Source organism: Schistocerca nitens, chromosome 4 (genome assembly GCF_023898315.1).
Source record: "Schistocerca nitens isolate TAMUIC-IGC-003100 chromosome 4, iqSchNite1.1, whole genome shotgun sequence".
Lineage (NCBI taxonomy): Eukaryota > Metazoa > Arthropoda > Insecta > Orthoptera > Acrididae > Schistocerca > Schistocerca nitens.
Genome location: NC_064617.1, coordinates 824,491,702 through 824,563,790, shown reverse-complemented (window position 1 = coordinate 824,563,790; position 72,089 = coordinate 824,491,702). Strand labels below are relative to the sequence as shown.

Sequence of the window (72,089 nt, the reverse complement as noted above, 5' to 3'; positions counted from 1 at the left end):
TAAAGTGCAAAAATCAGCGTTCCAAAACCATACAAGGAACACAGTTTTTGCAGAAAGTAATCAGTGTTAGGACAAGTCATTGAAATGATTAAATTTGCCGGTTATTTAAAGTTTTGATTTCCTGTTGCGTATGCAAAGTGGCTGTACACCTGAGGTCCTTAATTCTAAGGGTTTGGACAATAAACCATCAATAGTTGCTTCAAATCTTTAATAAGCATTAGTGTACTTTAGTAACTGCCATTCTGTATTACTTTGTGTGACGTATAACAACAATCGTTTTCTTTACAGTTTTGTCTCTGGAGAACTGTATTGTTCCTTTATTCCCCCCCGCCCCTTGGTAAACGATGGTGTAAAATAATCTTGATAGCAGCTTGTAAGCTGCCTCCTTCGTGAACAGATTGCACTTCCTGAGGTTTCGTAAAATGAATCTCGCTGTGGCATCTGCCGTATCTCCGATTGCTTGAATGCCTGGTCGTTTCACATTAAAGCGTACAGTCCGCGTACTCCCAGATATTTAATGTATGTGATTGCTTCCATTGATAGTTTTTCAATCGTCTTATCAAAAAGTAATTGATCTCTCTGCATATTTATGCACAATACGATACATTAGAGTCAGCTGCGAGCACCTGCGCCAATCATCTACCCTACACGTCGCAAAAGCTACTAGCGAAGCCATTTCTCTGCATATAATTTCCGTCATTACTTACTTAGTCGTATACATGTATTGTAAAAAAAAGAATGCTGCTATTACACTTCTTTGCGGTACGCACAAAATTACTTTTGCGTCTGAATGTTTCTCTCCATTAAAAATAAGATGGTGTGTTGTGTTTTCTAGGAAATCTTAAGTACAGAGACAAAACTGGTCTGATATCCCGTGAGCTGGTATTTGAACAATTAGGTGAGACCTTCAGGAAGTCAAGGATCACATCAAATGTAGCACAGATGTATACTCACATGTGGAGTTCATTGTCGAACCGAGTGAGGTGCCCTTCACACGATTGTTTCTTCTGGTATCTGTGTTGATTCCTACAGAGGAGATTTCCAGTCTTCAGAAATGTCGCTGTAAGCAAGCATAACGAGCATGAAACGTGATCCGAAGTTCTGCATTTTACAGACGTCAGCGATATAGGTGGTTGGTGACTCTGCTTAACGAATCTCGTATTTTTCCAATAGCCTGAAATGCTTCGCACCTCCATCAAACCCGCTGTGCACTGCTGCTCTATGTAGAATCGTTAATGTACTGAAACAGGTCCAGCTGCCTTACCTCTGTTCACCGATTGCAGCTGATTTTCAAACCCACTATCATCTATATCATATTTACTTATTATCATGATTAACTTGGGATCGAGTCAGGAATGTGACCAAAATTTAGAAATCTTTCAAGTACAGTTCATCACGTAACGACCTGTTTCGCATTAGCGCAGTGCAGATTGATACCAGGCCTCTGTCAACTATCTATGGTTTCCTCGACATCTTGACTCAGATTTTTTGAGTACCTGTTGAAGCAGTTTATTGTGGTGCATCGTGTTATTGTTTAAAACGAACTGCGCAGAAGATGGGGTTACTGGTGTTAACTCCTTTTTCTGTGCTCCTAATGTTTCATAACTAAAGGAAATATATAATGATACAGTAATGTATGAAGGAAGTAATGTGAAATATTCAACAATGAAAACACAAAATTCGACTTTCTTCATTTATCAAAGATTAATCGAAGTACCAAGCAAGGAACGAAATAATGCAATATACCTATGCACAGTGTCTAAAGAGTTTTTGGGCAGAAAACGTAACGGAAGATATGCAGAGGCGAAGACTGCAATGAAATTGGTTAATGGACTGAGAGCAGGCGACTGCGACATGTGCATTCTAAATTTCGCGGGAAAGTTTGACAAATGTTTAAAGAAAAGAGGTTTTGATGCACAGAAATAGGGTAAGGTTCATTTTTTTTAGTTTCATGTCATTTGATAACAAAAGGTATTTCTGGAATTTTTATTCTCTCCTAACGTTCGTTACTTCTTGGAATATCTTCGTATATAGAACGCCTGGAAAAAGAAATTATAACACGTTTCGTTTGGCATGACACAGTTTAAAGATTCACTTCTCATTCTAAAGTGTCAACTATATGGTAATAAGCACCGTAACCAAACGACAATCGAGATGTACATTTACGTAAATCGTCAAAATATAAAACCTGTCAATCTTATTTCTTATGAAGCTGCTGTGAAACAAATAAAAACCGTTGCTGTAAAGAGAAATGTAATGAGAAAAGACCAACTTATAAAAGGAAACATACATTATTGTAAAGTAGCACGACAAATAAGGTAATTCATTATGTAATCACTTAGTACATCCAGTAATAACGAGCACCTGCATTCAAGAACTTAACGTAATCAACATGTGTGCATATGGGCTACTTGATAACCAACATACCTGATAGGCGGCAAATAACTTTGTTGTGCTGCTGTATCAAATTTGCCTGCAAAGTCTGCCTACATTTGCTGGTGTTTTTCAGGGAGGAAGATAACGCTGGGAACATAAATGGTGTGTGTTTACGTTCATTTTAATTACAACTGGTAGTCAGCACAACATGTTCCTACAACCACAAGTCCCAAACATGGATGATCTTTCGTTTTGATTGATTGTGGGTGTAATTGCAGACGAAAGCCAGCAGGCAGATTCAAGAGAAAGTACTTGGTAGACGTTATGTACATGGACATGTACAGAAAAACTAAGGATATAAATTTCAGAAAAACTGTATAATTTATTCAAGAGCAAGAGCACCACAATGTGAGAAAAGTAGTAATGTGTTGGTACACGACTTTACACTTTATGCAAACAGTTTTTCGACTTGGCGTTGATTGATAGAGATGTAGGATGTGCCCCTAAGAGAAATTGGGTCGAATTCTGTCCAATCTGGCGCGTTAGATCGTTGGAGTGTCCTGTCCATAATGCTCAAAATTTTCTCACGTTTTGAGAGATCCCACGATCTTACTTTCTAAGGTAGGGCTTGGCAAGGACTAAGACAAGCAGTAGAAACGTTCGCCGGCTACGGAAGGGCATTAGTCCTATCTGGCCAAAATGTAAGCCCAGTACGGGTCTGTCATCAAAGTGGTCTGGCCATGTGGCTGGTAATAGGTTGGCGTCTCATCGCTGTCCATGGCGTCTCCAGACGTGTGTTCGCTGGTCATCAGGGCTCAGTTCGAGGCGGGAATTCATCACCGAAAACAATTGTACTCCAATAAATGAGTCTCCAGACTTCAAAGAGCAGTGAAGACGTGTACGCAGACATCCCTGATAGTGGTGAGATACCAATCTGTCAGCTGCCATACAGCCCGACAGTCGGGAGTGACAGTCTGTGGTGTCATTTAGTTTCATAGCAGGACCCCTTTGGTTGTCATCCGTGGCACCCTTATATCACAGTGGTACGTTGAGGATATTCTACGCCCAGTTTTGTTGCCCTTAATGGCAAGCCATCCTTGGCTTCCATTTCAGCAAAATATTGCCCGGCCCCACGCTTAGAGAGCTGCAACTTCTTGTGATTGTTTTTGCCAAACCATACTTTGGCCAGCAGGGTCTACATCTACATCTACACCCTACATCTACATTTATACTCCGCAAGCCACCACACGGTGTGTGGCGGAGGGCACTTTACGTGCCACTGTCATTACCTCACATTTCTGTTCCAGTCGCGTGTGGTTCGCGGGAAGAACGACTGCCGGAAATCCTCCGTGCGCGCTCGAATCTCTCTAATTTTACATTTGTGATCTCCTCTGGAGGTATAAGTAGGGGGAAGCAATATTTTCGATACCTCGTCCAGAAAAGCACCCTCTCGAAACCTGGACAGCAAGCTACACCGCGATGCAGAGCGCCTCTTTTGCAGAGTCTGCCACTTGCGTTTGCTAAACATCTCCGTAACGCTTACCAAATAATCCCGTGACGAAACGCGCCGCTCTTCTTTGGATCTTCTCTATCTCGTCCGTCAACCCGATCTGGTACGGATCCCACACTGATGAGCAACACTCAAGTATAGGTCGAACGAGTATTTTGTAAGCCACGACCTGGACTGCAAATAATAATGTTTGGAGCCTTATGGACAGATCCTTCTAACCACCTTCAGATGCTGACAATCTATTGTGCCAGTTGTATAAAATTCGGCACGATATCCCTCACGAGGCCATCTAATAACTGTATAAATCAATGATAAGCCGAATAACTGCTTGCATAAGGGCCATAGGCGGAGCAACATGTTATTGATTTGTTCTTTTTTTCCAGTGTCTATACAACTTCAAATGATTTGACAATCAGAGTCAGGTAGGTAATATCAAGCATGGTATTTGTGCAACAAGTAACTCTCAGCTACAGGAAGTCCTTGGTACAGCATAGTGAAGACGCTGCTTCAACCAAATCTCATAGTCATCTCCCAACAAATGCTCTGAGGGTTGCAAAGGAGGATGGAGATATGAGCAATAAAATTGTTGGAAGTAATGCTATGTCTGAGAGCGTGACGAAGGGGAAGGTGATGCTGTAAGGCTGGAAAGCGTGATCGATAAGTGAGTGCAGGGACATAATGGAGCGGAGTTGTGGCTCTATTAGTAAGGAGGGAGTCTGCGAGTGGTATTAGGGACCTGACCGAAAGAGAAAATATGAAGGCTATGGCTGTAGCAGCTTCTCTGGAAAAATATTTTTTCTGAGGCTTCGACCAGAAAGAAGGAATAAAAATTTCCATACATAGAGGATGTGAATATAATCCTAGGGGGCGGGTATCTGCGACAGGGGAGAATTAGGGAAACAATGAGGTTATGATCGACAAATTTACACCGTGTTTAAGATTTACAAAAATGGTTTTTGAATGAGGAAAGTGGAGTTTGGAGAACGTAAAGATGGGTCGGATAAGATTCTTGCGAGTGTAGAGGACGGTGGAAAGATGCAATCTCTGTTTACTGCATCCTCTGTCACCAGTTGTGGTGTGTCTAGTCTGTTATGGGCTCTTCATTCGATAGTTCTAGATCTGGGTTAGTTTGTGATGGAGAATTATAAGATATTTCAGTGCCACCAAGAAAAATGCAGACACATAACAAACAAACTGACTACCTAACAAAAAGCATCCAGATGAGAAAGATGTTGCAGAATGAAACTACATGGGTTGAGATGGCATTCTATCATTTTTACTGATTATACAAGCGAATAAAATGCATCAACAAGTTAGGAGTATGAACCTACATATCAATGTGATGTAGCGACCCTTCCGTTAGGAAGGAGCCCGCCTGTTTAGCTCAATGCTACCGTGTTTGCCTGCCATGCAACGGGCCAGGGTTCGATTCTCGGTCGGGTTGGAGATTTTCTCCGCTCGTGGAATGGGTGTTGTCCTCATCATCATTTTCTCTTCTTCACCGGCACACGAGTCGCCAGTGTGGCGTCGACTGCAATAAGACTCGCACATGGTGGCCGAACTTCGCCGGATGGGACCTCCCGGCCAGCAATGCAATACGATCATTTCATTTTTTGTTAGGATTGATTTTAATACGTTATGCAATGTTACTAGTACAACAGCACTCTCAAAAGTAATACTTGTATATGCTAAAGACTCTGACTCATTTGGTCTTATTTCTAATCTATTCAAAACAAACTGTGTGCAGTTTCATGTCAAAGATATTTACAGATCATAAATGCTATAAAGATTTCAAGTAACCACGAACCGAGTAAACCCTCAGGAATACGTCATCCGATTGTGACAAGCACGAGCAAAAAATTGTTAGCCAATCTTAGGCAATGAACAGTAATGCTCCTTCCTAAAAAGGTCCTTTCATGTGTCAGCGTCCAAGGCAAAACTATTATTATCTACTTTTGTTGGTAAAACATTTGGTGATTTCAAGATTTACCTCAATGGCTCATAATCTGTCTAACTTATAGATTCTTTTACGTCGCAGTCATGTATCACTACAGTGAGAAAGCAAAGCAACCTCACCAGTTATTGGAAAAAGTTCAATGCTTTATTTACTTTCCTCTTTTACCACTTCTAAGTTCATTCTCTGACTATAACGCATTAAGAATTCGCATTAGATTTTCAGTTAGAATAACAGGTAATAACACTGTGATCTATATTCAGCAGTCCTATCATTAATTTAAAAGAGAATCGAAAACTATTACTCTATCGCTTAAGCCAAAACTAAGTTTTGCAGTGAATGGTTATCTGACATATGTAATATCCGATCGTTAATTCTGTAGAACCTCTTGATTTTACCTTCCACATGCTAAAGCACAATTTTTCACTTTTTACACCACACAGTTTAATACACAGTACATTGGAACAATACCTTTAACTGAGCTAGTGGCACATTTCATCCTCTCTCTTTGGTACAGCTCGCATTCTCCTTCCGTGTTTAACATTTAACAATGAAACTTTAACACACGTAGTCTCCTTAGAAAAATAAGTGAATTAATAAGCTGATAAACCCCTTACGTTATTTCATTTTCAAACAGCTGAGCAAAACTGAATGTACTCAGACATTTCTCTTTTTACTTATTCTGATCATCACTAAACTGACATACAATATTTTTAGCGCAACGCAATATAACCGTCAATAATCCCTACAAAAGAATGGCCCTGACTATACGTTTCATGAATCACTTACCTCACAAAAATCTTCATTACTCGAGCTACTCCAATACAGCGAGCACCAATACTGACAGCTAAATAAAAGATTCTTACTACTGAAGTCACTAACTACTGATAGGCATAGATAGCAAATGAAAGATTTTGATAAAGAACAAACAATGTATTTACCTTAATAGTGTTCAAAAGTCATTATATATATATATATATATATATATATATATATATATATATATATATATATATATATCAGTTCATGACATCGAGTCTTACAGATTTACTGTCTCTGATGGACACATGTCCAGATCATCAGCTGTCAAAACTCCACCATCTCTCTCCCTACATCCACCACTGCTGACGGCTCACCTCAAAATGCGCAACGCAACACGCTGTTCACATCCATCTGCCCAACACTACAATAGCAACTATTCCAACAATGCCACCAAGGCACAGACTGCACACAGCACAGCCAGTGATTTTCATACAGAGCGCTATGTGGCATTACCAATATAAAAACCTTAACAGCCTACTTACATAGCCCACATGCTCCCCACAAAAAATTTTACAAATTGTTTAGGTCAGTGGCCAATAGAGAATTTAAAAATATTTTAATAATTACAATAACAAAGAAATCAAATGCACACACTTATTGATACACTGTTGGTCAAAAGCAAAGATTCTAGCAGACAAGTTACGATATCGTTAAAAAATTATTTATGCAGTTCCTGTGAAGGGAAATGTCTATTTGTGTTCCCTGTTTTTAAGAAAGTAGATCATATAATTATTGTTTAATGGATCTGTAGACAGAAAATATTTACATTAGTACAGCTATTAAATTTTAATTTAACCAATGCTGCAGTGCAGCTAGAAACTAGATATTAAATAAAATAGGCAAATATGTATACAAAGCAAAGTGTGAAACGTCATTCACTAGCCATATGGCATTTCATAAGTCAGTAGAAATTATCTCAACTCTCATAGAAAGACACTTGTCATAATCAGTTGTGCAGATGTAAGAATATTTCCCATCGATTCATAAGCATTTCAGTAAGTAGCACAAAGTACGAGCTCCACAGTGTAATAATATGTTTCCAAGTAATGAGCGTGTCGTATTTGCGATGCTTTCTGCAAAGAAATGTCAAAATCGAGGTTAATGGCCTCTTTTTTTCTCCACCTAATGGCTTTTTCGCCAGGCAGGTGGGCGCCCACAGCGCACTACGTCAAGGTCACTTAGCTTTCTTACCGAAATATTTACAACAGCAGTTTGCGCTACAGTGACAGTCTAATATAAAAAAATTTCACAGATCGAAAAATTACAGTAGAAATGCATGGAAACGAAATCTCATGAATAGCAGTGTTGTGATACATTCACGCATGGACACACAAGTCATAACGATTCTTGGTTTCCAACATCCTTTTTCACAAACCAGAGTCCCTACCTTCTATTCATTATTCATATACATACAAACACGTAATCACATTCCTCATATACGGTAGCATCATCTTATTGATCATAAACATACCTCTACAGCATAATGCACATCGTCATCGTAATAATAACATAATAAAACCTCAGCCAAATCTCAAAAACGTCGTAGCTTTCTGCAATAATTTCAAAACCTTAAAAAGAATTCTCTGCTCATTTCAATAGTGTCATCTACCTCAAACGTACTTTAAAAATCAAGATCCCATACAAATACATCATTCAAAACTCTCATAGTATTACAATGGTTCCAAAAAAAAAATGAACAATTCACAAATTACAGACAAAATACAACTTCATAATTGTGAAGTTATCCAACTGTGTAATTACATAAACATCTGTCACTATTGTAGTAAAAAAAATGTTTGACTCTCTCAGTTAAATGATCAGATAGCTGTGTAATAATGTGTTAGAGAAATATGGTACTGATGTGTAAAGTTGTATAAGCAAATACCATGTTAGCTAGGGCTCCTTGTGTTTGCAACACACATGGCACACAATGTAAGCGTGTAACCCCCTGAGGATTAATGTAATTATACCCTCAGGTGCTACAGATTACAGCAATGGAATGAAATGTTGTCACGGAAAACCTTTGTATCATTGTAGTTCAAAATTTTTTAAAAATAAATGTTTTAAGTACAAAATTAATAACTCAAATACGTGTAATGTAGCGCTAAACTGTGCATTTTGTTGTAAGGTAATTCTGTCGAAGTGTCATAGTTATCGTCCTCCGTAAGCAAAGTTCAGCAGAAGTTACTGTACTTACCTCGTAGTAAACAAAAGTGAAATGATATTCGTATACATATCGTAGTTATTATGTACATTACTGTGATCAAGAAAGTGCTATACTGTAAAGTATTGTTGTGCTACGAAAAAGGTTATCTCATTGTAGCTATACCACAAAAGTTACTACTAAAATATGTTTTACTTTCCAGAAGAATTCAGAAAAACAGTGCAGATATAAAACAGATGTAGTGCAAAAGCAATAATGTAAATTGTGTCACTCATTAGTAGCATTGTGATATAATCGTGTAGCTGTTAAATAAACTAATCACTGTGTCATCTGGTATCTCTCAAAGTACTTTAAATCCTGAGTGTATTTTCAAGTGAACCAAAATGCTGCATTAAAATCTCATTCAAAGTATGTGAGCCTTATAGTCGTTACGTTATTGTGCAACTAACAAGCAAGAATGTACACACACAATAACACTGTGTCGTCGGTTCACTATAACAATGCATTCGTAATTAGTTGTCTAAATAAGTTCCCTAGGTTCTTGACTGGATGGTTAACTTTAAAACATTGTTGCATGTTAACAGTTTCTAAGTGTGACAAAGCGTACTACTATCGTGAAGTGAAAAATTTTATGGCACAGACTAAGTCAAAAAGTAATAAACGGTTTTACATGTGAAATGTGGTGCAATCCTTTATCCTTTCTAGTGCGCAGTTTCAACTTCACAGAAATTATCATGTTGTATACGTCGGTAAGGAATGCGAAAATTTATCTAAGGTTAGCGTCTATGTTATTTTTCTCTGAGCCAGCCGGCGCACGTGGCTGCCTGCGGTGACCGTCATTGTCTGTCTCCTTGTTGGCGCGCGTCGTTATTGGGATTAGAAGACCTAAAAATTCACCTTGTCGAGAGGGCCCTCCCCTGTTTGAAACCCGCCAGTTCTGATGAAATTCATGTCTGTCGTTTTGTCGGTAGTTTACATAGTTTCTTTTTTGCCAGTCATGTGGTGGAGTATTTCTCCCGAAATCGTAACTGCGAGGTGGACCATTGCATCTGAAGTTTTTCTGTCTCCCTTGATATCAATTATTTTGCTTCCAATATTGTCTGTTTCTCTGATTGTCTCTGTGATAGTCATTATAGCCGAGAGATGATCCTTCCCTGTAATTATTACTACTCTGCCAACAGTTGTTATATGGGTGGTGTCAGTTTTGGTCACGATTTACGTTGTAACAATAACCTTGTCATGTCCAGTTATTATTTATTTCATCGCGGAGTTGTGACGGATGTGACCTGTAAATGTTGTGTTCCTGTTTTCGCGTCCTGCGATTGTCAGTGTCAAATTCCAATTCTTGTAGGAGTCCCTGAAAAGCTTCAATGTCGTCTTTCCAACGTCCTGATAAAATAATATGCCGTAAATGTTCAGGCAATTTGATTGGGGCTGTAAGGGTTTGACAGGTACTGATTCTTGTGCAACATGTCTTCAAAATATTCCACAAGACTGGAAAATTCAGATTGTTCGAAATATTTAATCATTATGATGCTATGTTTTACTCGGTCTTGTGTAGCTTGAGACCAATATGCTGAGAGGAAGGCATGATAAAATTCACCTTCACTGTGACAATCGTGAATGTTCGATCGCATTCTTACAGCTGGTTCATTCTCTAAGTAGCCACAAATTAATTCTAATCTGTGCTCCAGTGACCAGTTGGGAGGAAAAGAATGAGAGAATTGATGAAGCTACGCTTGTGGATGAATGTCGTTGCCAGAATTCTTAAATGTTTTGAATTTACGAGTAGTAATGAACAGCTTATAGTCACAATCATCATGTAGGCGAGTCGCATGTGGGTCATTGTTACGTCGTTTCGACGGTTCCATCTCAAAATTCGGTGTACCTTGTCAATTTCTTTCATAATTTCCGAAGAGCCCTGTGTTATTATTTTGTGGCTGTTCCGTATTTCTACGTTCCTCTTCCCGTATTGGAGCGCGAGTGTCCTCTGAAATATGTAATTCTTGTATTACCTGTGTCAACTGATCTTGTACTTCCCGGATTTCTCTTTTGTACTGTGTATTCATTTGATTTTGATTTTGTTTGAATTTTCTAATTTGTTCATACTCTTCTGTGTCAGTGAAGGCTATGGGTCTTGTGTCATTCAGATCATCATCCACCTCTGTAGATAAGTTAGTGAACTTATCCGAAAGTTGGGCTACTTTCTCCGATAATGAACTGATTTTCTCAGTGTGTTTTTCTGAACCAAGTTTGAGAGCGTCCATTTGGGTTGAAATCGTATCTACTGAGTCCTTTAAGTTTTCCTGAGTTTGCGCAAGTTGCGTAACCGAATCGGTAGATGCAACTGAGTCAATTTTAGCCCGCAAGGTCTCTTGATTTTCATGAACAATAGTTTGCACTTCTTTTATGGCTGCTTCGTGATTCTTCAATGCATTTTCATGACGCGAAAAAATACGTTGAAAATGCTCACAAATTAGTGTTTTTACGTCATTACAGACTTTTTGACATTTCGATTCGATTTTAAGGAACTCAGCAGTTAAACCTTCACCAGTTTGTTCAAGAGCTTGTTCCATTGAGTCAAATTTTTTAAGCTGTTGCTATGTTTGTCTCTGATTTTGTTCCATCGTGTCAAACTGTTGCTGTGTTTGTCTCTGATTTCGTTCCATTGCGTCTAACTTTTAACTTTTGAAGCTTTTATCCCATTTGTTTCTGATTTTGTTGAAGCATTGTGTCTAACTTTTGTAGCCTATGTCCCATTTATTGCATTAACTGTAATAACAATGCACTTGTGTGTGAACCATGTTCCTCAGGGCTATTCGGCAGTGCATTTGAACCGACAATATTCACATTGAAAAGCAGAAAATGTTTCTTGAGTTATCTGAGAAAACGGTGAGGACGCAAAACCTGAATCTACAGTATTTGCAAGATTGTGTCCTGTCATTTCGGATTCCTGAGGCGAGCTGTTGCCTACCGATCGATCGATAATGTTTCCCTGTTCACTAATTGTTTCACTGTCTACACCATTATTTGCAGTACGCTCCATTTCCCTATGCACAATTACCAAATTACTACTTTCAACATTAGTTAATTCATTACACGGTGGCGCTAACACACTGCTTTCGTCTTCACTGCCATTCCTCAGTTTACTTTGGAGCCTAGTATTCCGTTTTTCACAATCCATTATTGCCACAATATTTCACACGATAACACAGAAAAGCACAATTTGAAGATCAAAATAAGAAAATATATTAACATAGCATTGAATATAATATCTCGTTAATTGCAAGCGCAGATGCGAAATACTTGGTGCAAATCTCCATGCATGCCACAACCGTTTTATTGTACAACAATAAAAAACTACTACTACAAAGGAAATTCTCTCTATAATTATGCGCTAGCAATAAATAATAACTACATTACTTAGACAAACAACAAGAAAAAAATCAGAAGATTCCAGTGAGGTATCCTCGGCTGAAGGTCGACATATGAAACGGCTCCTTAGAAAAATTATGAATGACTGTGCTGATAAACCTCTTACATTATTTGATTTTCAAACAGCTGAGCAAAACTGAACGTACTGAGATATTTCTCTCTTTACTTATTCTGATCATCACTAAACTGACATACAATATTTTTACCGCAACGCAATCTGACTTTCAATAATCCCTACAAAAGAATGGCCCTGACTAACAATAACTTATACCTTTCATGAATCACTTACTTCACAAAAATCTTCATTCCTCGAACTACTGCAATACAGCGAGCGCCAATACTGCCAGCTAAATACGAAATTCTAACTACTGAAGTCACTAACTAGTGATAGGCATAGTTAGCAAATGAAAGATTTTGATAAAGAACAAACAATGTATTTACCTTAATAGTGTTCAAAAGTTGTAATATATATATCAGTTCATGACATCTAGTCTTACAAATTTACTGTCTCCGATGGACACATGTCCAGATCATCAGCTCTCAAAACTCCGCCATCTCTCTCCCTACATCCACCACTGCTGGCGGCTCACCTCCAACTGCGCAACGCTACGCGCTGTTCACATTCAACACTGCAATAGCGACTATTCCAACAATGCCACCCAGCCACAGACTGCACACAGCACAGCCAGTGATTTTCATACAGAACGCTACGTGGCGTTACCAATATAAAAAACCAAACAGCCTACTTACAGTTGGTAACTGGCTAAAAGTTTCAGTTGCTACCACACAAAAATTAATTATGAAGTGTTTTGCACTGAGACAGTTTTTTGTTTCTTTTACTGCACTAAGACTTGAGAGAGAGATCACAAATATTTTATATAAAAGAATAAACTGAAACTGTTCCTTCTGAAAAGTCATTCCATCGCTAAGAAATACGTCTTGTACTAATATGACGACGCGGCAGATACAGTAATCCTTCCCATACCAATAGGCGACTTCGTTGCCCGTTATCTGCAGGAATATGTGGCTTTAAACAAATTCCTATGTGGGATTCTTCTTGTAGAATGTATATACATTTATTTCCAATCAAAATGTCTCCTCCGAGTACGCCCTTTTGAACCTCTGTGCCGAAAAATCCACTGGTTCATAACTACTCAGCCGCGTGGGTAGCCGTGCGGTCTGGGCGGCTTGCCACCGTTCGCGCGGCCCCCCCGGTCGGAGGTTCGAGTCCTCCCTTGGGCATGTGTGTGTGAGTGTGTGTGTGTGTGTGTGTGTGTGTGTGTGTGTGTGTGTGTTTTCCTTAGCGTCAGTTAGTTTAAGTTAGATTAAGTAGTGTGTAAGACTATGGACCGATGACCTCAGCAGTTTGGTCCCATAGAACATACCACAAATCTCCAAAACTTTTTCATAATTACTCGAAGTAACGCAGATCGCCGGTGTGTGTGTTCTGATAAAATCTCCAAGTCTTTACGACTTTCAAGGTGTTGCCACTGACGGCAGTCTATTTCTTTTTAATCTGTTTACAGAAAATACAATACTTCGAACTTTCTCTCTCCCTCTTTATGCACTGAGGTGACAGAAGTCATGGGATACCTCGTAATATCCTGTCGAAACTCCTTTTTACCGGCGTAGTGCAGCAACACGACGTGGCATTGACCCAAAAATTACTTGGAAGTCCCCTGTAGAAATAATGAGCCATGCTGCTTCTATAGCTTTCCACAATTGTGAAACTGTTGCCGGTTGCAGGGTTTTTGGCATAAACTGACCTCTCGATTATTTTCCATAAATGTTCGATGAAATTCATATCGGGCGATCAGGGTGTCCAAATCATTCGCTCGAACTTTCGAGATTGTCTCTCAAACCAATTTCTAACAATGACATGGCGTAATGTCATCCATAAATATCCCATCGTTGTTTGGAAACATGAAGTCCATGAATTTCTGCAAATGGTCTCCAGACAGCCGAATATAATGATTTCCAGTCAATGATCAGTTCAGTTTGAACAGATTACCCAGTCTCTTCCATGTAAACACATCTCGTACAATAATCAAGCCACCTCCTTCTTGCACAGTGCGTTGTTGACGACTTGACTCGACGACTTCGTGGGGTCTGCACGACACTCGGACCCTGCCATCACCTCTTACAAACTAAAATTGGGGCTCATCTGCCCAGGTCACTTTTTTCCACTCGTCTAGGATCAGTGCAATACGGCCATTAGCCCAGGAGAGGCGCTGCAGGCAATGTCGTGCTATTAGCATAGGTACTCGCGTCGGGTGTCTGCAGCAGTAGCCCATTAACGCCAAATTTCTCCGCACTGTCCTAAGGGATACGATCGTCGTACGTCCCACAGTGATTTCTGCGGTTATTTCACACAGTGTTGCTTGTCTGATGGTACTGACAACTGTACGCGAACACCACCGCTCGTGGTCGTTACGTGAAGGCTGTCGGCCACTGCGATGTCTGTGGTGAGAGGTGACGCCTGAAATTTTGTATTTTTGACACTTTCTTCACACTGTAGATTTAGGAATACTGAATTCCCTAACTATTTCCGAAATGAAAGTCTTATGCATCTAGCTCCAACTACCATTCCGCGTTCAAAGACGGACAATTCCCGTTGTGGGGCCGTAATCACATTGCAGACTATTTCACATGAATCACGTCATTTCAAATAACAGACTAGTGTTTCATACCTTGTGTAAGTGATACTTCCGTCACCTGTATATGTGCACATCGCTGTCCCATGACACTTTTCACCTCAATATAATAATTACCAGTATTAGAAGTATTTAAACTATTATTTACAATTAAGGGGAATTTTATATTTGACACTGGGTAGTTCTGATAACAGCAAAACAAGCTAAAGGGTGTGACATTTGTTCATTCTCACAATTGAAAAGCATGCTAACAACGCCGCCTAGTCGATGCTAGCGCTGCTCATACACAGTGTTGCGCCACTTGTAACCTAGAGGGCTCTTGTGTATCAACTTCGATATTTAGGTTTGAAGCAGCCCTCACGCATGGAACGAGAACTGGAATTTGTCAGTCAGATCGCACTGGCATTAACTAATGGATACTTCATTCTATTGACATTATTATTAAAAAAGATGAAACATGTCTGCTAAATGTCATAAATTTATTGAAATGATAATTAAATAGACACCCTAGCTGCAAGCAGGCGTTGATACACTTCATTGGGGACATGTTGAAAATGTGTGCCCCGACCGGGACTCGAACCCGGGATCTCCTGCTTACATGGCAGACGCTCTATCCATCTGAGCCACCGCGGGCACAGAGGATAATGCGTCTGCAGGGACTTGTCCCTTGCACGCTCCCCGTGAGATCCATATTAACAACATGTCCACAACACTACATTCGTAGTGCGCCTAATAGATGTTTGCCCATCATACTCATTACTCGTGGCAGATTAATCTACCAAGTCCCGTACGAGTTCGGGCATAGCTTGTGCGTTTGCACAAGAAGGTCAAAGGTCGGGAACCCATATTTTTTAACTAATAATGACGGTAGTATCCGTTCCCGAAAGAACAGTTAACGTCGATGACCATGCAGCTTTGCTCGAAATGAAATGATAATTAAATAGACACCCTAGCTGCAAGCAGGCGTTGATACACTTCATTGGGGACATGTTGAAAATGTGTGCCCCGACCGGGACTCGAACCCGGGATCTCCTGCTTACATGGCAGACGCTCTATCCATCTTTTTTTTTTTTTTTTTTTTTTTTTTTTTTTTTTTTTTTTTGTCGGGCCTCCTTCCTCCCCTACAGCCCGTCCTGCCGCTCGCCATTTGTGCCTTCTTCGGCTAGCTTCTGTGCTATGTTTGTTCCATAAGAGATAGTTGACCAACGAAGTAAATGTGTACAAGTGAACAAAATCCCTTCTTTTGGAGTTGTGGAAAGAAAATAGGTCCTCTACATTCTTCCATCATTGTGCGGGAGCGATTTTTATAGGGGAGCCAGGCGTACTTCAGCCCGCTGGCGGCTCAAGGTTGCGTCAGCAACCTATTAGTGCTGCTACAAGGGCAAAGGGTAAACGAAATAGCCACCTTCTTGGCGCAAAAGGAATGAGAAACTTAATAGAGAATTTCATGTAAAAAAAAAAAAAAAAAAAAAGTTTAATCGTTCTTCAGCTCTGTCGGTAGGACAAAGTTCGGTTCAAGAAATTTGCGTAATTTTCTTTGTATTTCTTTTGTCGTTCGAGCTTTTGAAGTTCTGTCATCAGGTACATCCAATAGTCTTCTGCACTCTTCGTCATAGCCGTTGAGATGTAATGGACTGTCAGTCCCTTGAGCCAGTTGGCTGACCTTCTTTTAGTGTTAGGATATGGCACGTCATCTGGCAGAAGGACGTGTGTCGGTGTAATGGTGTTAGGTGACGTGCGGAGCACACGTGCTAGTTTTTGCCTGAAGAGATTCCACACGTCTTTCACATCGTCACAGACGAAACGATGTTCTTCGGTGTCGACGACATTGCAGCTGGCACAGTTTGGTGTGTGTGCCAGACGTATCGCGTGCAGTTGAGAGTTGGTGGGGATTTTTCTATTGACTGCGAGGTACCACGTCGATCGCACATTGGATGGTAGATGGGGGTCAGATATGTTTTCCCATATGTTTTTCCAGTTATAATGTCGAAACTTGTTTTCTATTCGATTGCGCAATTTTCCTCCCAGCAAGGTGTTGTAAACCTCCTTAACCTGATATATGTCCTTCTCCGGAATTCTATGGCGTACATAGCTGTATTCCACAAGAAAGTGTTTATAGTGGTACAGCTCGTGGGAGATGTGATGCACATCGATTGGTGGATCTCTGCTGACTGGGGTGATTTCACGTAAGAGATGAGCCACTAAGGTCTGCGGTGATCGTTGCCACTGTTTATAAGTTTTGCTAACGTATAGCGCTTGCGCTTTAAGGTAGATGTCTGTTAGATGTAGCCCTCCATTGCGTGTCGATAGCGTCAAGGTATCATAGGAAACCTTAAATATCTGACCTCTGCTGACAAAATAACCAAGCGCTGCTTGCATTTGGTGTGCTATGGTGCGTGGCAGAGGAAGCACTTGAGCAACATAGTTTACTTTGGAGGTTATATAGGTATTGGCTAGTTGCACTTTTTGTATTGCATTTAAATTACGCAAGCTGTGTTGTTTTATGCTTGCTCGTAATGTGGCAAGTAATTTTCTGTAATTGAGAGCGGCTGTGCGGCGGATATTATTCGTATATTCTATTCCAAGGCATTTTAGTTTTTCCACAGTGTTGATACGTCCAGCGGCTCTGATCTCTATGCCCCTACCAAGATTCATAATACCAGATTTATTGCGGTTGAGTTTAGCTCCTGACGCCAGTTCGTAGGTCGCCACAACTTCAAGTACTGTAGCCACCTCGCTTTCGTCAGTCACAAGTACCCCTACATCGTCCGCGTAGGCTTGACATAGGATCTTCTGTCCGTGTATATGTAGTCCACGGAGTTGCCGAGTCAGGGATACTAAGAGAGGTTCAAGCGCAATCGCGAAAAGCGTCATGGACATGGGGCAACCTTGTCTTACCGAACTGTGAATATTGATCGGGTGACTGAGTTGTCCGTTGACACTGATTCTTGACGTGCTATTCGTCAGTATGTTTTTCACGGAGGCTATAATTTTCTGTGGGAAGTGCATGGATGTCATACACCGGAACAGGTACGAATGATTAACTTTATCAAAAGCTTTTTCAAAGTCAAGCGACATCAGGGCACAGCGAATGTTGCAGGCTTCCGATATCGCTATAATGTCTCTGTAGTCGCATAAGGTCTGAAATATCGTTCTATCCTTTCCCACACTTGTCTGGTAAGCTCCTGTCACTGTACGAATAACTGAATTAAACCTTTGCATCATGATACGGGCGAAGATTTTATAATCACTATTGAGAAGTGTTATGGGTCGAAGATTCTCCACGGTTTGGCCTCTTGGTGTTTTGGGGACTAAGACCACTGTACCTTCACAGAATTCCTTCGGAAGGTCAGTGTCGGCATTTAGTATTTCATTGCAGACGAGTGTCAATTTAGCAATTATCTTTTCGCGAAAAGTTTGATAAAATTCAGCGGGTAGCCCATCTGGTCCAGGTGATTTATTCTTGGGACTCCTCGAGATGGCATCTTCGACGTCGTCATCCGTTATTCTTGCTGCGAGCACATCAGCTTCTTCTGGAGTGAGTCGCTCTGTCGTCCTAGCAGTGAGAGCTTGCTGCGCTGTTTCATCTGTCTGTGTATTGGCCAGCAACTCACTAAAGTGTCGATGGATCTCGTCTCGTATTGCAGCTTGATCTGTCAAGAGTCTCCCGTCTGAAGTTTTAAGTTCCGTCAGAATTTTCCGTTTTTGTCTTTTGTTCTCTTGGAGGATGTGGTACATCGATGTTGTTTCTTCTCGTGTACCGTTCTGCAAACGCGTTCGTATTTTACAGCCTTCGAGACGGTGTCTCTGCAGGGTGAGCAATTTTGCTTTTATTCTGTTGATTTGCCCATAGTTTGTTATGATTGTAGCATCCCGAACGCACAAGTCTTTCAGACAGCTGAAGTAAAAGTCTAATGTCCGCTTCCGCCAGGCGACATTTTCACGGGAGTAAGTTTTCATTGTCTTTATTATTGCGGGCTTCGCGCAGTTTAGCTACCAATTCAGCGCCGTACCGTACAAGTGGAACTTCCTTTCACATTCTGCCCAAGTGGTGTGGAAGGCGGCGTGACATCCAGGATCCGAAAGATGAGCAACGTTTAGCTTCCACTGACCTCTCGCCCTGTAAGTGCCTTGTTTCTCTAAATTTATCGTACATATGTACGCGATATGATCAGAGAAAATAGTGGGCCATAGCTCGGACTGTAAAACGTGTCGCCTTAAATTGGACGTTGCGTAAATCCTGTCGATACGACTGGCAGAATGGCTGGTGATATAGGTGAAACCGAGCTGATCACCATGTTTTAGTTCCCAAGTATCTAACAGATGGAATTCTCTGACGATGTTCTCCAGCTCCAGAGATTTGTTAAAATTTGGCGTCTGATCTTTGGGACTCAGCACGCAATTAAAGTCACCCGCAAATATTATTTGTTCAAATCGCACCGCGAAAAGGGGGGCGATGTCCTCCTTGAAAAATTCGGCCCTGCGTCGCTTGTTTCCGGTTCCTGACGGGGCATAGATGTTGATAAACCTGGTGTTGTTTATCGTGACAGCGAGACCTCTACTGTTCGGCAGTTTCGTCACGTCTGTAAGTAGGATCCCCTCTTTAGTCATAATCGCTGTGCCGAGGCTATTGTCATTGCCAGGATTGACGACGGCGTTGTAGCCAGTGATGTCGTCCAAACGGATAGCCGTTACTTCTTGCAGCATTAAGATGTCAACATCAGCGGCGTACAGAAAATCTTGGAGGTTTCTCAGATTGAGGGTGCTGCTAATTTTATTTATATTCAAGGTCGCAATTCTGTACGCCTGCAAGGACGTCATGTCGACTATACCGCGTCAGGTGGGATACTATTTGCCAGGTGAAGTGGATGTGTGCTCTACTTAGAAGAAAACGGCATCATCATCTTCTGCACGAGCGTCTTTGATGGTGGTTTGTTGCCGGGTTGACACATCTTGTCGACGGTCGGGTGCCGTCCGTCCTGAATGGTGTGGTATGTCAGCCATCTCTGCATCATGGTTTCGCTCCTCCATGTCATCCGCCCAATCTCGCGTGCACGTAACTTCCCGCGTGTCCGTTTTTGGTACAGGTGGAGGGTCCTTCCGACTAGTTGTACCGTCCGGAATGTGGATTCCACGGTCGGGTTCAGTGTCCTCATTTCGGGTCTTCTTCTTTGTTGTTCGATCTTCCAGAGGAGTTGCCTGTGTCGTCTCCGCCAGTCCTTGGCCTATCTGTTTCGCCTTTTCACGCAGGATTGGCGCGATTTCTGCTGCTCCCTGTCGGGCTATTCGACGTTTCTTCCGTTTCTTCGGTGAAACAGTTGTAGGCTGCTGGTCATTATCCTCCGACGTGGCAACCGTGTCCTCTTTGTGTTGCCCGACTTCTTCGAGTGGTTTGCACATGCCTTCTTCTGCCGTCTTAGCCTGGTCTTGTTCTGCACGTCTGTCAGTTTCCTCGTCTTGTGAGTGTGCTGGACCTGTAGCTTCTGTGTTGCTAGTATCCATGGCTACGTTACCATCGGGAACGTCGGCATAAGCAACTACCGCCCTGTCGAAACACATGTCTGGGGCGACGTCACTGCGAATTGCGGCGGCGTACGTCACGGGTAGCGTGGCCATCTGACTAGGCGGGTCTCGCTCCCCAGTCGGCAGTTGCATCACACGCCGTTGAACACACTGCGCGCGGACGTGTTGGGTCGAACCACAACCCGAGCAGGTTCTCGGCTGCCCATCGTAAATGATGATCGCTCGATATCCACCTATCCAGAGATACGATGGGATATGTTTCAGCATGTCAATTTTAACTTGCCTGACTCCATTTAATACTGGATACTTATGCAAGCTAGACCATTTTTCGGCGACATTGCTGATAATGGTGCCATAGTCTCTCAGTTTGTTGTTAATCTCCTCGGGCGTTATTTCAAAGGGGAGCTCAAAGATTCGAACCGTTCTTATTCCCATTCCGGCACGCGAAACCGTGACCTGCCCTATGTGTCCGTCTGAATGTTTGAATTTTGCCACCCCACCACATGCTTCTACAAGTTGGTCGCACTTGTCAGAATTGGATAACTTAAGGAACACAGTCGGACTGACAATCGACAGGTGAATTCCAATCAATTCATCCACTTTGACCTGAAAAGTTTCTTCGATAAATGCCTCAACTTCGTAAGATTTCGGTCGGGAGTAGTTCGGGTCGAAAATCAACTTCAAAGTATCGCGTCGCGTTGTCTGCTCCATTATGTCATTCTAGAAATGTGGTCGTGGACTATAACTAACGCAGAAAGCGCGCACTCACCACACAGCGCCGGCCGCTCGCAGCGACGAAGTGCCATCTGAGCCACCGCGGGCACAGAGGATAATGCGTCTGCAGGGACTTGTCCCTTGCACGCTCCCCGTGAGATCCATATTAACAACATGTCCACAACACTACATTCGTAGTGCGCCTAATAGATGTTTGCCCATCATACTCATTACTCGTGGCAGATTAATCTACCAAGTCCCGTACGAGTTCGGGCATAGCTTGTGCGTTTGCACAAGAAGGTCAAAGGTCGGGAACCCATATTTTTTAACTAATAATGACGGTAGTATCCGTTCCCGAAAGAAGAGTTAACGTCGATGACCATGCAGCTTTGCTCGAAATGAAATGATAATTAAATAGACACCCCAGCTGCAAGCAGGCGTTGATACACTTCATTGGGGACATGTTGAAAATGTGTGCCCCGACCGGGACTCGAACCCGGGATCTCCTGCTTACATGGCAGACGCTCTATCCATCTGAGCCACCGCGGGCACAGAGGATAATGCGTCTGCAGGGACTTGTCCCTTGCACGCTCCCCGTGAGATCCATATTAACAACATGTCCACAACACTACATTCGTAGTGCGCCTAATAGATGTTTGCCCATCATACTCATTACTCGTGGCAGATTAATCTACCAAGTCCCGTACGAGTTCGGGCATAGCTTGTGCGTTTGCACAAGAAGGTCAAAGGTCGGGAACCCATATTTTTTTTAACTAATAATGACGGTAGTATCCGTTCCCGAAAGAACAGTTAACGTCGATGACCATGCAGCTTTGCTCGAAATGAAATGATAATTAAATAGACACCCTAGCTGCAAGCAGGCGTTGATACACTTCATTGGGGACATGTTGAAAATGTGTGCCCCGACCGGGACTCGAACCCGGGATCTCCTGCTTACATGGCAGACGCTCTATCCATCTGAGCCACCGCGGGCACAGAGGATAATGCGTCTGCAGGGACTTGTCCCTTGCACGTTCCCCGTGAGATCCATATTAACAACATGTCCACAACACTACATTCGTAGTGCGCCTAATAGATGTTTGCCCATCATACTCATTACTCGTGGCAGATTAATCTACCGGTCGGGGCACACATTTTCAACATGTCCCCAATGAAGTGTATCAACGCCTGCTTGCAGCTAGTGTGTCTATTTAATTATCATTTCATTTCGAGCAAAGCTGCATGGTCATCGACGTTAACTGTTCTTTCGGGAACGGATACTACCGTCATTATTTGTTAAAAAATATGGGTTCCCGACCTTTGACCTTCTTGTGCAAACGCACAAGCTATGCCCGAACTCGTACGGGACTTGGTAGATTAATCTGCCACGAGTAATGAGTATGATGGGCAAACATCTATTAGGCGCACTACGAATGTAGTGTTGTGGACATGTTGTTAATATGGATCTCACGGGGAGCGTGCAAGGGATAAGTCCCTGCAGACGCATTATCCTCTGTGCCCGCGGTGGCTCAGATGGATGGCCAGTCTGCCTTCGGCAGTGACACAGTGCGGACCGTGTTGCCAGCCGGCCGCGCTGTGGTGCGCGCGCCTGTTTGTTTACGCCGGAGCAGCTCCGCGTGTGCGGTGTTGTGAGTCTAGAACGAGATGGCACACTCGTACAGAAAAACGACTTTGAAGTTCAGTTTTGCGAACGACTATACACGACCAAAGGCACACGAGATTGAACGTTTCTTCAGAGAAGAGGTAAAAATCGATCCACAGGAAATCGTGGGAATCAATTTATCGCTCGTTTCAAGCGTCGTCTACGTCAAGCTTGTTGACGAGGCTGCTTGTGAAAGACTTCTACAACGATCACCGACCGGGTATCGTTTCTGTCATGCCGACGGGAATGTTGGTGCGGTTACAGTCGATCACGCGGGAATGGGGATCCGCACTATACGAGTCTTCGAACTTCCGTTTGAGGTCCCGTCTGAACTTGTTACCGACGCCTTTCGACCATACGGTACAGTTCTATCCCATGTGGCCGAAAAATGGACGAGTTTTACCACGTACCCCGTTTTAAATGGGGTGAGACAAATACGGATAGAACTGCGCAAGCACGTCCCCTCTTATTTGTACATAGGGGGTTGTCGAGCGATTATCATCTACGATGGGCAACCTCGCACTTGCTCGGGGTGCGGGAAAGAAGGTCACGTCCGCTCGGAATGCCTCCAGCGACGTTTAGTGCAAACTCCACGGGATGACGTTCAGGCGCCACAACCGACGACTATCTTACCGTTGACCTTTGTGGAAGCCCTGAGAGGCGACGTGAGGGAGATTTCCGATGGGCACCAGCAGCTGCCCCCTATAGAGAACATGGACACCAACGGACTGGAACTCCGACCACCGGTTCCACCACAGCAGACACAGGACACCGCACAAGAGATGCAGCTGACGGCCGCTCCAGGCTCATCCGTGGTGGCTGCCAGTGGTTCCACCGAGAGCGTGACATGCCAGGCCCAAGACGGAGGGTACACAAGCCCATCAGCCGATGCGGAAGCAAGGCAACGGAAACAGCGTTCGCCGAAGAGAAGAAAGAAGCGTCGACTAACTTCTGCTGACGATAGCCATAGTCCCGAGGGGACAGTGGACGACAACGACAGTATCGACCTGAGACCGGTGGATTCAACAGATACCGAGATGACGATGCAGGAACTACACAGCGACGATAACTTGCACTCTCCTTCTGGTGACCGGAAGGCGGAAGTGGAGATGACAACTGTCCAACGTCATAGCGCTGACAACGTTGCATCCCATCCTTCGACCAGTTCCGGAAATATGCTCGGGGACTGGGCGCAAGAAATGGAGCAACAGGAACAGGATGAAAATACGAACGCGACGATTGAGGACAGTCCTGGCCAGAGGCCGGGAGGGGTCGGGAAATGCTGACCAACTTAGTGTGTTGAGGAGCGCCGGGGTGCAGATGGACGCTTAATGACACCGCCCTACAACTGATGAACACCAGCCAGGCGTACCGCATTGCCACGATAAACATTAATGGCATACGGACACCGCTTAAAATTCAAATGCTGAAAGATATGTTACGCGCTGCGGACGTGGATATTGTATTCCTACAAGAAGTGCGTTTCACATCGCCGCCAGAGTTCTACGGTTACGAGGCACATTATTCAGTGTACGATGAAAGTGGATGCGGTGTGGCGATTCTCACCAGGGAAGGAGTAGGAGTGGAGGACGTCAAAGCTCTCCCTTCGGCACGCGGCATAGCGATCACTGTCGACGGCGTTCGTTTCATCAATTTATACGCACCATCTGGCTCCACCAAACGAAGAGAAAGGGCGACTTTTTACACCGAAGAGATAGCACCGTTGTTCGCTGGACGCTTTGATAACTATATAGTGGGCGGCGACTTTAATTGTGTCGCCGACAAAAAGGATCAAGTACCTCATTATGTGCCATGCATGGAAATGCGTGCGTTGATTACCGAAATGGCGCTTCTGGATACCTGGGAACTGCAGCATGGTGATAGACCGGGTCATACGTTTGTCACGGGACACTCGGCGAGTAGACTTGATAGAGTGTACGTGACACGAGCTCTACGGACGACGATACTGGATGCCGAAATCTGGCCAGCGGCTTTTACAGATCATATGGCGTACGTCTGTACGATTTCACTAACGCGTCAGAAGATATGGCGGAGTAAAGGTCACTGGAAAATGAATTGTGCACTTTTACGTGACACTGAATGTCGCCGGTCGATAGAGGCGGCCTGGGAGACCTGCGTTCGCCGCCAACGAGCATACACCTCGGTTCTCCAGTGGTGGATTAAATGCGCAAAACCAACGTTACGGAGAACGTTGATACGATACGGGCAGGACAAATCGCAGTGGAACCGCACAACGGCTGATTTTTATTTTACAGCCCTGAGGGAGCTGATGATACAACAACCATCGCCGGAAAGGCACACGGCCATGCGCAGGATAAAAGCCAAGTTATTACAGCTGACGAGACTGAGAATGGAAGGTATAATGGTCCGGGCGAGATTGGCGGACACAGTCGCTGCAGAAACCCCCTCCATGCACCACGTGGTACGTGAACGCCAACGGCGACGCAGGACATTGATCAGGGAACTGATCTCTGAAACTGGCCAGCGAGTTGTGCACCAGCGTGATATTGCGCATGTGTTTACCGACTATTTCCGCCAGTTATATGGACCTGTACAAGTGAACCACGAGACACTACATGATGTCATCTCGGAAATGCCAGATAGAGGACCACCACTGGATGCAGAGACCTTCATCACAGCGATAACAGAGGACGAGCTGACAGACGCAATTGCCAGGGGGGCTCCGAACAAGTCCCCAGGACAGGACGGCTTCCCAATTGAATTTTACCGCGCCTTTGCATACCTCATGGGACGGACCTGGATTCAGATGTACAACGAACTCCTGTTACCGCAGACTGAGATACCTGCCGAATTCACGGAGGGTATCATCATCCCAATACCCAAACCACGCGGTGGCAGACATCCAGGAGATTATAGACCACTCACTCTCTTGAACTGCGACTATAAGATTTTCGCGCGCATCCTTGGGGCTCGCCTGCGGTCTTCACTTTCTGATAGACTCCTCATGGATCAAACTTGCCTCGGCGGTAAGAGCAACGTACATACGGCGCTCAGTGACTACCGAGATATCATCGCCTTAGCAGCGGCATGCCGAGTGCGTGGGGCACTCGTCGCTATTGACTTCGATCATGCGTTCGACAGAGTGGATCATACCTTTTTGCATGCGGTGATGGGCAGATTGGGAATCCCACAGGCCTTCATCCTAGTGATCATGCGACTGTTACACGGCGTCCGATCAAAGGTCTCGGTGAATGGGCGGGGCACTGACTACATTGTTATTTCAAGGTCAGTTCGTCAAGGTTGCCCTCTTTCGATATTTTTGTATGCGATGGCTTTGGAACCCTGTCTATATGGTCTCCGAAGACGGTTGGAGGGAGTGCCGTTGCCACAACTGACCTTTCATTGCCGCGCTTATGCTGACGATGTGATGCTGGTGGCACGGACAGGCGAAGAAGTACGTACGGCGTTGGCATGGATACAGCGATACGGGATGGCGGCAGGAAGCGTGCTTAATCTACAAAAATCACGCTGCATGAATGTCGGTCGAGGATTACAACCAGGGGAGGAAGGCCCGCTCATCTTAGTTAAGACCATAAAATGCCTAGGTATTACGTTCCACACGGATGTGCAGCGGACAGCAGCGGATAACTACCGACGCATATTGAAGCTGATGCGGACAATGGTGCTGTTACAGAAATTAAGAGCGTTGGATATGATCCAGAGGGTGACCTATGTTAACGTCTACCTAGCACCGAGACTCACTCACGTAGCGCATGTCCTGCCTTTAACGCGCACAATGGCATCACGGATACAAGCAACTTTCGGAACCTACGTGAGTGTGGGACACCTGTTTAAGATCCGCTACACAACGCTTACGCTACCACCTGGAGAGGGTGGACTTGGTCTAGTGAACGTATATGAAAAGGCACGGGCGTTATTCGTCAGTACGATTTTCCGCCAGTGGCGCGGTCAATTTCGCAATGTCTCGGGTGCGTTGGCCGATGTACTGGCGCCCACTTCAATGCTGCCCCCAGTCGATGTGGGCCATGTTTCACCGAAGCTGTCACATTTCAAGTCTTTTTTTTTGGAGCTTAGCTATGTCAGAGATTCCTTCCCAACAACACGACTACCGACGACGCGAGACGTATACCAACTCTTACTGCGCCGGTGCCCCAGGAATACACTGGAAAAGAAGTACCCAGACAAGAACTGGCGACAGATATGGCGCGTTATACGGAACGTTTACCTCCCAACGTCGGTACGCTCAACATGGTATGTGGTGATAAATAGGAAGTTCGCAACGAATCAACGGCGGCACGCGATTCATTTGGCAGACACTCCACTGTGTTTAGGCTGCGCAACAGTGGACACTGATGAACATCGGTTAACATGTAGTGGGACGGCTCCAGTGTGGCACTTGGCACAACAGATCTTGGCGTTCCTGTTACGCTCCGCCCCTCACACAATTTCATCAGACACACTTTTTTTCCCCCAAGAATCTTATTTCCCGGTCCAAAAAACCAATGCGGTGACATGGGTGCGGGGAATGGTGGTGGGCTACGTATATAACGAATCGGAAAAGGACAAAATTGATTTTTGGCATTTTCTCCTGGATGGACACACGAAGCTGCAACAGCATCAGAAATATAGGCAAGACTTCGCTAATTACTTGCGACTTACGTTTACCGACCCGCCGGCCAGATGGGGTGTGACGGGTGAGAGATGAGATAGACGAAGAAGCCGAGATAGACATCGATCACACTTACGGACCCTTCGTTAATTTCGAGAAGACGACCCAGTCTTACACCAACGTCTGGAGAACGAGTCGATAGATGGCTCTATTGCTATATCGAACGTCGGGTCGTGAGCAGGTGTCGCCCCCGACACGAATTTCATTTCATTGCTACAGGAGCATGTTTCTTTTGTATTTGTACTATCCGCAATGTCTTCATGTCTTTCATTTAAGCATTTTCAGTTTTATTAATTTCCTTAATTAATTACTTTTCTAATTAGACACTATTTGTCAACATATGGACTTTGTAGACAACTATTTATGCGATAGTACAACAACATGTATGTCAGCAAAGGTGGTAAGCCTGACATTGGTTTAATTAAAAAAAAAAAAAAAAAAAAAAAAGTTGGTAGAGCACAAAAAAAAAAAAAAAAGTTGGTAGAGCACTTGCCCGCGAAAGGCAAAGGTCCCGAAAAAAAAAAAAAAAAAAAAAAAAAAGATGGATAGAGCGTCTGCCATGTAAGCAGGAGATCCCGGGTTCGAGTCCCGGTCGGGGCACACATTTTCAACATGTCCCCAATGAAGTGTATCAACGCCTGCTTGCAGCTAGGGTGTCTATTTAATTATCATTTCATTTCGAGCAAAGCTGCATGGTCATCGACGTTAACTGTTCTTTCGGGAACGGATACTACCGTCATTATTAGTTAATAAATTTTTTGTATGCTCCCCAGAAAGGCAGTTTGGCCTACAGCTGTTGCAACTTTTACCTGTTATCGTGGATATCGGCACCGGGACGAAGCTGACGTCCAAGCTGGTCCCACATATTTCCTACTGGGGAAATGTCTCGCGAGCTGGATAGCCTCAGCGTCGCGCAGGTAATTTACACATAAACATGCCAAGTGGGAACATGTACTGTCCTGTTGAGAAGTGACACGACGATACAGTCACGTGGCAGGTAACATATGAAGACGCAGGATGTCTGTGACGTACCATCAGTCACCACCAGCTGAGACCTGGAGTCACACCCAAACTCTCCCTCCCCCGTCCCCCCTCCCCCACACCACCGCGATGCCAGGAGTAACAGCCCTGTGTTTCTCTGGGAAAAAGGGACTTCTCGGCAGGTCAGCACCATACTCGAGCAGGCACACGGGGGGAGTGGCTTATTAGTTATTGGGAGCTCCAACGTTAGGCGGGTGATGGAGCCCCTTAGGCAAATAGCGGAAAGGTCGGGGAAGAGGGCCAGTGTTCACTCTGCCTTCCTGCCGGGGGGTCTCATCCGAGATGTGGAGGAGGCCCTGCCGGCGGCGATAGCACTGGGTGCACCCGACTGCAGATTGTTGCTCATGTCGGCACCAATGACTCCTGCCGTCTGGGTTCAGTGGTCATCCTCAGTTCGTACAGGTGGTTGGCGGAGTTGGTGAAGGCGGAAAGCCTCGCTCGCGGGGTGGAATCTGAGCTAACTATTTGTAGTAACGTTCCCAGAACCGATCGCGGTCCTCTGGTTTGGAGGCTAGTAGAAGGCTTCAACCAGAGGCTCAGACGATTCTGCGGAGATCTGGGGTGCAAATTTCTCGACCTCCGCTATCGGGTGGAGAAATGTAGGGCCCCCTGAATAGGTCAGGCGTGCGCTACACGCAGGAAGCGGCTACAAGGGTAGCGGAGTACGTGTGGAGTGCACATGTGGGTTTTTTACGTTAGAGGATTCGCTCCCTAGGCCCGACAAGACGTCTCCTGAGACGCGGCGAGGTAGGAGTAGGCAAAATGCAACAGGGAATAACAATATTAATGTGCTAATAGTAAACTGCACGAGCGTCTATAGAAATAAACGGTCACAATGCCCACATTGTACTAGGGACAGAAAGTTGGCTGAAACCAGACGTAAACAGTAATGAAATTCTAAAATCGGATAGGAATGTATACCGCAGAGACAGGCTGGACAGTGAAGAGGGTGGCGTGTTCATAGCGATAAGAAGCGCAATAGTATCGAAGGAAATTGACGGAGATTCGAAATGTGAAATAATTTGGGTGAAGGCCACGGTTAAAGCAGGCTCAGACATGGTAATTGGATGTATCTATAGGCCCCCTGGCTCAGCAGCTGTTGTGGCTGAGTTCCTGAAGGATAATTTGGAAAATATTTCGAGTAGATTTCCCCACCATGTTATAGTTCTGGGAGGAGATTTTAATTTGCCGGATATAGACTGTGAGACTCAAACGTTCATAACGGGTGGCAGGGACAAAGAATCCAGTGAAATTTTTTTAGGTGCTTTATCTGAAAACTACCTTGAGCAGTTAAACAGAGAACCGACTCGTGGCGAGAACATATTACACCTTCTGGTGACAAACAGACCCGAACTATTTGAAACAGTTAACGCAGAACAGGGAATCAGCGATCATAAAGCGGTTACTGCATCGATCATTTGAGCCGTAAATAGAAATATTAAAAAAGGTAGGAAAATTTTTCTGTTTAGCAAAAGTGACAAAAAAAACAGATTGCAGAGTACCTGATGGCTTAACACCAAAGTTTTGTCTCAAGTACAGAGAGTGTAGAGGATCAGTGGACAAAGTTCAAAACCATCGTACAATATGCGATAGATGAGTATGTGCCAAGCAAGATCGTAAGAGATGGAAAAGAGCCACCGTGGTACAACAACCGAGTTAGAAAACTGCTCCGGAAGCAAAGGGAACTTCACAGCAAACATAAACATAGCCAAAGCCTTGCACACAAACAAAAATTACGCGAAGCGAAATGTAGTGTGAGGAGGGCTATGCGAGAGGCGTTCAATGAATTTGAAAGTAATGTTCTATGTACTGACTTGGCAGAAAATCCTGAGAAATTTTAGTCTTATGTCAAAGCGGTAGGTGGATAAAAACAAAATGTCCAGACACTCTGTGACCGAAATGGTACTGAAACAGAGGATGACAGACTAAAGGCCGAAATACTAAATGTCTTTTTCCAAAGCTGTTTCACACAGGAAGACAATACTGTAGCTCCTTCTCTAGATTGTCGCACAGATGACAAAATGGTAGATATCGAAATAGACGACAGAGGGATAGAGAAACAATTAAAATCGCTCAAAAGAGGAAAGGCCGCTGGTCCTGATGGGATACCAGTTCGATTTTACACAGAGTACGCGAAGGAACTTGCCCCCCTTCTTGCAGCGGTGTACCGTAGGTCTGTAGAAGAGCGTAGCGTTCCAAAGGATTGCAAAAGGGCACAGGTCATCGCCGTTTTCAAGAAGGGACGTCGAACAAAAATGGTTCAAATGGCTCTGAGCACTGTGGGACTTAACATCTATGGTCATCAGTCCCCTAGAACTTAGAACTACTTTAACCTAACTAACCTAAGGATAGCACACAACACCCAGTCATCACGAGGCAGAGAAAATCCCTGACCCCGCCGGGAATCGAACCCGGACGCGGGAAGAGAGAACGCTACCGCACGACCACGAGCTGCGGACGGACGTCGAACAGATGTGCAGAACTATTGACCTATATCTCTAACGCCGATCAGTTGTAGAATTTTTTAACACGTATTATCTTCGAGTATAATGACTTTTCTGGAGACTAGAAATCTACTCTGTAGTAATCAGCATGGGTTTCGAAAAAGACGATCGTGTGAAACCCAGCTCGCGCTATTCGTCCACGAGTCTCAGAGGGCCATAGACGCGGGTTCGATACAGTTCCCCACAGTCGTTTAATGAACAAAGTAAGAGCATATGGATTATCAGACCAATTGTGTGATAGAATTGAAGAGTTCCTAGATAACAGAACGCTGCATGTCATTTTCAATGGAGAGAAGTCTTCGGAAGTAAGAGTGATATCAGGTGTGTCGCATGGGAGTGTCGTAGGACCATTGCTGTTCACAATATACATAAATGACCTTGTGGATGACATCGGAAGTTCACTGAGGCTTTCTGTGGATGAAGCTGTGGTATATCGAGAGGTTGTAACAATGGAAAATTGTACTGAAATGCAGGAGGATCTGCAGCGAATTGACGCATGGTGCAGGGAATAGACAATGTAGACAAGTGTTAATTCCATAAATTATCTGGGAGTACGCATTAGGAGTGTTTTAAAATGGAATGATCATATAAAGTTGATCGTCGGTAAAGCAGATGCCAGACTGAGATTCATTGGAAGAATCCTAAGGAAATGCAATCCGAAAACAAAGGAAGTTGGTTACAGTTCGCTTGTTCGCCCGCTGCTTGAATACTGCTTAGCAGTGTGGGATCCGTACCAGATGGGGTTGATAGAAGAGATAGAGAAGATTCAACGAAGAGCAGCGCGCTTCTTTACAGGATCATTTAGTAATCACGAAAGCGTTACGGAGATAATAGAAAAACTCCAGTGGAAGACTCTGCAGGAGATGCGCTCAGTAGCTCGGTACGGGCTTTTGTTAAAGTTTCGAGAACATACCTTCACCGAAGAGTCAAGCAGTATATTGCTCCCTCCTACGTATATCTCGCGAAGAGACTATGAGGATAAAATCAGAGAGATTAGAGCCTACACAGAGGCATACCGACACTCCTTCTTTTCACGAACAATACGAGACTGGAATAGACGGGAGAACCGATAGAGGTACTCAAGGTACCCTCCGCCACACACCGTCAGGTGGCTTGCGGAGTATGGATGTAGATGTAGATGTAGATGTAGATGATTTATCCCTGAACATAGTGCGATACCATTCACCAGCGGCCCACTCACACCATCCACAGTGCTGCTCCAAACGCAGCTGTTTCTGTTGCGATGTTAATAGCAGCCTACAGGTTCTCTGGTCAGGCTGATGTCAGTCTCCGACCAGTGGTGCTGGATAATACAGAATATTTTAAGGAGTCCATTACTTGTTCTCGGATGGCAGCCACAGATGTGAAGAGGTTGCGATGTGCTTGGTGCACAACTCGGCGGTCGTCTGTTATGGTGGTCGACCGAAACTTTGAATATGACTGTGCCTATGCCTGCCCTCACGTTCACATGCAGTTCAACATCAGGCCACAGTCGTAACTGAATACCTCAGAAAACTGGTTACGGGAGTATTCGACCAGCCAGTAAATGGAGACTCACGACGTGCCCCTTTCAAATTCTTACTGGTAGTTATAACGCTATCTCACAGGAGTACACTGTATCTCCGAGTCCTTCGCGATCTCCCGACACGTGCAGCTTTTTGTTCACGCCTCTTTACAAGACCTGCTAACAACAACGTACGAAATCACGCTGTCATCCAGCCATATCTCCATGGTACATTATTTATTTTTCAGGCAACGTAAACGTAAGGCATAATTAGGAAAGACACGACAATTGCCCCAACAGCAACTTCATGCTTCGCATAAACTCATGCGAGTAAAGAAAATTTTTTCGCCATATTGCTACCAACAACCTTATACCTTACTACCCGCATTTACGCAATAATCGTACTTTGCCTGACACCCTCCGCAAAGTAAACCTTTTTTCATCTTAGCTCTGCAATAGATTCACAGTCCCAGATGCCTGTCACTTCGATTACTCTTAATTCGCAACAGTCAGTAAAGCACCAATACTTTTTATCTGCAAGACAACATCCTTCAAACAGAGCTTAACACACCATCTACAGCTTCAAATACAACAGTGTACTTCACAGCCAACGTAACACTGTCCGTGATCACGATTGTTCCACATGATGACACTTGGAATAATGGTCACATAATTCCTAAAAACTCTTCCCCCTGCCTCTACCGTCATCCTCCACCCAGAATACGAATACGGGCTCAGGAAAAACTCACAAATCCAAATTTTCCTTAACCTCACAATCCTGCTGTACGCCTCCTCCTACTGTCACAACAGCCTTAGCTCGTTGTTTAGCCAGGTCTTTCAGCCCAATCTCTCCAAACACATTCACAAACACTATGTCATGATTTAGCGGGTCACAGCACAGCTAAGTTCTGCCCTACTCAGCAGTTTGTGAGATGGCTGTTGATGTCTTCGTGCCACGGCAGCCATTCCCCGAAATGTCAAAGCTGCCAGTCACAATGCCACCATGAGTCGACAAATGGGACAAAGCGATGCTGGAGGAGCCACCACTTTAAGCCAGCAGCAGGTCCATGGGTAGTAGCTGCCCGATATCTCTCCACCAGTGGCTTCAGACGCATGGACGATGCACCATCTGGTCTTGTCCTTGTCCCAGAGTAGCAGATCTGTGAGATTGATGGCTAGAAATGTAGCTGCCAGGTCTTGCAGCAGAAGCCAACTATGATGCGTTGCAGTCAACAAGCTGACAACACACTCTGACGCCCCAGATCCAAGGACCATGGGCACTGTTGTCTGGATGTCCAAAAGCTGGTTGTCCAGCAGCAGAGTCGCGGAGTTGGGAGTGCGCACGTTGAGAGATGAATGACAGTTAGAGGCTGACAACATGCGATAGTGGACCCATGTTGGTAGAGGAAGGGGGAGCACTCTCACCTTGATGTCTGAGAGAGGGAGTTGTGATGTAACAGAACAGCACAGACTTTTAGAGCTGCCTAAAGAGTCGACTGGTGGTTGGCGATTGACAGCACGACAATGCAGTCCCACAGGGCGTCTCGTGTTGTCTTGGTGCCTGGATATCTGCGACTTAGGCTGCATCATGGGCTGTGTGTGCATCTTGCGTGCAGCACTTCTCAAGGACTAGTAAAAGTTGTTTTAAATCTACCCATTATACAACCGTCCTTGTGTTACCGAAAATATAACGGGTTTTTGCTGCAGTAGGTCTGTCAAAGGTTGACTCCTTTTTTCCAGTGCCTTTAACTGACTTCGTGTGTGTTTGATTAGGTCCGATTGTGAATCTCCTGGATAACATTATCTTGGGCTGTCTCTGCAACAGTTTTCGGTGAGGCCAAATTTTACGTGTGTTAATTGATGATACATTCGGACCTAGAAGGTAAAGTCATTGTGGAGTACATTAATGACGATGGTTATGCTGTTAATTCTAATACTCATTTTGTAGTGTCACTTTTTGGAGCTTGTGAGCACAGCCAAGTATTCTCTACATTTGATCATCAGGATCTGATGTGATAAAATGCTCTGTTCTGGTACCATGACGACTGATTTTATCATAACAGTTTATTTATTCGTTTTGAACTGAAATGTTTTGGCTTCGTCTAGTGCAAATTAATTATGTGGTTCTAGTATTACTGTTATCGTCCTGTCAGTCTCTTTGTTCTTTCATTTTCGATTTTCGGAGACTGATTCATCGTATCCTGCGTTATTTGGGAAGCCATTAACGCTATTCCTCAATATATGACTTGTTTTTTGCCTATCTTTGGTGTTGCTTAAAGGTTTCTATAGACGTTCCTTACTTGTATTGAACTGTATCACTTGTGGCAAATTGTTTTATATTACTGTAATGGGAATAAGCTGTGTTTTCTAATGAGAAAGGTAGATGCCTCACAACCCTCATTTACTTCTTCTCCCCAGTTTATGTTGCTAAGACCCCTATCGTACGAACACCTAAATCAGCACATAACCCTTCCTCTTACCTAGTGTGGCTTGTGTCTCACTTTTCACCTTACCGCCGACTTCTCCACTCAGTCACCTCCTATCCCATCATGACGATAGCCGAAAGGCTGTTTGTTTTTATCCGTTAGAGTCGAAAAGAACGTGAGTCTGTGTGTAGAATTCGAGTCTATTTGCACATTTATGACCTTCCACTCAACTAAGTCTGCCTTGTTGCATGGTTACTATCCAATCGCCCACTCTTTTCCGCTACAAATAACGCCAATTCCCGTATATTCCCTTCTTGTGAAGGAGTGAATAGAGGCTCAGTCCTCTCTCAACCGCTATCTATTCTTTAAACTTCCCACATACCGAAGCCGCCACCTCCCTTCCATCTCCACCAGTACGCTGCTTATACCCCATTCCTAGCTAACCCTCAACCGTATACTCAAAAAGTTGAAAGTTTCGCTTCAGACACATGCTGTCATTTCATCTAGGAGTACAGTCAGTGGCTCCTCAAGATAATCTGTATAAAAACCTAGGTACGAAGCAGAGGACGAACCACCTACAACTTCAGTCTGCATGACTTCTTCCGAACTATTTATGACAATCCTCTAGAATTCATAAACTATCTGTGTTTCCTTCCCGCGATCTGCGTACGAACTTTGTGAACGACATGCTTCCACTGGTTTCTGTCCTGATACAGCTTTTCTCTCTCCGCTGCAGTCCACGTTACTCTTCTCTTCTTGCGATTTTCATTAACCTGGTTTTCACAGCTCTTCTTAGGGCGCCCAGTTGGCCTTTTTTCTAGTACCTCCATCTCAGAGTACTGATACGGAGTTAGAGTTGAGTGCATTCGCATCACATGACCTCACCACTTCAGTCATTCATCACTCTTTCTGTCTTCCACCGTCAAGGTCATATGCTTGTCTCTCCTTACATAGTCGTTCCTGAAAAGTCTGTCTCTCCTGTTTCGTTGTAGAGCCGACCAAAGGAACTTCATTTCATATGCTTGTATTTGACCCTTTTCTCTCTTATTTATGTCACAAGTCTCCATCATGGTTCGCAGGAGATACGTTTTATATATGGTGTGTTTCAGTCTTAGAGTGATTCCATTGTCCCACAGTAGTTTTCGTACTTGGCGTAAGAAGCTAGATCATTTTGCTACTTTGTTTAAAACTTCTAGTTTGGCTCTTCCAGCACTTCATATGACTATTACAGATAACCCCCTCTTCAGCCATCTCTCCCTCAGATACAATGTTAGAAAGAGTGTGTGTCCCACTCATTTTCACAGCCACTGTCATGGTTATATTCACAATCAACATGATTATTTAAATTTATTATTCCAATAAACCAGTCTTTTCTGAACCTCTATTTCCTTCTCTGCAAATGGCATTGTGTGCAGTTAAATCAAAAGAGTAACAGGAAAATTGAACTGCCCCTCTAGTTATCTGACTAAGATACCACGTTATAGGAACTTAACGTAGAAATCTCAGCAATTAAACACTCACAAGACACTAAAAGTACCATATCTAGGAAGTGGGTGAACTCGAGACAGCATCCTTAAACGCCTGACCCATCCCGTGTTAAGCCAATGTAGCCTGCATATCCTCTCTACTAAAGTTATATCCTTCTCTTCCTATAGTCCGCATCTCGTGGTCTAGTGGTTAACGTTGCTGCCTCTGGATCACAGGGTCCCTGGTTCGATCCACAGCCGGGTTGAGAATTTTCCCTGCCCGGGTACTGGGTGTTTGTGTTGTCCTCATCACTTCTTCTTCATCATCATCATCATCATTTGTGACAGTGGCTAGACTGGACTGTGTAAAAATAGGACTGTGTAAAAATTAAACTTCGTACGCGGGCTAATGACCCCGTGGTTGAGCACCCCACAAACCAAACATCATCATCATTTCTCCCTAAACATTTGAACACCATACACTCTTCCTCACTTACCTCATCTCCTTACACTCTCCTTCTTTAATCACTTTCGAGCATCTTCTACCAACGCAAATATAACTAGATGTGTCGCCCAGTCAGTGACACCCACTCTGACTGTTAACCTATCCGTCTCCTCTTTAGGACTCTTATAAGCAAGGTCTTTCCTCTACCCCACTTACATCTGCCTCAAATGTCATCTTTCCATACTAAAAAACGTCTGACATTACACAGAATTTACTTTGTAGGCTGCATTTTCTCAGTATTAAAAAAATGAAACCGAAAAGGGCTCAATCTCCCTTAAAGGGCTGAAAGGGACTAAGTAAAACTTTCACAGAAGTATTAGGAGATAAAGAGGACTTTTACAGAAAAATAACGGTTTTTAAATAGATTTCCCGATTTTATACTAAGTAAAATTATCAGTTTGACCTGGAACATTTTGAGAAAGTACATAAGAAATCAATTTACACACTGAACTGAAACCAAGAACGTGTATGAGGAAATGTTGCTTGTCTTCATAGCTCGATAATGCATCAGTACGATGCCTTTTCGGTGAAACTTGATTCTACTGATTTTTGTAGTTCTAATGGTATAAGAAAACAGCCTGCACTGAAATCGACGCTCCTTGTGACGCCGTTGCGATGGGGCAAACCCTGACAACCGTACGTTAAATCCCTTCTGACAGTATATGAAACGGAAACATGGATAACACATGAGTCTGTTTATTTTGTAGTTACGAAGTAAACTAGCGTGGTTCGTTGAATCGCATTGAGTAGTGCCAAAAACTAGACCTTTCTGGCAGTGTATTGCAGACCACTCCATTGTCAGTTGATGCACGAGTAATTTTTAGCCAAGCCTGTCAAGAAATGTAAGTAAACATACCTTACTTTTATCATTCATTTTGTGTACCAGTCTTCTGTTGGTCTTCTTCCTGCGCGGAGTGGCCACGACGTTTGGGGAACCGTGTCACGGACTGCGCGGCCCCTTCCGCCGGAGGTTCGAGTCCTTCCTCGGGCATGGGTGGCTGTGTTGTCCTTAGCGTAAGTTAATCTAAGTTAGATTAAGTAGTGCGTATGCCTAGGGACCGATGACCTCAGCAGTTTGGTCCCATAGTCATTACCACACCTTTTTTCCAAGTCAGTTGTAAACATGGGCTCATGTTTCTGCGTTGCCACCAATCGCCAAGCACAAGTTACACATTCAGCAAAGTGTCAACTAAGAGAGAGAGATGAAGATAAATTATTTAGCCTTGATACGTGAAACAGCAAGCATTATCTCAAACACAATAACACATTTCAGAGACTTGGCAGTGCAGCGTAGAACCTGACCAATGCTAATGAAGTGGGTCAATGGAGATAACGAATGGAGACTCACGCCATTTTCTCCTGCTCGTCTCAATAATACTGCGGTTCTCCAGCCCTGAAGGGAGTCAGTCGGTAGGATCGATGGTGTTTGTATCGAAGCACTCAGTTCAATGATTATTACGCTGTAATGACAACCATGTGTTCCTGCACTTTAGGAGAACATGCTGCTTGCATTTCCTGAGATGACAACATCCAAGTAACTACGACCAGCCACTGATAGAACTTGCTGTTTGCCACCACCTGTCACATTGCTGATGGAGGTACTGAAGGTCTTCCACGACTTGTACGTCTCGCATTGCTTATCACACTAACACCGTCATCACTGCTGGGCGAGTGGTCCATCTGATGCCTCTGTTCCTGAACATCGCCATAGGCACTTGTGGGTCTGATGACCTGATGGGTCATCACATGACAATTTCATCTTCCATTGTAGAATTAAGGATGCTCTAAGAATTGGGGCACTCTCTCACACTCCAGATTCATCTACAGAAGATGAATAGTGGCCTGGGCGACTAAATGGGCCAGGCCAACAAAAACAGTCACTGGATTTCTACTATGTCCTGGCATGGGGCTTCAACCGAGACTGATGAGATGACATTGAGCTGTAAATCGTAATCAATGAATGTTAACTTGCTATTGAGGGTTTATTAGCATCAAAAGACAATCTAAAGGTCCACAAAACCATTCTGACAATGTAGAGGTGACTCGACTCAGTACCACTCACCCAGACTGTGACAATAGCCGCAGTGTACCAGATGAGGCGTCATTGTGCAAGGATTATTTGAAACAGGTGTATGAATAGGCCATTGCCGATATTAAAACAGACATTGGTGACCACAATATGGTGGTTGCAGTCGATGAGACGACTGACAGTTGTGAAGGTCAGTAGCTGTTGTCAGAGATGAAAATTTAGATTCCAAAGAACCAGGTAAACTTCACCTTTACCTCTTTAAAGAGATAGAGATGACCACTCACAGTACTGTAGCAGATACTGTCGTGCACTCTAGGGCCAGAAGAAGATAGGGATAGGAAATTTTTGCCATTAGTGACAGCCTGTTCTCCCTATACGATAAAAGTGAGAGCAACATGAGAGAAATCTATTCCACCGGCTGGAGTGGTCGAGCGGTTCTAGGCGCTACAGTCTGGAACCGCGCGACCGCTACGGTCGCAGGTTCCAATCCTGCCTCGGGCATGGATGTGTGTGATGTCCTTAGATTAGTTAGGTTTAAGTAGTTCTAAGTTCTAGGAGACTGGTGACCTCAGCAGTTAAGTCCCATAGTGCTCAGAGCCAAATCTATTCCAGTATGATGCATTGCACTTGCGTTGCTCATGGCGTACAACGTCTAGCAGAGGAAGTCAGAAATAGTTTTGCTGGTTTTAACAGTTTCATTTCCTGTGTTAAGAATGTTTTTCTCGAAGCTCCTGCCTGTTTCAGTCCTTTCACAAAAGAACTCTGAACATTCGTGTCTTACATGAACCCCTTCTTAGTTGTTCCGCCTGGCTCTTGGCAGCTTAATATTATGCTGAACACTACCAGAACATGAAAGAAGTAATAGTGAATTAGCGTTTATTAGAAAAGCCAAAATGGTCCTAAAAAGTAACAAGAATGTTGCATTCTTGGCACTTTTAAGAGTTCGGTACCAATCTCTACCTGTTGCAATTCAACGCCTAGAGTCCGCATCACTGCCCCTGAAACATGATCTAGACATGAACTGCAAATGTAATGGAAAGAGATACTTGGTCCAGTGGATACAGCATTTGTCACAAAATTAATCGATATTCTTCTGAGAAATCCCGGATATGAGGATATGAAGAAAGAGTCCCCTTTGTTAGGAGGAGAAGTTCAGTGGAGGATAGTGTTCTGGGGAAACGAGCAACTGGGTCGGAATATGCACCACTGACGTCAAGTGCTGTAGTTAGCTCTTTCTCAGGATACAAATATGTACTGAGAGACAATAGGAAACCCTTTACTTTACAACACTTAGAAAGGTGGTTAATTATATACTGCACTACCAAAAAGTAATATATAGTTTCTCTTCAGTTGTAGTGTCAGGCCATGGAATGTGATCATACAAAACTACACGTTTCTAGTTTCTGTTTTTATATGAGAGATAACTAAAAGGAGTTTTTCAGTAAAAGGCTTTTCAATGAAACATTGTGAAAAGGGAAAATGATTGCAGCACAGGTAAACATCTCAATTGTTTATGCATTTTATCGAGTGCTGATGCAAGAAATACACTCCTGGAAATTGAAATAAGAACACCGTGAATTCATTGTCCCAGGAAGGGGAAACTTTATTGACACATTCCTGGGGTCAGATACATCACATGATCACACTGACAGAACCACAGGCACATAGACACAGGCAACAGAGCATGCACAATGTCGGCACTAGTACAGTGTATATCCACCTTTCGCAGCAATGCAGGCTGCTATTCTCCCATGGAGACGATCGTAGAGATGCTGGATGTAGTCCTGTGGAACGGCTTGCCATGCCATTTCCACCTGGGGCCTCAGTTGGACCAGCGTTCGAGCTGGACGTGCAGACCGCGTGAGACGACGCTTCATCCAGTCCCAAACATGCTCAATGGGGGACAGATCCGGAGATCTTGCTGGCCAGGGTAGTTGACTTACACCTTCTAGAGCACGTTGGGTGGCACGGGATACATGCGGACGTGCATTGTCCTGTTGGAACAGCAAGTTCCCTTGCCGGTCTAGGAATGGTAGAACGATGGGTTCGATGACGGTTTGGATGTACCGTGCACTATTCAGTGTCCCCTCGACGATCACCAGTGGTGTACGGCCAGTGTAGGAGATCGCTCCCCACACCATGATGCCGGGTGTTGGCCCTGTGTGCCTCGGTCGTATGCAGTCCTGATTGTGGCGCTCACCTGCACGGCGCCAAACACGCATACGACCATCATTGGCACCAAGGCAGAAGCGACTCTCATCGCTGAAGACGACACGTCTCCATTCGTCCCTCCATTCACGCCTGCCGCGACACCACTGGAGGCGGGCTGCACGATGTTGGGTCGTGAGCGGAAGACGGCCTAGCGGTGTGCGGGACCGTAGCCCAGCTTCATGGAGACGGTTGCGAATGGTCCTCGCCGATACCCCAGGAGCAACAGTGTCCCTAATTAGCTGGGAAGTGTCGGTGCGGTCCCCTACGGCACTGCGTAGGATCCTACGGTCTTGGCGTGCATCCGTGCGTCGCTGCGGTCCGGTCCCAGGTCGACGGGCACGTGCACCTTCCGCCGACCACTGGCGACAACATCGATGTAATGTGGAGACCTCACGCCCCACGTGTTGAGCAATTCGGCGGTACGTCCACCCGGCCTCCCGCATGCCCACTATACGCCCTCGCTCAAAGTCCGTCAACTGCACATACGGTTCACGTCCACGCTGTCGCGGCGTGCTACCAGTGTTAAAGACTGCGATGGAGCTCCGTATGCCACGGCAAACTGGCTGACACTGACGGCGGCGGTGCACAAATGCTGCGCAGCTAGCGCCATTCGACGGCCAACACCGCGGTTCCTGGTGTGTCCGCTGTGCCGTGCGTGTGATCATTGCTTGTATAGCCCTCTCGCAGTGTCCGGAGCAAGTATGGTGGGTCTGACACACCGGTGTCAATGTGTTCTTTTTTCCATTTCCAGGAGTGTAGTTAACTGTCTACTTTGTATGAGAAACTAGAATAACTCTGTGAAAACTGTAATGAAATTTTCTATGTTTATTTTAGTGTTCATTATACGTTTCATTAAAACGAAACAAAATGGTTAATCAATTTCTTTAAATCTTAGAAGGGCTATTCCAAGAAAATAAATGGTTAACTTTCACTTTATATAAACTTAAAAATTGAGACCTACTAATGACTGATTCCAGTTGTAAATCATTTATATAGCAATCACAGGATACCACCTATCTATGTTTCTTGGTTTGCATAATTTTACACTTAAGAAAATATTAATCATGTGCCATTTTTTCCCCACTTTGTAATCTTGTAAAGAACTCGCTTTACATTTGTGCAACTTTTTTCACATAATATTTGATTACATATAACTTCGTTATCTGCAGAGAGTGTGATGTTATTTTTATCATTGTCGCTTGGTCAAAAGTATACAATATGAACAACAAGGGTTCAACAAACGTCCCTCAGTGACGCCTGAGATCAGTTCTATATCTGTCGCTGACTATTCATCAAATATGATCAGTCCTCCCTACCAACAAATCTCCAGTCCACTCACAAATTTCCTATTATTCTCTTTATTGCCACTTTTTCATTAATAAACGTTGGTGTAGTACTAAGTCAAGTGCAGTTTTAAAGTCGATGAATACTGTATCTACATAACTCCTTTGATCCGTACTTTTCATGATATCATGCGAGAAAAACACAAGTTGGACTTAAACTTTTCGAAACGGATCTACTTTCTATTCTCCGCATGTACCTTTACAAGAGAAATGCCCATACTCAAGATTGGACTCAATGTCACTTACAAAATACTGCTTAACCGCTAAGTAAAAAACTTAGCCCTAAGTGTATACTGTCTACCATTTGCTGCCGCTAACCCTCTAACATATCATTGAAGATGTAAAATTACTTCTGATGCAATACAGTTAGCATATTTAAGGCACTTTGAACTCTCATCAGGCGGAGAGCACTGATTGGTTACAGTAACAGCATACGGGAACCGACTCATGAATACGGATGGCGCTTGCCTCCAGCAGTAAACCATATTACACTAGTGAAGGCCACTAATACGGCGTAAATTGCCTGCTGACAACGTGTATATTAATATTCATAAGTGGTATGCACTCATGTTAGGAGCATCACTTCCACAGTTAATCTTGTTCGCCGCGTGTCCACAAAAGCGCGAAGCCCGCGTCTCTGTATGCGCATTGCTTCAGCACTACGCGTAGCGTGCTTTTCAGCTATCTACTACCTATTAATTAGTGATCGGAAGAATACTAATGTGAGAAACGGTGTTTAACAAGTGTTGCTTCATTTGTATGAGATCAGGGGAATCTACTTTTGATACAGGAAATGACAGGTGACATTACACTTTTAATACACATACTTGATACAGTTTAAAGGCAGAGAAGACTGTTCGCCGGTTTGTTGAACGTACCGTATATCTGTCAATATACAGTCCCTAGTAAGAACCTTGGAGCCTTTAATAAGGGTACCGATACATAAAACAGCCGCAAGAACACATTTAGTGCTGACTGTTTTGTGTGCTTGTGTTTGTGTATTCAGTACCCCAGTATCGTGGTTGTTAACATCCTTTTAATGTTCGTTCCATTTATTTATTGTGAATATAATTATGTACATGTGTAACAAACTGAGTTCATTGAAACTTTTGTCGAATTTCATAGTCAGGTGAATTCCTTTATCATTGCTTTGATGGATTATTTTGTGCTTGTATCAGATATACAGAGCCTAATTAAGACACTTGATTGAAGATTGCAATGAATGTACTCTACCCGTAAGTCATATGATATGGCCTAAACTTACAGCACCTATTTTCAAATCTGGCATCTAAACTCGATGCCCTGTTCGAGGCCTACGAATACCGGTTTAGCAGTAACTCGTTCGTATTCACGAAGCTGGGTTGACTGAACCTGTTGAAACCACTGCTTGGGTCACACCTTTTGTAATGAAAAAGAAACCCAATGGCTTTCTCCACCTATGCGAAGATTTTAAATGGAAAAAATTCCGAGATAGAAATAGAAACCTATCCCGTACGTCATCCAGAGCACCACCACACAAAGGTTGCAGCATCTGAATATTTTTCTAAGCTAACCCTTTCTGATGCATATCTGCAGATCCTGCTGGATGAGTTAAAAATAATCATGCTTATACAGATACAAGCTTTGGCCTTTTAGAAACTCTTCTGCCCTGGCGGTATTCTCGAGATACCTGGAACAGTTTACTGTGTCCATACCCGTTCATACTGTGTCGAGGAATTAATTGTCACAGGCGCTATGTATCATGAGGACGTGTGCAACATTTGTAAACTCTTTATTCTTTTAGGACCGCTCCCACTCTGGCAGTCTTCTAGGGACACCTGGAAATGTTAATCATGTACATAACTGCTCGTACTATCTCGAGGACTTAATTGTCGCAGGCCTTCCATATCACAAACAACTACGCAACCTTAATACCCACATTCTACCTTTTTGCGGTACAGGCTAAAGTGCTAGTTAAAAAGAACCATCTTCAGAAGGGATCTTTCACTCTGGAGCGAAGTTTGCGCTGATATAAAACTTCCTGGAAGATTAAAACTGTGTGCCGGAACGCCACTGGAACTATGGAGCACTTTCAGGCGAATGACAAAGGTACCGAGTTCGTGTCTCGATCCGGCATACAGTTTTCATCGGCCAGGAAGTTTCAAGTACCATCTTTCCAAAAGTAAGTGGAGAATCTAGAACAATGCACAACAAAGAAGGGTTTAAGCCCACTGACTGATATATTGAAGCCGTGGACATTGTAGCCTGACCCAAAGCTTACGGGAGGAGCAAGTTTCTTGGGGAAAAGTAAATTATTGTCACTGATCCACAACATTTGAGTTGCGTGCAATCAACAGTTGTTTTTACCTAATTTAAGGGTGTTGATTTCAGATCTGAAGTCGGTTTTTTTTTCTGAAACTCCAGTTTTATTGGAACCACAAAATGTCAATATTTCTTGTTCTTATCACTAAATCATAATATAAGTGGATAAATATTTCATTTAAATCTCTTGAATTTAGCTGGTAATACAAATGAAATCACATTAAATGAAATAGAAATCAAACAGAGGGTTGGGTTGTTCTGGGGGAGGAGACCAGACAACGTAGTCTTCGGTCTCATCGGATTAGGGAAGGACGGGGAAGGAAGTTGGCAGTGCCCTTTCAAAGGAACCATCCCGGCATTTGCCTGGAGCGATTTAGGGAAATCATGGAAAACCTAAATCAGGATGACCGGACACGGGATTTAACCGTCGTCCTCCCGAATGCAGAAATCAAACAGAAACACATTGTAAATCTATTAAGTAATGTGAGCTGAAACACATACCACCACAAAGAAGGTTAGAGTTTGATAAAAGTGACCTACAACGAACATTCTCGGTTGAGGCAGAAATGTTCGTTCCAAACTCTTCCGTTTGCGGACTACATAATGGAGTTACAGTTTTTTTTTTTTTTTTTTTTTTTTTTTTTTTTTTTTTTTTTTTTTTTTACTCCAGCAATAGTCTGTCATCATATGTTTGGCCTGTCTCCCCTGATAGCGCTCTTCCATGGTCACAAGTTCCTGATGGAACCGTTCGCCTTGCTGGTTACAGACTCCTCCGAGGTTTTCAGGGAATTGATCAAGGTGCTCGAGCGTCGTTGGAAACTCGCAGTACACGCCAGGTCATGAAACGCAGAGAACATATCAGCTACGAGACTTTATAGCTGTTTTTTTATAACTAACAAAGTTCCCCATCACCGCCAAGAATCACGCCCATGCAGCCGTTTCCTTGATGCTCATCTTTGTGATAAACATCGGATATTAGGACAAAATATTCCATATCTGTTTTTCATGCGAATATTCTTTGTATTAACGGTGCAAAAATAGTAGTCTCTTGTGTAATGTACTGATTCTCACCAGGACATGGGGATTCAGAAAGGTAAGCCCTTATGCTTTCCTTTCGTCCAGTCATCAGCACTTCCTGACAACTGTGGCGTGCATTATGTGGGGCCCATGCTTTATTTTGGTCGCCAAGAGTAAATCCATAGTATGCTTTATAGGTTTGCATCACAAAAGATGTCATATTGTGTCTTTGACGGTTAATCGTGTAGCAACCACAACTGCAACAGAGACCCATGACATGTATGCGCTATTGCGAATACCGCCAACAATCAGCTGCACAATGGAAAGATGACAGTGAGAGTCTATGCCAGATCAGGACTCGAACCCGGATTTCCTACTTTACGCCAGTGGTCACGTTAACCGCTTTGGCTACCCGTGCGCCACTCACGGTGAACCCCAGATTTCCATGCGTGGTCATTTGTGTGTCACAACCCCAGATTTCCATGCGTGGTCATTTGTGTGTCACAACCAGTATACGTTATGCAATTTCGACCACACTTCCCAACAACACAGGCCTTACAATATCGCAGCAAAAACAGTCACGCAAATGAGAATTTGAAGAATTTTGTTGACGTCTTTTCGTAGCCGCGATGGAATGACTTCAGATCTGCAACAAAAAAATACAATATCATAATTGTTTCAACAACGTAAACATGTAAGTAATTAAAATATGTTCATATGTGTGTGAAATCTTACGGGACTTAACTGCTAACGTCATCAGTCCCTAAGCCTACACACTACTTAACATAAATTATCCTAAGAACAAACACACACACCCATGCCCGAGGGAGGACTCGAACCTCCGCCGGGACCAGCCGCACAGTACACGACTGCAGCGCCTTAGACCGCTCGGCTAATCCCGCTCGGCATGTAAGTAATTAGTCTATCCGCAGAGCATTAGAATGGAAAGGTTGTGAAAACGAGAGGATGGGGAGTAACACTGACTTAGGTTTTAAATCAGCAGGTCAATAACGTTATCAGAAAAAAATATCATGCAAATGAGAATTTGAAAAATTTTGTTGACCAACGCTATTCTTAGTTCTTCTTGTAAGTGGCCCATATTACATATATGCTATACCAGTGGCGGAAGAAAGGCATTCACCCTTCTTTCTTTTTTCCGTCTTTCCCTTAGTTGCTTTAACTTCGTGGAGGTATATACCGTCCATGCAACTAACTGAATGAAGTTTGTTTATTGCCATACGCGTTTCGCTTCATTTATCGCATATATCACTTTATGCGATGTGACAAATCTGGGTGAAAGAACGCCAGAAATCGGCCAGCTGGAGTATGGAAAGTAACGAATACATATCCAGGACCACACATATCAGTTAACAGCGCTGGAAATCGCCTCTGATGATGCTTCTCAAATAAATGAAGCGAAACACGTATGACAATAAACAAACTGCCTTCAGTTAGTGGCATAGCCGGTACATAGCTCTACGAAAAACGGTCAGTATAGATATTCGGGGTGGACGGCTACCTGTGAACGCGCCTCCACACAGTCGAAGCGTCTGCTGCGCTCGGCACACCTCGTTACGACCTTTTCCGCATCCTCGTAGGCCGTGGATGTCTCTCGAAACCGGGCGAGTTTGAAAGCGCTCCGTAGGGCATGGAACTCAATGACAGCCGCTAGACGGCGCTGCTACTTCTGCGAGCGCAGGTGTCGCCGCTGGAGTGGCGGCCACGTAGCCACCTTCATCTTACTAGCAAATCAATGTTCACGGATTCTCTTTAAAGTCAGTAACTCAGCAGGTAAATCTTTCGTGGCGATTCCTCTGCATTTGGGTATCATGGTCAATACGCTATACCTTCGGTTTTCGTTCTTGGATTACTCGTTGGACTCTTTATGGACTTGTTATTCTGCTGTGCCATCTCCGTTCTCCGTTCCATCCTTACACGACGCATCCACCAGCATCTCCGACAGCACCGCCTCCTTCCCGCTACCCAGTGTCGCTTTCGACCGTCCTTCTCTGTCGATGACCTTCTCCTTCACCTCACTCATCTCCTCTCCGAACAGCTCAACTCCCGCCGATCCCCCATCTTCCTCTCCCTCGACCTTGAACGTGCTTACGACCGTGTATGGCATTCCGGTCTCTAAACCTTCGCCCTTCCTATTACCTATGTCCGTCTGATCGGGTCCTTTCTTTCCAACGTCCTTCCTATGTCACCATCCATAACACGGATTCCTACACCTTCTACCCCTCCGCCGGTGTGCCCCAAGGTTCCGTCCTCTCCCCTCTTCTTTACCTTCTGTATACGGCGGACATGCCGCCGCCTTCGCCCCCTGTCCACTTTCTCCAATACGCCTGATGGCACCGCCTTCCTTGCCCTCGCCCCCACCCCGCAACGCTCGCAACACCTTCTCCAATCCCATCTTGACCAGTTCACCACTTGGTGTAACCAGTGGTTTCTCAAGGTCAATCCTTCCAAGACCCAGGCGATCATTGTAGGCAAAACCACCCCTTCCTTCCGTCTTCTCGACTTCTATATCACCATTTATGGCCGTCCTATAACCCCCACCCCGACCCTCAAGTACCTTAACGTCACCCTTGACCGTCGACTCTCCTGGACCCCCCATCTCCAGACAATCCAAGCCAAGGGATGCTCTCGACTCCATCTCCTCAAGCTCCTTTCTGCCTGCACATGGGGTCTGGACCCCTCCACCATCCTTCCACACCTATAAATCCCTCATCCACCTTATCCTCGGTTACGCCCACCCTACCTGGATCTCCGCCCCTCCTACTTTTACAAATCACTTCAAATCCTAGAACGCCATACACTCTGAACCGCCTATTGTATCCTCCTCCCCTCCCCCACACAGACCCTGTATGACCTCATTCCATTCCCACACCTCCTCCTTTTCCTCAAACGGATATGGATCCTCTACACTTCCTGTAAACTTGATCCCTCTCCCCCACTTGTCTCTCCATAACAAAGATATCAAATGCACACACTCATTGATACAATGTTGGTAAAAAGCTAAAATTTTCTCACAGTCCATAAAGACAGTCATGATCATTCATCACAGTAAAATTGCAGTGTTTTTCTGAAAGTCTGAGCAGTAAAAGAAAATGCACATGGAAGTAGTGGATTTCCATGCAGTCTTGAAGAAGTAGTGTTGTCCTTCCAACGGAAAGACAGTGCTGACTCTCGACATGCAGACAACTAATGGGTCACAACAGAGCAAACCCACAGCAGAGTCATTCGAAGTTTTGAAGAATATTGGTAGGCAGGTCATCATCGAAATAACATATACATCAGTGTTACAGGAATTATGACATGTTTACATACATAAAAGATCAGAATAGCTTTCGAAACATCAACTTCACACATGAGCATTAAAACAGAACAGAATAAATAATGTCTAAACATCTTTACAAAGAAAATAACATATTATCAGAAAAATTCTACAACATAACTCTTGTTAGCTAAACACATAAAGACAGGAAAAACACAAATTCACATAGTGTAATAACACAAAAATACAAGACAGGGTTTGTTTTCAGTGTGACATTTGGTACTGCAGTCCACCCCAAAACTTCATTCCATATATCTTTCCTCTTATTTCAACATTAGTTTCCACCAAAAAAATTCTATCCATGCTTGTTTTCTGTATTTATATGTTCATACATTCCTTACCTCAACATTTATTTTCCATTATCTTACCTCATCATTTATTTCCAAGAACATCCTACCTAAATCTGTTGTCCCTAAACCCTACTTTTTTGGTTCATATCCTCTTTCAAAATACTTTTTTGGCCAAACCATTTTCTTATAGCTTGTCAATGCAATTCTTCCAATTCATCATAGTTAGTTTCTTATATAGTCTACCCCCTCTTAAGCTATCTTAAATCTACTGAGCTCAGATATATATATATATATATATATATATATATATATATATATATATATATATATATATATACCAAGGGACGAGGCAGTGCAGCAACACAGAACAAATTAACACAAACAGCGATGACAAGAAAATGGAAATTGGCAGCAGTATATATAAATTAGCAAAGCAATTGCAATATTACAACTAATATAAGGCAGTGTGTAGGAAACAAGAAAAATAAATCCATAGTAAAACTGGCTTAACAGAGTAATGCAAAGTCAAATTCAGTAACACTATGCCTGGCAAACAGCAGCAGAAAATGCTGTAACTTATACCTAAACGTGACAAAGCTCAAGCAGGAAAAATATTACACTAAAGACAACAATGCAGGTAAGGGAAATGTATATTCACATCTTAATGTCTATGTAATTAAAGTGGTGCACCACAATTTATTCTACAAAGGAAATTACCAAGTACTTGAAAAGAAAATTCTGTGTGCAATTCCTGTGAAGGGAAATGTCTTTTTGTGCTCCTTCGTTTTTTTTAAGTACATCATAAAGTTATTATTTACTGGATCTGTAGACATAAAATATTTATATTAGTACAGCTAGAAACTAGATATGAAACAAAATAAGCAATCTCTCAACTAGAAAGACAATAGATGTAAAATGTTTCTCATCATTTCATTAGGCTTTTTAGTAAATGTCATAAATTAAGAGCTCCACAGTGTAGTCATATGTTTTCAAGTTTGCGCGTGTCGTATTTGCGATGCTTTCGACAAATAAATGTCAATAGCGAGGATAATGGCCTCTTTTTTTTCTCCACCTAATGGCTTTCTTTTGTCAGGCAACTATCTCTCAGCTGGGCGCCCAAAACGCATTACGTCAAGGTCACTTACCTTTCTTAACGAAATTTACAACAAAAGTTTCCGCTACAGTGACAGTCTCATATAAAAATTTCACAGGTCGAGGATTTGCGTTAAAAATGTGTAGAAACTAAATCCTGTAAATATAACATTGTCCAAAATATTTTCCCCAGCATTGTGAAACATTCACGCATTTCCACACATTTCATAACTCCTAAAGTACGATTCTTGGTTTCCAACATCCTTTTTCACACGTCAGAGTCCCTAACCACTATTCATTATTCCTTACCTTACATATACATATTCGTCGACACTTCTTCAATATTTCATCATAAGAAATACGTAGCATACTCAAATTCCTCATATACGGTAGCATCATCCTATTGATCATAAACATACCTCAACAGCATAATACACATCGTCGTCATAAGAATAACATTGTAACACCTCAGTCAAATCTCAATAGCGTCGTAGCTTTCTGCAATAATGTCAAAACCTAAAAAAAAATTCTCTGCTCATTTCAATAGTGTCATCTACCTCAAACGTACTTTAAAATCATGCTCCCTTACCAAATACATCATTCAAAGCTCTCATAGTATCACAATGGTTCCAAAAATATATGAACAGTTCACAAAGTACAGACAAAATACAATTTCATAAGTGTGAAGTTACCCAAGTGTGTAATTGCGTAAACATGTTTCACTGATGTAGTAAAAAAAAATGTTTATCTCTCAGTTAAATGATCAGATAGTTGTGTAATTTCTGTGTTAGAGAAATATGGTACCGATGTGTAAAGTTGTATAAGCAAATACCATATTAGCTAGGGCTTCTTGTGCTTGCCAAACACATGGTACACAAAGTAAGCGTGTACCCCCCTGAGGATTAATGTAATTATACCCTCAGGTATTACAGATTACAGCAATGGAATGAAATGTATCACAGAAAACCTTTGTATCATTGTACTTCAAATATCTTTAAAAATAAATGATTTAAGTACAAAATTAATCACTCTAATACGTGTCCTGTAGCGCTAAATGTGCGACTTGCTGTAAGATAATCTCTGTGGAAGTGTCGTAGTTATTGTCCTCCGAAAGCTAAGTTCTGCAGAAGCCAATGTACTTTCCTCGTCATAAACAAAAGTGAGTTGCTTTGCGTGTTGATATCGTAGTTATTACGCTTATTGCCGTGATGAAGAAAGTACAGTGCTGTAACGTATTGTTGTGCTACAGAAAAGGCACTCTCATTGTAGCTATACCACAAAAGTTACTACTAAAACATGTTTTACTTTCCAGAATAATACAGAAAAACTGTGCAGATATCAAACAGAAACACTGCAGAAGCAACATTGTAAATTGTCACTCATTAGTAGTGTCGTGATAAAATCGCCTACCTGTCACATAAACTAACCACTGTGTCATCTGGTATCTCACTGAAAGTACTTTAAATACAGAATGTATTTTCAAGTAAACCAAAATGTTGTATTAAAATCTCATTAGCAGTACCAGTATATGTTCTAAGTATGTAAGCCTTATAGTCGTTAAGTAATCGTGCAACTAACAAGCAAGAATGTACACACACAATAAGACTGTGACGTCTGTTCACTATAACAATGCATTCGAAATTTCTGTTTAAATAAGTTCTCTTGGTTCTTGATTGGATATTTAACTTCAAACATTGTTGTATGGTAACAGTTTCTAAGTCTGATAATGCACACTAGAAATGTGAAGTGAAAAGTTTTATGGCAAAGACAAAGTTAAAAAGCAGATTATCTTTGAATAAACGGTTTGACATGTGAAATGTGGTGTAAACCTTAACTCTTCCTAGTACGCAGAGTTTCAGCTTCAGCGGAATTATCATGTGCTATATGGTACATCATTAAAGCATGCTAAAATTTTTCTCAAGGTTAGCGTCTATGTAATTTTTCCCTGAGCCAGCCGGCGCACGTGGCTGCCTGTGCTGCGAGTCATTATCCGTCTCTTTGTTGGCGTGCGTCATTATTTGGATTAGGAGACCGAAGTTCTACAAATTCACCTTTACGAGAGTGCCCTGCTCTGTTTGAATCCCGCCAGTTCTGATGGAATTGTCCGAGCAAGGTGGCGCAGTGGTTAGCACACTGGACTCGCATTCGGGAGGACGACGGTTCAATCCCGTCTCCGATCATCCTGATTTAGGTTTTCCGTGATTTCCCTAAATCGCTACAGGCAAATGCCGGGATGGTTCCTTTAAAAGGGCACGGCTGATTTCCTTCCCCACTCTTTCCTCACCCGAGCGTGCGCTCCGTCTCTAATGACCTCGTTGTCGACGGGACGTTAAACACTAATCTCCTCCTCCTCCTCTGATGGAATTCAGGTCTGTTGTTTTGTCGGTAGTTTACATAGTTTCTTTGTCGGTCATGTGGTGGAGAATTTCTCTCGGAATCGTAACTGCCCGCTGAACTGTTGCGTCTCAAGTTATTCTGTCTCTCTCGTTAATAATTGATTTTGTTCCCATACTGTCTATTTCTATGGTAATCTCTGTCATGTTCATTACTACGGAAATGCAATCTTTCTCTGTAACTATTATTACTCTGCCAGTGTTTGTCATATGGGTGGTGTCTGTTTTGGTCACGATTTGCGTTGTAAGAATAGACTTGTCGTGTCCAGTTATTGTTTCTGTCGTCACGGAATGTGACGGATGTGACCTGTAGTGGTTGTTTTCCTGTTTTCGCATCCCGCGAGTGACTGTGTCAATTTCTAATTCTTGTAAGAGTCCCTGAAAAGCTTCAATGTCGTCCTTGCAACGTCCTGCCAAAATAATATGTCGTAAATGTTCAGGCAGTTTGATTAAGCAAATACGGATGAGTTCTGAGGGGCTGTAAGGGTTTGACAGGTACTGATTCTTGTGCAACATGTCTTCAAAATATTTAACTAGACTGGAAAATTCAGATTGTTCGAAATGTTTCATCATTATGATGCTATGGTTTACTCGGTCTTGTGTAGCTTGGGACCAATATGCTGAGAGGAAGGCATGATAAAATTCTCCTTCACTGTGGCAATCGTGAATGACCGATCGCATTCTCACAGCTGGTTCATTCTCTAAATAGCCACACATAAATTCTAATCTGTGCTCCAATGACTAGTTGGGTGGAAATCAATGAGATATTTGATGGAGCCACGCTTGTGGATGAATGTCGTTGCCAGAATTCTTAAATGTTTTAAATTTACGTGTAGTAATGAATAGCTTATAGTCAAAATCATCATGTCGGCGAGTCGCATATCGGTCATTGTTACGTCGTTTCGGCGGTTCCATTTCAAAATTCGGTGCACGTTCCCAATTTATATCATAATTTCCGAAATGCGCTGTGTTATTACTGTATTTTGTGGCTGTTCCGTATTTCTATGTCCCTCTTCCCGTATTGGGGCGCGAGTTTCCTCTGAAATACGTAATTCTTGTATTACCTGTGTCAGCTGATCTTGTACTTCCCGGATTTCTCTTTGGTGTTGCGTATTAATTTGATTCTGATTTTGTTTGAATTTCCTAATGTGTTCGCACTCTTCTGTGTCATTAAAGACTACCGGTTTTGTGTCATTCAGATTATCATCTACCTTCATAGATAAATTGTTTAGCTGGTCAGAAAGTTCAACTACTTTCTCTGATAATGAACTAATTTCCTCCATGTGTCTTTCTGAACCAATTTTCATAGTATCTACTGTGTACTTTAAGTTTTCCTGAGTTTTTGCAAGTAGCATAACCGAATCAGTAGATGCAACTGAGTCAATTTTAGCTGGCAGGGTCTCATGATTTTCATGAACAATAGTTTGCAGTTCTTTTATGGCTGCTTCGTGATTCTGTAACGCATTTTCATGCCGCGAAAATACAGGTTGAAAATGCTCACAAATTTGTGTTTTTACGTCATTACAAACTTTTTGACATTTCGATTCAATGTTATGTAACTCAGTACTTAAATCTTCACGTGTTTGGTGAAGCATAGTGTCTAACTTCCGTAGATTTTGTTGCATTGTGTTTCTAACTTTTGAAGCTTTTGCTGTGTTTGTCTCTGATTTTGTTCCACTGTGTCTAACTTTCGAAGCTTTTGCTGTGTTTGTCCCTTTTGTTGTATTAATTGTAATATAAATGCATTGGTGTCTGAAACATGTTCCTCAGTGCTTTTCGGTAGTGAATTTGCAACGGCAATATTCACATTTTGACAAGCAGAAAATGTGTCTTGACTTATTTGAGAAAACGATGAGGACCCAAAACCTGAATCTACAGTATTTACGAGATGGTGTCCTGTCATTTCGGATTGCTGAGGCGAGCTATTGCCGACCGATCGATCGATAATGCTTCCCTGTTAACTAATTGTTTCACTGTCTATGCCATTGTTTGCCGCCCACTCAATTTCCCTATGCACAATTACCAAATCACTAGTTTGAACATTAGTTAATTCATTACACGGTGGCGCTAACACACTGCTTTCCTCTTCACTGTCATTTCTCAGTTTACTTTGGAGCCTAGTATTACGTTTTTCACAAGCCATTATTGTCACAAAATTTCCCACGACAACACAGAAAAGCCCAATTTGAAGAGCAAAATAAGAAAACACATTAACATAGCACTGAATATAATATCTAGTTAATTGCAAGCGCAGCTGCGAAATACTTGGTGCAAATCTACATGCATGCCACTAGAACAATGAAAGACTGCAACTACAAAGGAGATTCTCTCTACAATTCCGCGCTAGCAATAAACAATAGCTACAGTAATTACACGAACTACAAGGAAAAAATCAGAAGATTCCAGTGAGGTATCCTGGCAGGGTCGCCATATGAAACGTCCCCTTTGAACAATTATGCATGACTGTTCCTTAAACTGACACACAATATTTTTAGCGCAACGCAATCTGACTTTCAATAATCCCTACAAAAGAATGGCCCTGACTTACATTAACCTATACCTTTCACAAATCACTTACCTCACAAAAATCTTCGTTACTCGAACTACTGCAATACAGCGAGCGCCACTACTGCCAGCTAAATAAAAGATTCAAACTACGGAAGGCACTAACTACTGATAGGCATAGTTAGCAAATGAAAGATTTTAATAGAGAACAAACTATGTATTTACCTTAATAGTGTTGAAAAATCATAATATACATAGTAGTTCATGACATCCAGTCTTAAAAATTTCAAAACTCCGCCATTTCTCTCCCCACATCCACCTCTGCTGGCGGCTCATCTCCAACTGCGCCACGCTATGCGCTGTTAACATCCAGCTGCCCAACACTACAATGGCAGACAACAATGCAAACTAGCCACAGACTGCACACAGCACAGCCAGTGATTTTCATACAGAGCGCTACGTAACGTGGCCAATAAGAAAACATAAACAGCCTACTTACACGATTTACTCTCAAACCATACTGTGTACTAATTAGACTGTTCATTCCGTTCAGCAGATCATTTAATTCTTCTTCACTTTCGCTCAGGATAGAAATGTCATCAGCAAATCGTATCATTGATATCCTTTCACCTTGTATTTTAATTCCACTCCTGAACCTTTCTTTTATTTCCATCATTGCTTCCTCGATGTACAGATTGAATAGTAGGAGCGAAAGGCTACAGCCTTGTCTTACACCCTTCTTAATACGAGCACTTCGTTCTTGATCGTCCACTCTTATTATTCTCTCTTGGTTGTTGTACATATTGTATATGACCCGTCTCTCCCTATAGCTTATCTCTACGTTTTTCAGAATCTCGAACAGCTTGCACCATTTTATATTGTCGAACGCTTTTTCCAGGTCGACAAATCGTATGAAAGTGTCTTGATTTTTCTTTAGCCTTGCTTCCATTATTAGGCACAACCTGAGAATTGCCTCTCTCGTCCCTTTACTTTTCCTAAAGCAAAACTGATCGTCACCTAGCGCATTCTCAATTTTCTTTTCCATTCTTCAATATATTATTCTTGTAAGCAGCTTCGATGCATGAGCTGTTAAGCTGATTGTGCGATAATTCTCGCACTTGTCAGCTCTTGCCGTCTTCGGAACTGTGTGGATGATGCTATTCCGAAAGTCAGATGGTATGTCACCAGACTCATATGTTCTACACACCAACGTGAATAGTCGTTTTGTTGCCACTTCCCCCAATGATTTTAGAAATTCAGATGGAATGTTATCTATCCCTTCTGCCTTATTAGACCTTAAGTCCTCCAAAGCTCTTTTAAATTCCGATTCTAATACTGGATCCCCTATCTCTTCTAAATCGACTCCTGTTTCTTCTTCTATCACATCAGACAAGTCTTCACCCTCATAGAGGCTTTCGATGTATTCTTTCCACCAAACTGCTCTCTCCTCTGCATTTAACAGTGGAATTCCCGTTGCACTCTTAATATTACCACCGTTGCTTTTAATGTCACCAAAGATTGTTTTGACTTTCCTGTATGCTGAGTCTGTCCTACCGACAATCATATCTTTTTCGATGTCTTCACATTTATCCTGCAGCCACTTCGTCTTAGCTTCCCTGCACTTCCTATTTATTTTATTCCTCAGCGACTTGTATTTCTGTATTCCTGATTTTCCCGGAACATGTTTGTACTTCCTCCTTTCATCAATCAACTGAAGTATTTCTTCTGTTACCCATGGTTTCTTCGCAGCTACCTTCTTTGTACCTATGTTTTCCTTCCCAACTTCTGTGATGGCCCTTTTTAGAGATGTCCATTCCTCTTCAACTGTACTGCCTACTGTGCTATTCCTTATTGCTGTATCTATAGCGTTAGAGAACTTCAAACGTATCTCGTCATTCCTTAGTACTTCCGTATCCCACTTCTTTGCGTATTGATTCTTCCTTACTAATGTCTTGAACATCAGCCTACTCTTCATCACTACTATATTGTGATCTGAGTCTATATCTGCTCCTGGGTACGCCTTACAATCCAGTATCTTATTTCGGAATCTCTGTCTGACCATGATGTAATCTAATTGAAATCTTCCCGTATCTCCCAGGCTTTTCCAAGTATACCTCCTCCTCTTGTTATTCTTGAACAGGGTATTCGCTATTACTAGCTGAAACTTGTTACAGAACTCAATTAGTCTGTCTCCTCTTTCATTCCTCGTCCCAAGCCCATATTCTCCTGTAACCTTTTCTTCTACTCCTTCCCCTATAACTGCATTCCAGTCGCCCATGACTACTAGATTTTCGTCCCCCCTTACATACTGCATTACCCTTTCAATATCCTCATACACTTTCTCTATCTGTTCATCTTCAGCTTGCGACGTCGGCATGTATACCTGAACTATCGTTGTCGGTGTTGGTCTGCTGTCGATTCTGATTAGAAACAACCCGGTCACTGAACTGTTCACAGTAACACACCCTCTGCCCTACCTTCCTATTCATAACGAATCCTACACCTGTTATACCATTTTCTGCTGCTGTTAATATTACCCTATACTCATCTGACCAGAAATCTTAATCTTCCTTCCACTTCACTTCACTGACCCCTACTATATCTAGATTGAGTCTTTGCATTTTCCTTTTCAGATTTTCTAGTTTCCCTACCACGTTCAAGCTTCTGACATTCCACGCCCCGACTCGTAGAACGTTATCCTTTCCTTGATTATTCAATCTTTTTCTCATGGTAACCTCCCCCTTGGCAGTTCCCTCCCGGAGATCCGAATGGGGGACTATCCGGAATCTTTTGCCAATGGAGAGATCATCATGACACTTCTTCAACTACAGGCCGCATGTCCTGTGGATACACGTTACGTGTCTCTAATGCAGTGGTTTCCAATGCCTTCTGCATCCTCATGTCGTTGATCATTGCTGATTCTTCCGCCTTTTAGGGGCAATTTCCCACCCCTAGGACAAGAGAGTGACCTGAACCTCTATCCGCTCCTCCGCTCTCTTTGACAAGGCCGTTGGCAGAATGAGGCTGACTTCTTATGCCGGAAGTCTTCGGCCGCCAATGCTGATTATTTATCAAAATTTAGGCAGTGGTGGGGATCGAACCCGGGACCGAAGACGTTTTGATTATGAATCAAAGACGCTACCCCTGTATCAGGTGTGAAAATAACAATTAAGGAAAAAAATCTTCGCTGCCTCTCTCTTTCTCTTGTCGTTGTCCACCTATTAAGTCTTCATGACTCGATGCTGACGGTCTTGGCTTGTCGGCGTTATTCTGTAGGTTTTGAGGGCGTTCCCGGTCTTGACATACAGTGGTAGAGTCAGACGTGATCAAAAAATTAATACCACATTGCAGTGTCTTGGCAGTTAATGCAATGTTCCGTCGGACATGTATTCATGTCTGAACGGACACGTACTGCAGCGACTACAGCCGATATGAAATAGTATACGAGATGTATTTACAGTCGTGAATGTTCGAATGAATATTGCATCGTTTTTCTTAAAAACACAAGCAGTGCAATATACACTCCTGGAAATGGAAAAAAGAACACATTGACACCGGTGTGTCAGACCCACCATACTTGCTCCGGACACTGCGAGAGGGCTGTACAAGCAATGATCACACGCACGGCACAGCGGACACACCAGGAACCGCGGTGTTGGCCGTAGAATGGCGCTAGCTGCGCAGCATTTGTGCACCGCCGCCGTCAGTGTCAGCCAGTTTGCCGTGGCATACGGAGCTCCATCGCAGTCTTTAACACTGGTAGCATGCCGCGACAGCGTGGACGTGAACCGTATGTGCAGTTGACGGACTTTGAGCGAGGGCGTATAGTGGGCATGCGGGAGGCCGGGTGGACGTACCGCCGAATTGCTCAACACGTGGGGCGTGAGGTCTCCACAGTACATCGATGTTGTCACCAGTGGTCGGCGGAAGGTGCACGTGCCCTTCGACCTGGGACCGGACCGCAGCGACGCACGGATGCACGCCAAGACCGTGGAATCCTACGCAGTGCCGTAGGGGACCGCACCGCCACTTCCCAGCAAATTAGGGACACTGTTGCTCCTGGGGTATCGGCGAGGACCATTCGCAACCGTCTCCATGAAGCTGGGCTACGGTCCCGCACACCGTTAGGCCGTCTTCCGCTCACGCCCCAACATCGTGCAGCCCGCCTCCAGTGGTGTCGCGACAGGCGTGAATGGAGGGACGAATGGAGACGTGTCGTCTTCAGCGATGAGAGTCGCTTCTGCCTTGGTGCCAATGATGGTCGTATGCGTGTTTGGCGCCGTGCAGGTGAGCGCCACAATCAGGACTGCATACGACCGAGGCACACAAGGCCAACACCCGGCATCATGGTGTGGGGAGCGATCTCCTACACTGGCCGTACACCACTGGTGATCGTCGAGGGGACACTGAATAGTGCACGGTACATCCAAACCGTCATCCAACCCATCGTTCTACCATTCCTAGACCGGCAAGGGAACTTGCTGTTCCAACAGGACAATGCACGTCCGCATGTATCCCGTGCCACCCAACGTGCTCTAGAAGGTGTAAGTCAAATACCCTGGCCAGCAAGATCTCCGGATCTGTCCCCCATTGAGCATGTTTGGGACTGGATGAAGCGTCGTCTCACGCGGTCTGCACGTCCAGCACGAACGCTGGTCCAACTGAGGCGCCAGGTGGAAATGGCATGGCAAGCCGTTCCACAGGACTACATCCAGCATCTCTACGATCGTCTCCATGGGAGAATAGCAGCCTGCATTGCTGCGAAAGGTGGATATACACTGTACTAGTGCCGACATTGTGCATGCTCTGTTGCCTGTGTCTATGTGCCTGTGGTTCTGTCAGTGTGATCATGTGATGTATCTGACCCCAGGAATGTGTCAATAAAGTTTCCCCTTCCTGGGACAATGAATTCACGGTGTTCTTATTTCAATTTCCAGGAGTGTAGTATTTATCCGCTGACACCAGGCAGCTACTTTCAGCTAAAATGTCTTCCCCTGTACAGGAATTACATAATGTGTGTACGAGTACAGAGTGTGACGTAGGAATGACGACATACAAAAGTTCTGGTCCGGCTGTGAGTCGTGCACGTGTAGCCGTAGCAGTTACGGCGACAGCTCGCCTAAAGCGACAAATCTGAGTTCCATTCCCAATCCGGCACTAATGTTCGTAGGTCGTCATTGCAGCTGATACAGCTGGTGTAACTGTGAATACTTTGTACGTAAGAAATTACTAATTCTCGTAGAAACGAACATTGCACTCGATTTCTTATTGAGCACATTGTGTCATCGACTGCAAGTAGGCGGACGGGCTGTTCCCTTCAGAGTAACCTTTCTCTTGTTCGTAACCGCTACAAAGCACATCAGCAATTCGGTACCGGTATCTAAGAAGCTTACGGATAGGGATGGTTGTATGAATACAGGGAGATGACCACTGAACTCCTACTGTCAGAAATCTGCGAGAATATAACAGTCATTGCAGTCCACCTACCTGAATAGGTTTCTTGTTGCCTGCCCCTCCATTCTGCGTTGATAGGTAGTGGTCCAGCCGACAAAAGCAGCACGGAAAGAAATTCGACGAAATACCTGCCAAACGAAGCTCGCCAGACTCGAGCCTGGAGGCAGCATCTGTGAGTTTGTAAATTTTTCGGGCGTTCGGGATACTAAGGAACGTGTTTGGAAATGTTTTAGAATTCACTTAATCAGTCTTTATTTCCTCCAAAACACGAGGTAAATGGCCATCAAATCGGTATTTACTACTATACTATTACCGGTGTAGTTTGGTTATTGTTTTATCTACAAAGTTTCACACGTAAACAGACAGAACTTTTGCAATCGGATCCGAATGATTTTGACGTTCTATACAGTCGCTGACCCACTGTTGTTAGCGAGTTACTGCATTAAGTCATTCAGTCGTCTTAAGAAGTGCTCACCAAAAATTATCCGGGATGTCCCCGAAACACGTCACGCGGAGTTTTCAATACGACAGAAAACTTTACGTGCCATTAACTTCGAAACTAACTCACATTCCAAACTTCCACCAAAACGTTCAAAATCATTGTTCTTTCTTAAATACGATAAATTTACTGACAAAAGTCTACATATTCATCATGTTAACAAAGATATATGAGTGCCGCGGATTCACATTGATCTCTACGATAAGACGTTTTTCGGGCGATTCCAAAAGACAAAGATATGTGCAACGACTCACTACACAAAGCGCAGGAAATCCTTAATTCCTACTGGCTGATGATTTAAGCAGCCGACGGTAACACTTGCAGCCCTCCAATACTAGCGTTAATCCCTATGTCATCCAATAGAATCACAGAAAAAATTTATGAAAAAATGCTATATTTGCGAAACAAATTTAAATTTTAGTGAAAAGAAGTATGAATTATCTCCAGAAATGAAATCCGAAGTGATTTAAAACCAAGCTCTTCTAGCTGCTTTTATACAAAAGCATGCACACAAGGACATAGGTCAAATGATACACGATTGCGCAAGAAATTTCGCAGTCACATAGTCACATAGTTTTTAATAAAGTGAAACATCCAGCCTTTATACATGTGCCCTCCATACAAACTTTCACTCTTCCGACATGTCACACAACAAATAATAATTAAATAATAATTTTTCCATGTGATTACTATTACGTCAACAAACTGTTGTAAAAAAACAATGAAAAATTTAGAAAAACAATTTCTATGAACTAAATATTATTAGTTATAGTTTCAATTGATATTGTAAATGATTACATTAAAATTCCTTGCTCATTTTGTAACGTCATGAAAGAAAGAAAAAAACGGATACTACTAACTGTAAGTAACGCAAAAAAACCGATCTCATTATGTGAATATTTCTCCCCACACTCAGTACTTACATCTTTCAATTACACCTCTTGCCACAGCTACATGACTCTGCTGCTGACACTTAATGAATATGTACCATCTGATGGCGAATCGCTAGGCGGTTCGAAACTGGTAGTTTGAAGATAAAATTTGAAGAACAAAAGAGAAGTGATTGGTTGCAGTAATTTCAAGAAACCGTCACAAAACGTATTGGTTTTAATTACAAGTTTATGTCTTGAAAAGTAGTGAAAACTTCGAACAATGATTTCTTGCAGTATCATCTTATTATTCATACAAGTCTGTATGAGGAGTATGATCAAGTTCGAATGAAATTTAATACTATAGTTTAATAATTTCTATAGATTCACATTGAGGAGTATGAACAAGATAGAATGATATTTAATACTGTAATTTAATAATTTCCTCAGATTCACACTGAGTGGGCACAAGGGAATCGTAAGCACAGTAGCTAGCTCACGCTGCCCCGCCGTCCTGCTATGCCTGTGCCGATTTGGAAAAATACATAAATAAACAAATAAATAAAATGATCCGCAGCAAGACAGAATCCAAGATCGCTTACATCACTGTAAGGTGCAAAGGCCCTGAATAATTTGCTGTGTTGCAGTTTGTTGTATCCGTATCACTAGGGAAAGACAGTGTGACAGGCAGAAATGTCCAGTATGACGAAGAGTTGTGGCTGTTTAGCGTTTTACAGTTATAACATGTACACACAACAAATTCTGTAACGTACAGAATGAGATCCATTTCAACATCATAAAGATTTAATACATCACCCACATATCATTTGATATATACCTTCTCCATCAGTCCAAAGAAGTTTCGAGAATAGAAAAATAAAAAATAAATAGACAAATGTTAACATGGTGGTTTTAGTTCTTCACGTTGTTCAACAGTCTCCTCTCACTTTAGTATAAAGCACAGAACGTTTGTGCAGCCATGTGAAACTGTCAGAAGAGCGCTACTTGATGTTCAACTTGCACGTTATATTAGTTTCAACGGGGGTTACGTCGACAAACTGTTGACCCTTCATGTGAATTTCTACACTTTTTCATTTTGTGGTAACGGCATGTAGATTAAACCACGTCTCTACACGTGTGATGATTTTTTCTGGAAAAGAACTGTCCACTTTTTCTATTTCAATCAAGTCGCGGCAAGCTCTTTCTGTTCTGGAGTACGGGAGCGTGTTTATGTGGGACAAGCTTTGCACACAGTTCTTCTCTTCCTGAAAACATTCTGGAAAATATATTGAACCTTTGATTTAGAGTCGTTTCGCCGTTGCGATTTGGGCCATAACATCGATGACACACTACCGTTGACAACTGACTGGTTGAGCGCACATCTGTTGTTTACAGAGGTTAGTTTAAGCTTCCGCCTAATTACTGCACTGACGACGCTTATGCGCCAGGAGTAAAATTAGCCTCTGAACTGTTACATGCAGCTCATAGTGTACAGAAAGATGTCTCTTTACAAATACAACTGTAGGGCACCAATCAGCGAAGATTTGCACGCTGTAACCCACTTTAGAACTCATTTTGCACCAACCACAGATCATTTTCAAGCATTATTTCGAAGAGAAATTTGTTAACATCGAGTATAGGTTTAAGTGTCAGGAAGTCGTTTCTGAAAGTATTTGTATGGAGTGTAGCCATGTATGGAAGTGAAACATGGACGATAAATTGTTTGGACATGAAGAGAACAGAAGCTTTCGAAATGTGGTGCTACAGAAGAATGCTGAAGGTTAGATGGGTAGATCACATAACTAATGAGAAAGTATTGAATAGGATTGGGGAGAAGATAAATTTGTGGCACAACTTGACTAGAAGAAGGGATCGGTTGGTAGGACATGTTCTGAGGCACAAGGGATCACCAGTTTAGTATTGGAGGGCAGCGTGGAGGGTAAAAATCGTAGAGGGAGACCAAGAGATGAATACAGTAAGCAGATTCAGAAGGATGTAGGCTGCAGTAGGTACTGGGAGATGAAGAAGCTTGCAAAGGATAGAATAGCATGGAGAGCTGCATCAAACCAGTCTCAGGACTTAAGACCATAACAACAACAACATTTCCATGTTAGAACTCGTTTCGTAAAACTTTTCGTATTCAGTTAAGAAATTGAAATGCAAAAGAAGCAAATGAACCAGCACAGAATATATAGATTTTTTTTTTCAAAATCTTGTCTTGGTTAAGTTGTTGGCATCCAAACGACAAATAACTGACTCCATGTGTAATTTATAAGCTACGGTGAACTAACCCCCCTTCTCCTTTTTGTTTATGGGAGCATTTAATAGTTATTGTGTATCTTTTTCTTTAAAAATTTTGATTGTTCTCATATGAAGTTATATAACTAAGTCATCATTATAAACAGGAAAATTTCAGACTTGATACAGTTCATTGTGGTTGGGTGTTACTGGAAGGCGTACCCAGAGTGGAGGGATGCTTTGTTCGTCAATCTACTTGCAGCTTCCTTCCTTCCGAGGTCTTGACGCTCTGTGTTGCTGTACACTGATGTTGATAGGAGCCCGACCGTTTGTTGTTGATGTTAAACAGTTTATTGACCGGTCTAGGGCCTACATTCATCCCAGATCTTTTAAAGGCTGTCTTTAATAAACTGATTAATTTTTTTTAAAGAAAGCTTCATATTTTGGTATTTTTCTTGTTTTATTATTCTGATCGGTGATAGCATATACTGATCATCCCGAGCATTATGACCACCGATCTATTGTCGATATAAACCAGCACAGCGATAACAACGTCACTTACCGAGGAACGACTGTTAGTCAGAGACACGCACTGTGCATGTAGCATCACTGAACGTCCTGTCCGTGTGTAGAACGAAGAAGGCGCGATCTCTCGGAGTTTCACAGAGAGCAGATTGTTATGGCCCAGCTTTGGGCACGAACGTTTCGGAAACTGCACGATATATCGGGTGTTCGACGAGTGCTGTGCTGAGTGTCTTCAACACGTGCCGAAACCAAAGCGAAACTACATCCAGTCGTCGTGGGGTTGGGCTGCCACCCCTCGTTACAGATGTCGGACGTCGTAGGCTGGGCAGACTGATAAAACCGACAGGCGGTGAACTGTGGCGGAAGTAATATTAGACTTTAATGCTGGACAGAGTATAAGTGTGTCTGAACACACAGTGAACCAAAAACTCCTAACGATGTTGCTGTGCAACCGACGACCCATGTATGTGCCAATGTTAACACCGCGACATCAGCAACTTGGACTGAAAGGGGCAGTGACCATCGGCACTGCACGTTGGTGCAGTGGTAGAGCGTTGCATTGTCGGATGAATCCAGATACCTTCTCCATCACGCCGATGGGATGGTGCGTATCCATTGTCTTCCATGCGAACAACTCGTTGACATCTGTGTTGGAGAACGGAGACAAGCTAGCGACTGCTTCATAATGCTCTGGGGGCAAGGTAATGCGCAATGTCAAAAAGCCTGGAATTTAGTGGTTCGAAGAATACAGCTGCGAATTTGAACCCGATCAAACACGTCTGGGATGTGATCGATCATGGAGTCAGAATTCATCCGCCTCGTTTGCAGAATTTACGGGAATTAGCTGACATGCGTGTGAAGATGTGGTTCCAACTCCATCCAGCGACATACCGAGGCCTCATTGATTCCATGAACCAAGTAAGGTGGCGCAGTGGCTTGCACACTGGACTCACATTCGGGAGGACGACAGTTCAACCCCGCGTCCAGCCATCCTGACTTACGTTTTCCGTGAGTTCCCTATACCGCCCCATGAAAATGCCGGAATGGTTCCTTTGAAAGGGCATGGCGGACTTCCTTCCCCGTCCTTCCCTAATCCGAAGAGACCAATGTCCTCGCTGCCTGGTCTCCTTCCCCAAACAACCCAACCCAACCCAACCCACCCCGCTTCCATGACACGATGCGTCCTCGCTGTTATCCAAGCCAAAGGTGGGCATACTGGCTTTTAGATAGTTCGTCATAATGCTCTGGCTTATCGGTCATAGAGATGCTGCGCTGCGTGGTCGACTATCCATGTTGTGGAAGACCTCTTGCTGGCAGAGAACTGTTGAAAGTGTGGTCCCGTGATTGTTGCTGCAACTAAAAGGTTCGGCGCGTTTCTGTTTATCAGGCTCTGTATTAGTTCATAAGTTTTCCAAACGTTTGGGACCGTTCGACACAGACTCCCGTGTTCCAGAGTGTCTACTGCACGTGTTGTAGGTGTCTCTACTCACTATATGTATCTTTGATAGTTTTTCATTCGTCGGTGTCGTTCTGTTAGCAATATGTACCACGTGCTGCTGACTTACGGTGATAAAAAACGCGTTCAGACGTTTTACCATACGATATTTCACCGGTATTGCGTAAATATTGATTTAGTGGTATATTTAAGTGGATTGCCTTTGACTAGGTCGTATATTTACTTTGCCGTCCGGGACTGAGGGCGCTTCCTAGTAAGCAGCTCTTCTGCTTGCGGTATCGTCACAGACAGCCGACTGTAAATGGAATTTTTGTGTGATCCATAGGCGCTGTTGCGAACTCTGATCCGTATTTGTCACACAATACCGCTGTCGGACAGGCTTGATTGTTTTCTATGTTTTTTGATGTCCTCTGTCAAATCCTGGTGCACGATATAAAAAATCGTTCTGCCAATATTGGTTATGAAACAATACACAGAACTTCGTGGTGTATCAGCACACTCACAATTAAATGCAGTCAAAATATGATGCATGTATTAATGATAACTCACATCGTTTTGGACATTTCGTGTAAATAAAAGCTTTGTGTTGTATCCTGGTTAATCTGCACTACACACCATGACCACTTCAGCCACCTCCACACGAGAATGTTTCGCAGTATTCTTCACATAATGACACTCGGACCATTCAGATGACATGGTTTAATCAGTGACCATTTTGTCGCTATAAACCTGGCCTCGGTCCCCCATTCCATGCTGAGAGCTGTTAATGGGAGGTCATACTTCTTCTGACTCAGTTGATGCTGTAAGTAGGCTGTTTAGGTTTTTATGTTGGTAACGTCACTGTGTGTGAATATCACTGACTGTGCTGTGTGCAGTCTGTGGCTGGTTGGCATTGTTGGAATATTCATTATTGTAGCGTTGGGCAGTTGGATGTGTACAGCGCGTAGCGTTGCGCAGTTGGAGGTGAGCCGCCAGCAGTGGTGGATGTGGGGAGAGAGATGGCAGAAGTCTGAGAGCGGACGATATGGACGTGTGTCCATCTGAAAGAGTAAATTTGTATTACTGGATATCATGAACTGATGACTTTTGAACATTATTAAGGTAAATACATTGGTAGTTCTCTATCAAAATCTTTCATTTGCTAACTATGCCTATCAGTAGTAAGTGCCTTCAGTAGTTAGAATCTTTTATTTAGGTGGCAGTATTGGCGTTCGCTGTATTGCAGTAGCTTGAATGAAGAAGATTTTTGTGAGGTAAATGATTCATGAAAGGTATAGGTTATTGTTAGTCAGCGCCAATCGTTTGTAGGGATTATTGAAAGTCAGATTGCGTTGCGCTAAAAATATTTTGTGTCAGTTTAGTGTTGATCAAAATAAGTAAAAAGAGAAATGTTTGAGTACGTGCAGTTCTGGTCAGCTGTTTGAAAATCAAATAACGTAAGGGGTTTATCAGTATAGTCATTCAAAAATTTTTCTAAGGGTATGTTTCAATGCTGCCCGCCAAGGAAACCTCTCCTGCGCCAAATTTTCATCTCAGGGCAGCACTTGCTTCTATGTCCTCACTTATTTACTGAATGTATTCCAATCTCTGCCATCCACTACAGTTATTACCCTCTACGGCTCCCTCTAGTACCATGGAAGTTATTCCTGGACGACGTAATAAGTGTCTTGTCATCGTGTATCTTCATCTTGTCACTATTTTCGATAGGTTCCTTTCTTCACTGATTCTGCGGAGAACCTCCTCATTCCTAACCTTGCAAGTTCACCTGATTTTCAACATTCTTCTGAAAGACGACATTTCAGATGCTTCGCTTCTCTTTTGCTCTACGTTTCCCGTAGTACATGATTCACTGACAGACAATGTTGTGCTGCGTATGTATACTCTCAGAACTTTCTTCCCCAAATTAAGGCTTTGTTTGATGCCGCTAGACTTGTCTTGATTAGGAATGCCCATTTTGCCTGCGCTAGTCTACTTTTCATATCCTCCTTGCTTCGTCTGACTTGACTCATTTCGCCGGCCGGAGTGGCCGTGCGGTTATAGGCGCTACAGTCTGGAACCGAGCGACCGCTACGGTCGCAGGTTCGAATCCTGCCTCGGGCATGGATGTGTGTGATGTCCTTAGGTTAGTTAGGTTTCATTAGTTCTAAGTTCTAGGCGGCTAATGACCTCAGAAGTTAAGTCGCGTAGTGCTCAGAGCCATTGAGCCAACTTGACTCATTTCGCTGCGAAGGAAGCATCATCCAATAGTTTCATTTACTTCGTCAGCACCAATTTTGATCTTCAGCTCTCTCTGTTCACGTTTCTGCTACTCCTCATTACCGTCGTCTTTCTTCGGCTTCAGTCCAATCCATATTATGTACTCATTCAGCCGTTCATTTTTTTCAACAGAATCTGTATTTTTTCTTCATTTTCACTAAGAAGAGCAGTGTCATCAGCGAATGGTATCACTGATATTCACGCCGAAATTTAACTGCACTTCTCAACTTTTATTTTACTTCCGTCACTATTTCTTGTACGAACAGACTGGCGAGTAGAGGCGAAACACTGCAGTCCTCTCTTACACGCTTTTCATGCCGGGTCCTTCTTTATCTTCCAGTTTAAGTGACCCCGCTTGGCTTTTGTACATACTGTATACTACCCATCGTTCCCCGTAGACTTCTCTAATTCTTCTCAAAATGTAGAATTTCTCGAACCGTGTTACACTGTCGAACGCCATTTCCAAGTCGACAAATCGTATGAAAATCTCTTGATTTTTCTTCAGTCTTGCTTCCATTATTTAGCAAAACGTCAGAACTGTCCTTGATTATGTCTTTTTCTTTCATGAAGCCAAACTGATTGTCATCCAACAGACCCTCAATTTTCCTTCCCTATTCCTCTGCAGAACTTTGTTGCCTGAGCTGTTAAGCTGGTTGTGCGATAGTTCTTTCACTTACGTGCCCTTACTATCTTCGATACGCTGTGCGGATGACTTTTTTCGAAAGTCAGATGTTATGCCACATGTCTCATATATTATACACACCAACCTGAATAGTCATTTGTTTGCCAATTCCCACGGTGATTTTGGAAATGCCAATGAAATGTTATATATCCCTTCTGCAGTACACGATATCAAGTCTTCAATAGCACTTCTAAATTCTGACTCTAATACTAGACCCCTACCTGTTCCATATCAACTACAGTTTCTTCTTCTATAACATCAAACAATTCCTCTCCCTCATACAGTCCTTCAGCGTACTCCTTCCACCTGTCTGAGCCGTTCGCGCTGGCTTCGCGACCAGAGTAGTAGCTGTTTGGTTGTCGATGATCGTTCGTCGTTTACTCCTCCTATCACAGACACTGGCCAGAGGGTCTTTGACTGGAAGACTATTTAAGCGCGCGCTGCGTGTTGGTTCCTCTCGAGTCTTCCATTATGGTTCCGAGGCGGTTTGAGGATACTCCGCAAGGTTGCGGGTCACACGGCTGCTGACAGACTGAGAGAGTGAGCGGGTGGTGCAGTGGGGGGCGTTTTGTCCGCTGAGATCGTTTGGAGCCTACGTGGTCGCTGAGCACGGGTCCGACAAGGCTGCTGTACACTCGAGTCTGAGGGGCCAGTTTGAACTGGTGTTCAACAACAGCTGAGACTGTACATTCGTTTCATGGTCAAAATTCTGTTTAAAGTATTAGTGTGTCTCACAGCCTGATTACAATAGGAGTGCGAGTACAGATTCGCTGTTATATGCTACTCTCTAGCCGAATCGCACTGCTGAGCTTGTATACGTGGGTTACTCGGAAAGTAAGGAACGATCGGTCGCGAAATGGAAAATACAGTGAAAATCTGATGAAGGTTTGCACAGATGCGTTGGACACTGTGTCTAGTACGCCTGTCGATCGCATCATGTCGCTCTTTTCAGTTCTGAGCTCACAGTGAGAACGTAAAGATGGCTAGAAATTAGAGTCTCCCGCCAAGTATGAGGGCCTGGAGAAATATTTCGCCTGAAGCTATGCAATCTACATAACATAACTGCCATGATGTTCGTTCTATAGGACAATTCTCGGCCGCACTCTGCAGCGGCAATGAAGATGCTCCTGCAGCGTTTTCGATGGGAAGTGTTTGATCACCCACAATACAGCCCGTAATTGGCTACCCCTGAGGTTCATCTCTGCTCAAATGGACCGCTGGCTATGAAAACAGTATTTTGACACAGACAACGAGCAGCAGTCCAGAGTAGAAAATTGTCGAAAAGCGCTGGCGGCTGTCTTCTATAATGAGGGAACTGAAAAGTTGGTACAACGCTACGATAGATGTCTAAATGTGAGTGGCGACTATGTAGAGAAGTAGCTGAAAGTTGTTGCTAACAATTGAAAATAAAAGAGTTTTGATTTTCACTGTGGTTTCCATTTCGTGACCTATCCTTCCTTAGTTTCCGAATAGCTCTCCTATTATGAAACAGCTGGTTGGTGTAAGTGGTTCGATATTAGTCATTTGCCCATGTTGTAGTGTTCAAGATTCTTCTGCCCGTTAAAAACGGTTTTAACTTCAGTTGGTTGCATTTTAGTATAGTGTGCATGTTTATAGAGCTATATGTGGTGTTGTTGTTTTACTGTACTATAAATATTTTGTGGCTTAAAGTGATTTCTCGAGTAAGCCGTCTGTGAAACTATAGTAATAATTGTTTGTTTTAAGGAGACAAGGTCATATCTGAAGATTCTTGTAAATCTTTGTGCATATTGTTTATTGTCAATATTATTTTACTGTCAGCAATCAGAGTTGTAATGTTAACAATGTTCTTAATTGCTGGTTATCAGACTTTGTTTAAAGTTTGTTCATGTGACAATTTGAGTTCAAGTATTTACAGTTTTCCAGAGATTAACAATAAATCTGTTTTTGAGGTGTGTTTTAAAGTGGCTTACCAATCCCCTACCGCTCCTACCATCCCCTCTCTCGTTGCACTAAACTTTGGGATTTCGATTGCACTTTTTCTGTTGCAACTCTTTCTTTGCATTTCTCACTTTTCTGTGTTGTGAATCAGTCGTTCACACGACATTTTCTTTTTCCATTTCTTCACGCTTTCTTGCAGCCATTTCGTCTTGGCTTCCCTCGAGTTCCTATTTGATCTACCTGCACTTCCTTTTACATTTCAGTATTCCTATCTTCACCTGGACATTTTTGTACACCTTGCTGTCGTCAATCAGTTGACGTATTTCTTCTGCTACCCAAGGTTTAGTTAACTTCTTTGTACTGTGTTTTGTGATGTAGCACAATACCTACGGTAAAGCCTCCGTCCACCAATTTTCTCCCTCGTTATTATTAATAACAATTGTCTAGATCGCTAAGACTGCTACAAATGACGCCTTACTTCGGGAGTCATTAGCACGTCGCTAAGAACTTTGCAGTTTGCTTACAAGCTTGATCACGTCATCGAGAGTGCAGTATTTTCGCAGGGTGGAGGGTGGAGAAGGGGGGGGGGGCAATAATTCACTCGCTGCCGCTGGAACGTTGTCCAGGCTCCATATTTGGACGTCTGAGCTCTCCGTTCTCGTTAGGCCGCCTCAGAATGCCGGTAGGGAGAACAGCAAGCACTCTGGCCTGACATACCTGCAAGTTCCTTAGGACGATC

General features: G+C 43.3%; 3 non-coding genes across 3 annotated transcripts; all 3 read right to left on the bottom strand.

The window, feature by feature from the left end:
- Window positions 1-15,474: 15,474 nt before the first annotated feature.
- On the bottom strand, window positions 15,475-15,549 carry Trnat-ugu (transfer RNA threonine (anticodon UGU)). Its single transcript has one exon. It is a non-coding gene; the product is annotated as a tRNA-Thr (tRNA).
- A 6,078-nt stretch (window positions 15,550-21,627) lies between these two features.
- On the bottom strand, window positions 21,628-21,702 carry Trnat-ugu (transfer RNA threonine (anticodon UGU)). The gene has a single exon. It is a non-coding gene; the product is annotated as a tRNA-Thr (tRNA).
- A 369-nt stretch (window positions 21,703-22,071) lies between these two features.
- On the bottom strand, window positions 22,072-22,146 carry Trnat-ugu (transfer RNA threonine (anticodon UGU)). Its single transcript has one exon. It is a non-coding gene; the product is annotated as a tRNA-Thr (tRNA).
- Window positions 22,147-72,089: the final 49,943 nt, after the last annotated feature.